Raw genomic sequence first — 72,089 nt, 5'->3', positions numbered from 1 at the left:
AAGAGTTGGTATTTTGATAAAATAAATAACATAGACCTCTCCTCTAGCTAGACTAATAAAAAAGAGAGAAGATCCAAATGAACACAATTCAAAATGACAAAGAGGACATTACCAATGGACATGAATGTCTGTGAAAACATCTATGCACACAAGCTAGAAAATCTGGAAGAAATTGATAAATTCCTGGAAACAAACGCTTTCTAAGACTGACCCAGGAGGAAGTTAAGTCTCCAAACAGACTAATAATGAGTTCCACGATTGAAATGATAATAAAACACCTACCAACAAGAAAAAGCCCAAGACAATTCAGATTCACAGCTAAATTCTACCATATGTATAAAGAAGAGATGGTACTATTTCTACTGAAATTATTTCAAAATTTGAGAAGAAAGTACTCCTCTGTAACCCATTCTACTGAGACCAAAATCATTCTGATACCAAAACCTGTCAGAGACACAACAAAGAAAGAAAACTTCAGGATAATATCCTTGATGAACCTCAGTGCAAAAGTTCGCAATAAAATACTGGCAAACTGAATCCAGCAGCACCCAAAAACCTTATCCACCACAATCATGTTGGCTTCATCCCCAGGATACAAGATTGGTTCAACATACATAAATCAATAAATGGGGTTTATCACATAAACCAAACTAAACACAAAACCCTCATAACCATCTCAATAAATGCAGAAAATGTTTTAAATAAAATTTAACATCACTTCATGTTAAAAGCCCTCAGTAAACTAGGCATAGAAGGAACATACTTCAAAATAATAAGTGCCATCTATGGCAAACCCAGAGACAACATCTTGCTGAATGGGCAAAAGCTGAAAGCATTTCCCTTGAAAACTAGAACAAGACAGGGATGCCCTTTAACATTACTCCTAGTCAACATAGCACTGACAGTCCTGCCAAGAGCAATCAAGCAATATAAATAAATAAATGCCACACAAAGAGAAAAAGAGGAAGTCAAAATATCCATGTTTCTACACATGATTCTATGTCTATAAGGCCCCATAGTCTCATTCCAAATGCTCCTTTGTATGATAAACAACTTTAGCAAAGTTTCAGGATACAAAAATCAATGTACAAAAATCAGTAGAATTCCCATACACCAACAGCCAAGCTGAAAGCCAAATCAGGAATGCAATCCTATTTACATAACCACAAAAGGAATATAATACCTAGGAATACAGCTAACTAAAGAGGCAAAAGATCTGCACAATGAGAATTACAAAACACTGCACAAAGAAATCAGTGATACAAACAAACAAACAAAAATTCCATGCTCATGGATAGAAATAATCAATACTGTTAAAATAGTAATATTACCCAAAACAATCTACAGATTCAATGCTATTCCTACCAAACTACCAATGACATTATTTGCAGAATTAGAAAAACTATATTAAAATTTGTATGGAAACAAAAGAGAGCTTGAATAACCAAGCAATCCTAAGAAATAAGAACAAAGCTGAAGACATCATGTTACATAATTTTAAACTATATTGTAAGGCTACAGTAACCAAAACAGTGTGGTACTGGTACAAAAACAAACTCATAGACCAATGGAACAAAATAGAGAGCCCAGAAATAATACCACACATCTACAACCATCTGATCTTTGACAAATCTGACAAAAACAAGCAATGAAGAAATGACTCTCTCTTTCTAAAGGTGCTGGCATAACTAGCTGGCCATATGCAGAAGACTGAAAGTGAAACCCTTCCTTACACCACATGCAAAAATCAACTCAAGATTGATTAAAGGTTTAAATGTAAAGCCTAAAACTATAATGCACTGAAAGATAACCTAGGAAATATTCTAGAAATATGACCTGGCAAAGATTTCACTACGAATACACCAAAAAATTTGCAATAAAAACAAAAATTTATAAGTGAGACCTAATTAAAGTGCTTCTACATAGCAAAATAAACTATTAACAGGGTAAACAGAAAACCTACAAATTGGTAGAAAATACTTGCAAACTATACATCTGACAAAGGTCTCATATCCAGAGTCTATAAGAAATTTAAATCAACAAGGAAAACAAAAAAATTAAAAAGTGGGCAAAGGACATGAACAGGCACTATTCAAAAGAAGACAAAAATATGGCCAATAAGCATATGAAAAATGGTCAACATCACTAATCATTAGAGAAATGTAAATCAAAGCCACCATCGGATATCATCTCACACCAGTCAGAATGACTATTGTGAAAATGTCAAAAGATAACAGAAGCTGGTGAGGTTGCAGAGAAAAAAAAAAAACTGCTGTGTGAAATGTAAATTAGTCCAGGTGTTGTGGAAAGCAGAGTGGCAGTTTCTCAAACAGCTTGAAACAGAATTATCATTTGACCCAGCAATATCATTATTCAATATATGCCCAAAAGAATATAAATTGATCTAAAAACACATGCAGGCATATGTTCTTTGCAGCACTGTTTACAATAGCAAAGATATGGAATCAACGTAAATGCCCATCAATGATAGACTGAATAAAGAAAATTTGGTACTTATACACCATGGAATACTACATGGAATGAGATCATGTCCTTTGCAGCAACATGGATGGAGCTGGAAGTCATTACCTTAAGCAAACTAATGCAGGAAAAGAAAATTTCATACTGCATGTTCCCACTTATAAATGGGAGCTAAACAATTAAACACATGAACACAAAAAGGGGAACAACAGACACCAAGTTCTATTTGAGGGTGGAGAGTTGGAGAAAAGAGAGGATCAGAAAAAAACTACCTATTGGATACTATGCTTATTCCCTTTGTGATTAAATAAACTGTACACTAAACCACCATGACATGCAGTTTACCTATAAAACAAACCTGCACATGTACCCCTGAACCTAAAATAAAACTTATAACAAAAAAGAGCCATCTATGAAAAACCCACAGCCACCTTCATACTGAATGGACAAAAACTGGAAGCATTCTCCTTGAAAACTGGAAAAATAAGAAGATGCCCACACTTACCACTCCTATTAAACATAATACTAGAAATGCAAGCCAAAGCAATCAGGCAAGGGAAAGAAATAAAATACACCAAAATTGAAAAAGAAGTCAAACTATGTTTCTTAGTGGATCTTATGATTCTATACCTAGAAAACCATAATGACTACTACAAATGCCCCCTGGAACTGACAAATGACTTCTGTAAAGTTTCAGAATACAAAATCAATATATAACCATCAGTTGTATGTATATACAGCAATAAAGTTCAAACTGAGAGCCAAATCAAGAACATAATCCCATTTACAATTGCCACCAATAAAGTAAAATAAATTACCTAAGACTATCTAACCAAAGAGTTGAAAGATCTCTATAAGAAGAACTACAAAATGCTACTGAAAGAAATCATAGGAAACACAAACAAATGCAAAACAACTTTATGCTCATGGATTGGAAGAATCCATATTGTTAAAGTGGCCATACCACCCAAAGAAATCTACAGATTTAATGCTATTTCTATCAAGCTATAAATGTCATTTTTCACAGAACTAGAAAAAATTTCCAAAATTTATATGGAACCAGAAAGTAGCACAAACATCCAAAGCAATCCTAAGCAGAAAGAATAAAGCTGGAGACATCCCATTACCTGACTTGAAACTATGCTATAAGACTACATTAATGATCCATTCCAAGATGGCCAAAATGAACAGCTCAAGTCTACAGCTCTCAGACTGATCGACACAGAAGATGGGTGATTTCTGCATTTACAAATGAGGTACATAGTTCATCTCATTGGGACTGGTCAGAAAGTGGAAGGAGCCCACTGAGGGCAAGCCGAAACAGGTCAGGGCATCACCTCACCCGGGAAGTGCAAGGGGTAAGGGGATTTCCCTTTCCTAGCCAAGGGAAGCCATGACAGACTGTACCAGGAAAATCAGGACACTGCCACCTAAACACTGTGCTTTTCCAACGGTCTTAGCAAATGGCACACCAGGAGATTATATCCCGTGCCTGGCTCAGCGAGTCCCACACCCACGGAGCCTTGCTCACTGCTAGTCTGAGATGGAACTGCAAGGTGGCAAGCCTGGCTGGGGGAGGGGTGTCCCCCATTGCTGAGGCTTGAGTAGTTAAGCAAAGCAGCTGGCAAGATTGAAATGTGTGGAGCCCACCACAGCTCAAGGAGGCCCACCTGCCTCTGCAGACTCCACCTCTGGGGGCAGGGCATAGCTGAATAAAAGGTAGCAGAAACTTCTGCAGACTTAAACGTCCCTGTCTGGCAGCTGTGAGGAGAGCAGTGGTTCTCCCAGCATGGTGTTTGAGCTCTGAGAATGGACAGACTGCCTCCTCAAGTGGGTCCCTGACCCCATGTAGCCTAACTTGGAGACACCTCCCAGTAGGGGCCGACTGACACCTCATACAGCTGGGTGCCCCTCTGAGACGAAGCTTCCAGAGGCAGGATCAGGCAGCAATATTTGCTGTTCCACAAAATTTGCTGTTCTGCAGCCTCTGTTGTTGATACCGAGGCAAACAGAACCTGGAGTGGACCTCCAGAAAACTCCAACAGACCTGCAGCTGAGGGACCTGACTGTTAGAAGGAAAACTAATAATCAGAAAGGAATAGCATCAACATCAACAAAAAGGACATCCACACTAAAACCGACAACTGTAGGTCACCATCATCAAAGACCAAAGGAAGATAAAACCACAAAGATGGGGAGAAACCAGAGCAGAAAAGTTGAAAATTCTAAAAACCAGAGTGCCACTTCTCCTCCAAAGGATCACAGCTCCTCACCAGCAATGGAACAAAACAGGATGGAGAAAGAATTTGATGAGGTGACAGAAGTAGGCTTCAGACAGTCGGTAATAACAAACTTCTCCAAGATAAAGAAAGAAGTTCAAACCCATCGCAAGGAAGCTAAAAACCTTGAACAAAGATTAGATGAATGGCTAACTAGAATAAACAGTGTAGAGAAGACCTTAAATGACCTGATGGAGCTGAAAACCATGGCATGAGAACTATGTGACACATGCACAAGCTTCAGTAGCCAACTCGATCAAGTGGAAGAAAGGGTATCAGTGATTGAAGATCAAATTACTGAAACGAAGCAAGAAGAGAAGTTTAGAGAAAAAAAAGAGTAAAAAGAAATGAACAAAGCCTCCAAGAAATATGGGACTATGTGAAAAGACCAAATCTACATCTGATTGGTGTACCTGAAAGTGAAGGGGAGAATGGAACAAAGCTGGAAATCACAGCAGGATATTATCCAGGAGAACTTCCCCAACCTAGCAAGGCAGGTCAAATTCAGGAAATACAGAGAACACTACAAAGATACTCCTCGAGAAGAGCAACTCCAAGACACATAATTGTCAGATTCACCAAGGTAGCAAAGAAGGAAAAAATGTTAAGGGCAGCCAGAGAGAAAGGTTGGTTACCCCCAAAGGGAAGGCTATTAGACAAACAGTGGATCTCTCAGCAGAAACCATACAAGCCAGAAGAGAGTGGGGGCCAATATTCAACATTATTAAACAAAAGAATTTTCAATGCAGAATTTCATATCCAGCCAAACTAAGCTTCATAAGTGAAGGAGAAATAAAATACTTCACAGACAAGCAAATGCTGAGAGATTATTTCACCACCACACCTGCCCTACAAGAGCTCCCGAAGGAAGCACTAAACATGGAAAGGAACAACCAGTACCAGCCACTGCAAAAACATGCCAAAATTTAAAGACAATCAATGCTGGGAAGAAACTGCATCAACTAACGAGCAAAATAGCCAGCTAACATCATAATGACAGGATTAAATTCACACATAACAATATTAACCTTAAATGTAAATGGGCTAAATGCTCCAGTTAAAAGACACAGACTGGCAAATTGGATAAAGAGTCAAGACCCATCAGTGTGCTGTATTCAGGAAACCCATCTCACCTGCAGAGACACATATAGGCTCAAAATAAAGGGATGGAGGAAGATCTACCAAGCAAATGGAAAACAAAAAAAGGCAGGGGTTGCAATCCTAGTCTCTGATAAAACCGACTTTAAACTAACAAAGATCAAAAGAGACAAAGAAGGCCATTACATAATGGTAAAGGGATCAATTCAACGAGAAGACCTAACTATCTTAAATATATATGCACCCAATATAGGAGCACCCAGATTCATAAAGCAAGTCCTTAGAGATGTACGAAGAGACTTAGACTCTCACACAATAATAATGGGAGATTTTAACACTCCACTGTCAACATTAGACAGTTCAACGAGACAGAAGGTTAACAAGGATATCCAGGAATTGAACTCAGCTCTGCACCAAGTGGACCTAATAGACATCTATAGAACTCTCCACCCCAAATCAACAGAATATACATTCTTCTCAGCACCACATCGCACTTATTCCAAAATTGACCACATAGTTGGAAGAAAAGCACTCCTCAGCGAACCTAAATGAACAGAAATTATAACAAACTGTCTCTCAGACCACAGTGCGGTCAAACTAGAACTCAGGTTTAAGAAACTCACTCAAAACCTCTCAACTACATGGAAACTGAACAACCTGCTCCTGAATGACTACTGGGTACATAGCAAAATGAAGGCAGAATAAAGATGTTCTTTGAAACCAATGAGAACAAAGACACAACATACCGTAATCTCTGGGACACATTTTAAGCAATGTGTAGAGGGAAATTTATAGCACTAAATGCCCACAAGAGAAAGCAGGAAAGATCTAAAATTGACACCCTAACATCACAATTAAAAGAACTAGAGAAACAAGAGCAAACACATTCAAAAGCTAGCAGAAGGCAAGAAATAACTAAGATCAGAGCAGAACTGAAGGAAATAGAGACACAAAAAAACCCTTCAAAAAATCAATGAATCCAGGAGCTGTTTTTTTTAAAAGATCAACAAAATTGATAGACCGCTAGCAAGACTAATAAAGAAGAAAAGAGAGAAGAATGAAATAGATGAAATAAAGAATGATAAAGGGGATATCACCACCAAGCCCTCAGAAATACAAACTACCATTAGAGAATACTATAAAGACCTCTATGCCAATAAACAAGAAAATCTAGAAGAAATGGATAAATTCCTGGACACATACACCCTTCCAAGACTAAACCAGGAAGAAGTTAAATCCCTGAATAGAACAATAACAGGCTCTGAAATTGAGGCAATAATTAATAGCCTACCAACTAAAAAAAGTCCATGACCAGACAGATTCACAGCCGAATTCTACCAGAGGTACAAGGAGGAGCTGGTACCACTCCTTCTGAAACTATTGCAATCAATATAAAAAGAGGGAATCCTCCCTAACTCATTTTATGAGGCCAGCATCATCATGATACCAAAGCCTGGCAGAGACACAACAAAAAAAGAATTTTAGAACAATATCCCTGATGAACATCGATGCAAAAATCCTCAATAAAATACTGCCAAACCGAATCCAGCAGCACATCAAAAAACTTATCCACCATGATCAAGTGGGCTTCATCTCTGGGATGCAAGGCTGGTTCAACATATGAAAATCAATAAACGTAATCCAGCATATAAACAGAACAAAAGACAAAAACCACATGATTATCTCAATAGATGCAGAAAAGGCCTTTGACAAAACTCAATAGCCCTTCATGCTAAAAACTCTGAATAAATTAGGTATTGATGGGATGTATCTCAAAATAATAAAAGCTATTTATGACAAACCCACAGCCAATATCATACTGAATGGGCAAAAACTGGAAGTATTCCCTTTGAAAACTGGCAGAAGACAGAGATGCCCTCTCTCACCACTCTTATTCAACATACTGTTGGAAGTTCTGGCCAGGGTAATCAGGCAGGAGAAAGAAATAAAAGGCATTCAGTTAGGAAAAGAGGAAGTCAAACTGTCCCTGTTTGCAGATGACATGATTGTATATTTAGAAAACCTCATTGTCTCAGCCCCAAATCTCCTTAAGCTGATAGGCAACTTCAGCAAAGTCTCAGGATACAAAATCAATGTGCAAAAATCACAAGCATTCTTATACACCAATAACAGACAAACAGAGAGCCAAATCATGAGTGAACTCCCATTCACATTTGCTTCAAAGAGAATAAAATACCTAGGAATCCAACTTACAAGGGACATGAAGGACCTCTTCAAGGAGAATTACAAATCACTGCTCAACGAAATAAAAGAGGACACAAAGAAATGGAAGAATATTCCATGCTCATGGGTAGGAAGAATCAATATCTGAAAATGGCCATACTGATCAAGGTAATTTATAGATTCAATGCCATCCCCATCTAGCTACCAATGACTTTCTTCACAGAATTGGAAAAAACTACTTTAAAGTTCATATGGAATCAAAAAGAGCCCGCATTGCCAAGACAATCCTAAGCCAAAAGAACAAAGCTGGAGGCATCACACTACCTGACTTCAAACTATACTACAAGGCTACAGTAACCAAAACAGCATGCTACTGGTACCAAAACAGAGATATAGACCAATGGAACAGAACAGAGCCCTCAGAAATAATACCACACATCTACAACCATCTGATCTTTGACAAACCTGACAAAAACAAGAAATGGGGAATGGATTCCCTATTTAATAAATGGTGCTGGGAAAACTGGCTAGCCATATGTAGAAAGCTGAAACTGGATCCCTTCCTTACACCTTATGCAAAAATCAATTCAAGATGGATTAAAGACTTACATGTTAGACCTAAAACCATAAAAACCCTAGAAGAAAACCTAGGTAATACCATTCAGGACATAGGCATGGGCAAAGACTTCATGACGAAAACACCTAAAGCAGTGGCAACAAAAGCCAAAACTGACAAATGGCATCTAATTAAACTAAAGAGCTTCTGCACAGCAAAAGAAACTACCATCAGAGTGAACTGGCAACCTACAGAATGGGAGAAAATTTTTGCAATCTACCCATCTGACAAAGGGCTAATAACCAGAATCTACAAAGAACTCAAACAAATTCACAAGAAAAAATCAAACAACCCCATCAAAACGTGAGCAAAGTATATGAACAGACACTTTTCAAAAGAAGACATTTATGCAGGCAACAGACATGAAAAAATGCTCATCATCACTGGCCATCAGCGAAATGCATATCAAAACCACAATGAGATACCGTCTCACACCAGTTAGAATGGCGATCATTAAAAAGTCAGGAAACAACAGATGCTGGTGAGGATATGGAGAAATAGGAACACTTTTACACTGTTGGTGGGAGTGTAAACTAGTTCAACCATTGTGGAAGGCAGTGTGGTGATTCTTCAAGGATCTAGAACTAGAAACACCATTTGACCCAGCCATCCCATTACTAGGTATATACCCAAAGGATTATAAATCATGCTAGTATAAAGACACATGCAGATGTATGTTTATTGTGGCAGTATTCACAATAGCAAAGACTTCAAACCAGCCCAAATGTCCATCAATGATAGACTGGATTAAGAAAATATGGCACATATACATCAGGGAATACTATGTAGCCATAAAAAAGGATGAGTTCATGTCCTTTTTAGGGACATGGATGAAGCTGGAAACCATCATTCTGAGCAAACTATCACAAGAAGAGAAAACCAAACACCACATGTTCTCACTCATAGATGGGAATTGAACAATGAGAACACTTGGACACAGGGCTGGGAACATCACACACTGGGGCCTGTCATGGGGTGGAGGGATGGGGGAGGGATAGCATTAGGAGAAATACCTAATGTAAATGATGAGTTAATGTGTGCAGCAAACCAACATGGCACATGTATACATATGTAACAAACCTGCATATTGTGCACATGTACCCTAGAACTTAAAGTATAATAATAGTAATAAAAGCCAAAAAAAAGACTACTTTAAACAAAACATGATACTGGTACAAAAACAGACACATAGACCAATGGAACAGAACAGACAACCCAGAAATAAAGCCACACACCTACAGCCATCTGATCTTTGACAAAGTCAACAAAAAAAAAAAATGAGGAAAGGGCTCTCTATTCAATATATGGTTCTGGGGTAGCTGGCTAGTCATATGCAAAAGAATGAAAATGGGCCCATACCTTTCACCGTATGCAAAAAATAACTCAAGATAGATTAAAGATTTCAGTTTTAGAGTTATAAGATTCCTAGAAGAAAACCTGGAAAACACTATTTTGGATATCGGCCTTAAGACAGATTTCATGACAAAGATACCAACAGCAATTGTGACAAAAACAAACTTGACATGTAGGACCTAATAAAATCAAAAAGCTTCTTTATAGCAAAAAAAAAAAAAAAAAAGATTATCAGCAGAGTAAACAGATGGCCTAGAGAATGAAATAAAATATTTGCAAAGGTACGTCCAACAAAGGTCCAATATCCAGAGTCTATAAGAAATTGTTTTAAAATATACAAGCAAAAAACAAATAAACCCATTAAGAAGTGGACAAAGAACATGAGCAGACACTTCTGAAAAGAAGACATGCAAGCATCTCACAAACATGAAAAATGCTCAGTCTCACTAACCATTTGAGAAATGCAAATCTAAACCACAATGAGATAACATCTCTCACCAGTCAGAATGGCTATTATTAAAAAGTAAACAAAAACAAAACAAACAATTAAACAAAACGTGGTACTGTTGTTGAATCAAGTTTAGCCTAAAGCTGCCTCCTCACATATTTTATATTTGGCCTAAAGGGTTTTTTTTACATTGTGAACTATAACAAGTGGAGGTGTAACCTAGACCATAGCCTACACTTGTGCCAATTACCAATATTTGACCAATCAAATGTAGCCAACTATTTGAACTATGTTCAAATAAGGCAAATGCTGAGCTGTAACCAATCCAGACTTTTCTCTACCTCACTTTCATTTTCTGTACATCACTTTTCTTTTTCTGTTCATAAATCTTTCACCACGTGGCTGTGCTGGAGTCTCTGAGCCTACTCTGGCCCAGGCGGCTGCCTGATTCACAAATTGTTCATTACTCAATTAAACCATTAAACTAAATTCAGCTTGAAGTTTTGTTTTATCAGATGGCCTCGGAAGTGGGATCCGAAGTAGAACTTCTAAAGACCCGTAGGAGCACTGAGTGACCAACCGAGATACCCGTTAGATCCATTGTGTTTCTTGATCTCTCAGAGCAGCTGGGGAGCATGGTAAATTCTCAGATTCTGAAGTTCCATGGGTTTGTGTTTTGAGTTCTCCAAGTTTCTTTAAGCAAATTTCTGATCCAAACTGGGTTTGGAAGTCATGACAGAAACTAGACTGAGTCCAGGATTCGATTGGATCTGGTAATTAACTGTCTTGGGTCCAGTTAGAAGCCTCTTACATCTGACTGGGTCAGAAGGAAATTAGTAGTAAATGAAAATATTGTAGGAGGTGTACATTTTGGCTTTCAGACATTTGCAGGAATTTTTTTCCTCTACTCCTTTGTGGCTTAGTTGATCAAGGGAACCTGAGAGCAAAGCCAATACTTGAGGTAAAAATGAAATCCTTAATTTTTGAAGAAGAGAGTTCCTTCTGGCTTATACATACATAAGTATTGGGCCGTGGAAGCAACAGTCTTACAGAAATGATAAAATTTTACTAATCTTACTAACATAACTTACAGTGGAATGTTCCAAATGAACAACACTGCACTAAAGTATATTTGAAAATGAGAGCTCCCAAATTAGTCTCATCTAGGGATGCCTACTGATATGCAGAAAAGGAATTTTCAATATTTTTATTTAAAGGCTTTATGAAAGGGAAATAAAAATCTTAAGTGATTGATTAAAAAATTAAATCTGCTAACTTTTTGACTTAGTTATGATTGTGATCCAAAGGAAATAAACTGCCAACTTTGTGTATGTAGTGGTGTACATTTTACCTGGGTAAAGGATGGGATTGGGTTAGAGGCCATCTCCTCAGTAAAGTTCCTCTTAGTAAAAAATGGATTTGTCACTATTGAGATATTGACCATTATTCTCTTTAAATTAATTTGGCTTTCATTCTTTGGGTGGCTGTGGGTGACAGAATTAGGTATGTACAGTATAACTGGACATGGGGAGCTTCTTTCTCCCTAAGGGGAGAAATTTGAGAGCTGATGAGACTGCTGGAATAGATCCCTTATAATGACTGACAAGTAGCCACTTGAACTTTTAATTTTGTGTTGCTGCAATGAGTGGGTCTTTCTCTGGCCTCCATGAGCTCCTTGCCTTTCCTACACTGCTGCAAGCAATGCTTTTCTCCCTTCCTTTTTCTCCCTTCCCTTTTCTCTCTCTCTGTGCAAACTGGTTGTAGGAATGGCAAAAATTACTATCTCTTGCAAAGTTTAACTTAATGAGAAAAGTGAAGATAGTCTTAAGCTGTAGCAAACCTGGTGTATTTTGTGCTATGAATTTGTTTTTATTGTATCATTCTGTCATAAAGAGGGGTATCTTAGGATACAATGTGGGCCTAGGAGCTCCATAAGCTTGCTGTCAAGCCAGCACAGCAAACTGGTCAGCTACAAACTTTGCTGCAGGTCCCTGAAACAAAAAACTGGGTGAGTTTTTTCTTCATCTTTTTTTTTATGTCCTTGGGAGCTTGACTTGTAACCACCTAGCAATACTTTTTCTTGGTTTCTGCCATCCAGGGAACAGAAATTTGGCAGTACATTTCATAGTTAGCTCAAAAAATTATTTCGAGCAATTAAAAGCCATTGCAAGCTGAAAATTGGCTGCTCTAGATTCCTTGTTTTAAGAGCATTGGAAACTGCCCAGTACAATAGCTTAGTAGCTAAGGCTTTGTCTTTTCACAATGGTGGCCTGGCTTCAGGGTTCAGTTCCAGGCTTAAGAAATGAGTCCTTTCAATTCCTCAGGGATCTAGAACTAGAAATACCATTTGACCCGCCATCCCATTACTGGGTATATACCCAAAGGGTTATAAAACCTGCTGCTATAAAGACACATGCACACGTATGTTTATTGCAGCACTATTCACAATAGCAAAGACTTAGAACCAACCCAAATGTTCAACAATGATAGACTGGATTAAGAAAATGTGCACATATACACCATGGAGTACTATGCAGCCATAAAAAATGATGAGTTCATGTCCTTTGTAGGGACATGGATGAAGCTGGAAACCATAATTCTCAGCAAACTATCGCAAGGACAAAAATCCAAACACCGCATGTTCTCACTCATAAGTGGAAATTGAACAATGAGAACACATGGACACAGGAAGGGGAACATCACACACTGGGGCCTGTTGTGGGGTGGGGGGAGGGGGAGGGATAACATTAGAGATATACCTAATGTTAAATGATGAGTTAATGGGTGCAGCACACCAGCATGGCACATGTATACATATGTAACAAACCTGCACGTTGTGCACATGTACCCTAAAATTTAAAGTATAATAAAAAAAAGAAATGAGTCCTTTAATGATATAACACATACGTGACTTTTGCTATTTATTGATTCTCTTCTCCTCCATGAAAAACTTCTGAATTCACTTCTTGAATTTTACTTTCTCTGAGCACCTGAAAGGATACGTTTAGTGAAGTTCAAAAGCCAGACATATTTGCTGTTTGTTCAGGCTAGCATCTGGTAATAAATATTTGGTTAAAAGTTAGCTTAATTAAAAGCAGACAGATATTCAAGCTACAGGTATATTTAAAAGGTATTTATGGATTTTTATCTTCTTGAATCTTGTATTTTTGAAGTGTTTTTTCTTTTCAGTCAACTGAATTGTTTTTCTTTATTTTTTCTTCTTGTCACTTTTGATGCACACATAAGAGAACCTTAAATAACCTCTAACAGCTTGGGACTCCGTGGCAAAAACAGAGGAGGAGCCACTGACCCTGTTTTGGGAAAAACCTCTGTTTTAGTCATGAAACCCCAGGAACTGAAAACAGACAGATCTCTCTTAGAATCTAAGGCTAAACATACTTTTGGGGATAGCAAAGGGCAGTTGTGGAGGATACTTGGCTCTTTGCACATTTAAATCATAGAAGCATGCTCTTGGCCACCTAAAAAGAATGGAAATGTCCCCACCCCTCACTGAAATTAGACTCCCATGGGGGATGGGCTAATCACAGAATCAACTAATCAGCTTCGGGATGCTTTGCAATGCAAAGCAGTGATTTTACCATGAAACACACAAAATCATTGCACTGTCTTGCTCTATAACACTTCTCTTTTGGGGATGCAGGATCCAGCATAAAAATGGGACCCTGAATTTTTAGGGATCCAATCCAGCTGTACCTGTGTATTAGGCCTTAAAAACTGCATGCTTCAAAAAGAAATTCAAAAACTGGCAAATGAAAAAATCATACAACCATTAGATCTTCTTCTACATTTCTGTGTATTTATATGTGTTCTGTATGTGATGTTTATATATGAAAGATCTCTGATTAATTGGCTTAAAAATAATAAGTGCTTGAATCACATATTTTGTTATGAAAATAAAAATTGTTCAACTTTTGCTCCAAAAACCACTGCAGGGAGATACCAGGGAAATCTAAATAATTCACAGACCCTTTGAAAGAAGTGGTTTGCTGCTGCAAACTCCATGAGACAGCCAAAACCTGTGAGTGCCCAAAGTGTGATAGGAGAAAAGTCTGTCTCTGAACACACATCCTCAGTGAAGAACCTAAAAATCCAAATCAGAAGAGAAGGATTTAACCTTACCTAGAGCTGAAACAAATTTAGAGAGCTGAGGAAAATATAAAAGTAGAAGAAGCAGCAGAAGAAGCCCTGTAGGCACTCCTGAGCCCCAGGAAGCCATTTTTTACTTTATCTCACAGAGGCCCTTGGGAAGGGCTGCCAGTGGAATTAGAGAAGGACCACAGGAAGAAGGAAAACTCCAGCTGAATTTTGTAATAATTTTGACTGAGCATGATTTTTCCTGGGCAGAATCTGGGATGGGGGGAGGTGAATGGGATGTTCAGATATGAGCACAGAAGCTGCAGCAGTCTTCTAACCTGGGGCAAGATCTCAGTCTTGCTCACTTGCTGAATACATATAAACTCGGTGCTGTTGGTGGGACACAGTTGGAGTGAGACTGGCTTTGTTGGCTGCATGGGAGCTGGGTGAGGCCTGTCACTGCCAACTTTCACCACTTTACTGGTGACCTGTATGATAAAGCAGAGGCATATATAATCCCCTTGGGAACATAACACCATTAGCCTGAGAATCACACCCCTATTCTCACAGTGGCTGCAGCAAGCTCTGCCCCAAAAGAGTCTGAGCTCAGACATGCAGAACCTTGCCTCCTACGTGATACTCTTTCTCTATTCACCTTGGTAGCTGAAGATAAAAGACATAATCTCTTGGAAGCTCTGTGGCACCTGAGAAACCCAAACACTTATCCAGGCAACATTAGGGCAAGCTTGTATCCCCCTATACTACCATAGCTGATGCTGTCTTGAAAGTGCCACCTCCTGGCTGGAGGCCAAACAGCTAAAACCACTACAGCAACTCAGGAATGAACAACTCTACTCCAATAAATGAGAAAACAAGAGCTAATTTTACTTCCTGTAACATCCTGGCTAACTAGAGGTCCTGAGTCTCTTCATGTAACAACTTAACTGCATTTGAGAAAACCAGTGCACTAAACAAAACTACAACCAAGGACCCTCACAGACTCAACATCACTCCCTTGCTACCTCTATTGGAACAGGTGTTGGTATCTATGGCTGACAGACCTGAAGACAAATCACATCACAGGACTCTTTGTGGACACTCCCAAGGACCTGCCTGGAGCCCAGTAGCTCCACTGGGTGGCTAGACCTAGAAGAGCAATAACAAAAAGTGCAGTCCAGCTCTTGAAAGCCCCATCCCTAGGGGAAGAGGGAGAGTATGAAATCAAGGGATCACCCTGTGAAACAAAATAATGAGCAGAAGCCCTTGAGTCCAGGTCTTTTCTCTGACATAGTCTACCCAAATAAGAAGAAACCAGACAAACAGTTCTGGTAATATGACAAAACAACATTCTTAAACACCCCCATAAGATCATACTAGCTCACCAGAAATAAAATCAAATGAAGAAGAAATCTCTGAATTGCCAGAAACAAAAAAATTCAGAAGGCCAATTATTAAGCTACTCAAGGAGGCACCAGAAAAAGGTGGAAACCAGCTTAAATAAATTTAAAATATAATGCAAGATGTGGCCAAAAAAATCTCCAGAGAAATAAACAGCATACATAAGAAATAATCATAAAACTTCTGTAAATGAAAGACAAACTCATAGAAATGCAAAATATACTGGAAAGTTTCAACAATAGAATGTAAATAGTAGAAAACAGAACTTCAGAACTCAAATACGAGGCTATTGAATTAACCCAATCTTACAAAGACAAAGAAGAAAATGAATAAGAATAAAGTCTCCAAGAAGTTTAAGATTATGTTAAACTACCAAACGTAAGAATAATTGGTGTTCTGAAAAACAAGAAAAACCTAAACGTTTGGAAAACATATTTGAAGGGATAATTGAGAAAAGTTCTTTGGTCTTCCTAGAGATATAGATATCAAAATGCAAGAAGCTCCAAGAATACTGGTGAAATTCATCACTGAATGATCATCACCTAGGCACATAGTCATCAGGTTATCTAAAGGCAAGGCAAATGAAAGAATCTTGAGAGCTGTGAGGCAAGAGCTTCAGGTAATCTATAAATGAAAACTCATCAGATTAACAGCATATTTCTAAGCAGGAACCCCTCAAGCTAGAAGAAATTGGGGTCCTATTTTAGCCTCCATAAACAAAACTGTTATCAGCCAAGAATTTTGTATCCAGCAAAAGTCAGCTTCATAAATGAAAAAGAGATAATCATTTTCTCATGAACAAATACTGAGAGAATTCACCACTACCAAGCCAGCGCTAAAAGAACTGTTGAAAGCAGATCCAAATCTTTAAACCTCAAAATACACCAAAATAGAACCTCATTAAAGCATAAATCTCACAGGACCTATGAAACAAGAACCCAATGGAAAAATAAAGCATTGTATTCAGGCAACAACTAGCATGATGAATAAAATAGTACCTCACATCTTAATATTAATGCTGAATGAAATAGCCTAAATGCTCCACTTAAAAGATACAGGATGGCAGAATGGATAAGAATTAACCAACCAACTATCTGCTGTCTTCTAGAGACTCACCTGACACATAAGGACTCACATAAACTTAAGGTAAAGAGGTGGAAAAAGATATTCTATGCAAATGGACATCAAAAGTGAGCAGGAGTAGCTTTTCTTATATCAGACAAAACAGACTTTAACACAAAAACAGTAAAAAAGGCAAAGAGTAACATTATATAATGATAAAAAGACTAGTCCAACAGGAATATATGACAATCCTAAATATATATGCACCTAACACTGGAGCTCCGAAAGTTATAAAACAATTACTTCTAAACCTCAGAAGTGAGATAGACAGAAGCACAATAATAGTGGGGACTTCAGTACTCCACTGACAGCATTAGACATATCATCAAGACAGAAAGTCAACAAAGAAACAATGGACATAAGTGATGCCCTAGATCAAATGGACTTAACACATATTTACATAACATTCTACCCAAGAACTGCAGAATATACATTCTATTCATCAGCACATGGAGCATTCTCCAAGATAGACCATATGATAGGCCACAAAACAAGTCTCAATAAATTTAAGAAACTCAAAATTGTATCAAGTACTGTCTCAGACCACTGAAGAATAAAATTGAAAATCAACTCCCAAAGGAACCCTCAAAACCATGCACATACATAGAAATTAAATAATCTGCTTCTGAATGATCTTTGGTTCAACAATAAACTCAAGGTGGAATTAAAAATTTTTTGAACTGACCAATAGTAGTGACAGACATCTGCAGAAATGTCCACCCAAATTTAACAGAATATACGTACTTCTAATTGCCACATAGCACTTACTCTAAAATTCATGACATAATTGAAAGTAAAACACTCCTCAGAAAATGCAAAAGAACTGAAATCATAATGAATAGTTCTCAGACCGCAGTACAATCAAATAAAAACTCAAGGTGAAGAAATTTACTCAAAAACACACAGCTACATGAAAATTGAAGAACCTGCTCCTCAATGACTCTTGAGTAAACAATGAAGTTAAGGCAGAAATCAAGACATTCTCTAAAACTAATGAGAACAAAAAGACAATGTACTAGAATCTCTGGGACACAGCTAAAGCAATATTAAGAGGTAAATTTATATCACTAAATCATCACATCAAAAAGCTAGAAAGATCCAGAGTTAACAACCTAACATCTCAACTAAAAGAGCTAAAGAACCAAGAGAAAACAAACCCCAAAGCTATCAGAAGACAAGAAGTAAACAATATCACAGCTGAAGTGAAAGAGAAAGAGACACAAAAACCCTTCAAAAAGTCAATGAATCCAGGAGCTGGCTTTTTGAAAACAATAATAAAATAGACTGCTAACAAGACTAATATAGAAGAAAAGAGGAAAGAATAAAATAAACACAATCAGAAATGATAAATGGATAATTTCCAGGACACATACACCCTCCCAAGACTTAATGAGGAAGAAATTGAATCTCTGAATAGACCAATAATAAGTTCTGAAATTGAGGCAGTAATAAATAGCTTACAAACCAAAAACAAAACAAAATGAGGGACTCCTCCCTAACTCATTCTATGAGGCCAGCATCATCCTGATACCAAAACCTGGCAGAGATAAAAACAAAAACAAAAACAAAAACAAAAACAAAAACCTTCAGGTCAATATCCTTCATAAACATTGATGCAAAAATTCTCAATAAAATACTTGTAAACCAAATCCAGCAGCACATCAGAAAGCTTATCCACCACGATCAAGTTGGCTTCATCCCTGGGATCCATGGTTAGTTAAGCATACACAAATCAATAAATGTGATTCATCACATAAACAGAACTAAAGACAAAAACCACATGATTATCTCAGTAGATGCAGAAAAGGCCCTTGATAAAATTCAGCATCGCTTCATGTTAAAAATTCTCAATAAACTAGGTATTAAAGGAACATATCTCAAAATCATAAGCCATATATAACAAACCCATAGCAAGTGCCATACTGAATGGTAAAAAAACTGAAAGAATTCCCCTCGAAAACCAGCACAAGACAAGGATGCCCTCTCTCACCACTCCTATTCAGCATAGTATTGGAAGTTCTGGCCAGGGCAATCAGGCAGGAGTAAGAAAGCATATTCAAATAGGAAGGGAGGAAGTCAAATTATCTTTGTTTGTAGATGACGTGATTCTATATCTAGAAAACCTCACCATCTCAGCCCAAAAGTTTCTGGCTATTCAATGCTATTCCCATTAAACTACCACTGGCAATCTTCACAGAATTAGAAAAAACTATTTTAACATTCATATGGAACCAAAAATGAGCCTGAATAGCCAAGTCATTCCTAAGCAAAAAGAACAAAGCTAGAGGCATCATGCTCCCCGACTTCAAACTATACTATAAGGCTACAGTAACCAAAACAGCAAGGTACTGGTACAAAAACAGATGCACAGACCCATGTAACAGAATAGAGAACCCAGAAATAAGACCACACACCTACAACCGTCTGATCTTCAGCAAACTTGACAAAAATTAGCAATGAGGAAATGACTTTCCATATAATAAATGCTGCTGTGTGTGCTGGCTGGCTATATGCAGAAAATTAAAACTAGACCCATTTATTACACCACATACAAAAATTAACTCTAGTTGGATTAAAGACTTAAATGTAAACCCCCAAACCATTAATACCCTAGAAGAAAATCTAGGCAATATCATTTAGGACATAGGTATTGGTAAAGGTTTCATGATGAAAATGCCAAAAGCAATCACAACAAAATAAAAATTGACAAATAGGATCTAACTAAACTAAAGGGCTTCTGCACAGCAAAATAAACTGTCATCATAGTGAACAGACAGCCTTCAGAATGAGAGAAAATTTTTGCAATTTACCTATCGGATAAAGGTCTAATATCCAGAGTATACTAGAAATTTAAACAAATTTACAAGAAAAAAGTAAACAATCCCAATAAACTTGGGAAAATGAACAAACACTTTTCAAAAGAAGGTATACATTCATCCAAAAACATATGAAGAAAGCTCAACATCACTGATTATTAGATAAATGCATGTCAAAAACACAATGAGATACCCTCTCAAGCCAGTCAGAATGGCGATCTTTAAAAAGTAAAAAAAACAACAGACGCTGTTGAGATTGCAGAGAAAAAGGAATATTTTTACACTGTTGGTGAGAATGTAAATTAGTTCAACCATTGTGGAGGACAGTGTGGTGATTCTGCAAAGATGTAGAGACAGAAATACCATTTGACCCAGCCATCCTATTACTGGGTATATAACCAAATTAATATAAATTATTCTATGATAAAGATACATGAACATGTATGTTCACTGCAGCACTTTTCACAATAGCAAAGACATGGAATCAATCTAAATGCCCATGAATGGTAAACTGGATAAAGAAAATGTGGTCCAGATTCACTCTGAAATACTATGCAGTCATAAAAAGGAACAAGATCATTTATTTTGCAGGGACATAGATGGGGTTGGAAGCCTTGTTTCTCAGCAAACTAATGCAGAAACAGAAAACCAAACACCACATGTTCTCACTTATAAGTGGGAGCTGAATGATGAGAAAAATGGACATATGGGGGAAACAACACACACTGGGGCCTGTTGCAGGTGATTAGGGGAGGGAGAGTATCAGAAAAAATAGCTAATGGATGTTGGGCTTAATACCTAGGTGATAAAATGATCTGTACAGCAAACCACCATGGCACACATTTACCTGTGTAACAAACCTGCACATCCTGCACACATACCCCTAAACTTAAAATAAAAGTTAAGGGGCAAAAAAAAAAACCTGAAGGAGATGGATAAATTCCTGGAAATATACAACCCTCCTAGATTAAACCAGAAAAATACAGAAACTCTGAACAGACCAATAGCAAGCAGCAAGATTGAAATGGTAATTTTAAAATTGCCAACAAAAGTCCAGGGACAGATAGATTAACAGCTGAATTCAATCAGACATTCAAAGAAGAATTGATATGAATTCTGTTGAAACTATTCTAAAAGATAGAGAAAGACAGAATCCTCCCTAAATCATTCTATGAAGCCAGTATTTCCCTAATACAAAAACCAGGAAAGTACATAACAAAAAACAAAACTGCAGACCAATATCTCTGATGAACATAGATGTAAATATCCTCAAGAAAATACTAGCTTACCAAACCTAACAGCAGATGACAAAGACAATCCACCATGATCAAGGCCTTTTCATGGCAGTGATGCAGTGTTGGTTTAACATATGCAAGTCAAGAAATGTGATACACCACATAAACAGAATTAAAAACAAAAAATCCCATGATCATCTCAATAGAGGCAGAAAAAGCATTTGACAACATCTAGCATTGCTATATGATTAAAACCCTCACCAAAATCAGCATAGAAGGGGCATACCTTAAAGTAATAAATGCCATCTGTGACAAGCCCACAGCCAACATTATACTGACCATGGAAAAATTGAAAACATTCCCCCTAAGAACTGGAATAAGACAAGGATGCCCATGTTCAACACTTCTTTTCAACATAATACCAGAAGTCCTAGCCAGAGCAATCAGACAAGTGAAAGAAATAATGGACATCCAAACTGGTACGGAAAAGTCAAACTATTGCTCTTCACCAATGATAAAATCATATATGTAGAAAAACCTAAAGACTAATCCAAAAGCTCCTAGATCTGATAAATGAATTCAGTAAAGTTTCAGAATACAAAATCAATGCACACAAATTTAATAGAGCTGCTATGAACCAAACTGAGAATCAAATCAAGATCTCAGCCACTTTTACAATAGGTGTGAAAAAAATAAAATACTTAGAAATATACCAAACAAGGAGGTGAAAGACCTCTACAAGGAAAATTAGAAAATGCTGCTGAAAGAAATCATAGATGACACAATCAAATGGAAACACATCTCATGCTCAGGGATGGGTAGAATCAATATTGTGAAAAGGACTATACTTCCAAAAGCAATCTACAATTCAATGCAATTCCCATCAACATATCATCATCATCTTTCACAAAACTGGAAAAAACAATTCTAAAATTCGTATGGTGCCGAGACCAGCTTGGTCGTGGATACCCTTACCCAGTGGCGCTGGAGGAATTAAAGACACACACACAGAAATATAGAATGTGAAGTGGGAAATCAGGGGACTCACAGCCTTCAGAGCTGAGAGCCCCGAACAGAGTTTGATCCACATATTTATTGACAGCAAGCCAGTGATAAGCATTATTTCTATAGATTATAGATTAACTAAAAGCATTCCTTATGGGAAACAAAGGGATGGGCTCTGGCTAGTTATCTGCAGCACAAATATGTCCTTAAGGCACAGATTGCTCATGCTATTGTTTGTGGTTTAGGAATGCCTTTAAGCAGTTTTCTGCCCTGGGTGGGCCAGGTGTTCCTTGCCCTCATTCCAGTAAGCCAACAACTTTCAGCGTGGGCGTCATGGCCATCACAAACATGTCACAGTGCTGCAGAGATTTTGTTTATGACCAGTTTTGGGGCTACTTTATGGCCAGATTTGGGGGCTTATCCCCAACATATCCCCCTTTTATGTTTTGCAAAGCAATAAAAGCAAAGGCAGCTTTGTCATGGTGAACTATTTCTTGCAGGAGTCGGGATCCGCATCTACAGACTATACAAAGACAAACAACACAGATTAAAAACACAATCATCATTGAAATCACAGAGCCTCCAAGTGTCCTTATCTATTTTAATGGGTTAATAGCTGCTACTCTGTCTGCAGCTCCTTCAAGCACTCCAGTTCCTGGCATTAAGGTCAGGTGTGCCTGGGATGCTTTAAATATTTGTTCTTTTAATTTTGCAATATCCAAAGACAAGTTTGTGGAGTGTCCTTCTAGATGCTTTTTTATTATTTCCCAAATTTTGATCTTATTTAAGAGCCATTAATTGTTTCCACAAATCCTTATGTTTAACTCCTAGAGCGAGCCATATCATTTGAGGTTGAGGTGCCACTATACCACCATGTTTCCAGATAATAGGAACTCTTGCCATATTTCTAACCATTTCTACCATCTGACCATTCTGTTCAGACCAGCTGAACATAGTGTGGCCATGGCACACAGACTGAGAGGTGCAATTCAAGCTGAACATCCCCTTAGGGGACCAATCAATAATGATTCCATAGGAATCGTTGCACAGCACCTCTGCCTGTTCTGCAATGCAATTTTCCCAAACAAGTACATTCATTATTTCTGGCCAGGTCCAATTCTGCTTACAAATAGGTTTTTGAGGGCAGTATGCCTCAATTATAGGAGCAGATGTATTATGGTAAATACTGAGATCAGAAAGCATGTGTAACTGTGTCATAGAGTGATTACATCCAGGCATTATTGCCAGCCAAGATCGATAAATATGACCAATAAGTATAATTGTTCTCTGTGTCAGCCCTTGTTGAGGGAATACTCACAGCAGTGGTGATCACTGCTATTATGGCTATGATTAAATTACTCATGGTGACTGGTTGTCCTGCTTTCCTCAGGTTTTCTTCTGCTATCTGTGACAGCTTCTTGATCTGTCCGCAGGTAGTTGGCTGTGTTCAATAGGTGTTGCTTGTGACAGTTGGGGTCCTCCTCAGCATCAGTCTTGACATGGCTGCAACTGGGGGGTTCTCGGGTTCCTCCCAGAGTCTCTTATTTGGCATCTGGCTCATGATAAGGCTTTAGATGTCTTGATGGCACCCAAATTGGCTGTTGATTTGGTCCTGGAGAAACACAAGCATAACCTCTACCCCAAGTTATTAATTTACCTATTTCCCAACTTTTTGTTATCAGATCTCTCCACCAAACTAGTTATTCTGCTTCTGTCTTTGCAGCTTGTTTTTGTAGATGTTATTCAGTTGCTGATTGCATCTGGCGTTTAGACAGGCTCAAAAAATTTAAAGTCAATAATGCTACATTCAATTCCATATGGGGTGTCCCGTAGTCCCCAGTTTCCCCCTTTAGCTTTTGCAACTGCTGTTTTAGGGAGAGATTCATTCTTTCCACTATGGCTTGTCCTTGAGAATTATATGGGATACCACTAATGTGTTTAATATTCCATATAGAGATAAATGTAGCTAGAGCTTGACTAGTAGAGCCTGAGGCATTATTTGTTTTAATAGAAGTTGGAATGCCCACTACCACAAAACACTGCAAAAGGTGACATTTAACACAGGAAGAAGACTCTCCTTATTGGCATGTAGCCCAGACAAAGTGAGAAAAGGTGTCCACACATACATGTACATAAGCTAGTCTCCCAAATGAGGGAACATGTGTGACATTCATTTGCCAAAGAGAATTAGTTTCCAATCCTCGAGGATTAACTCCACCTGTAAAAGATGAGGAATACACCATTTGGCAAGTTGGACATTGCTGGATAATAGCTTTAGCTTCTTTCCAGGTAATGCTGTATCTGCGTTTGAGACCAGCGGCATTAACATGGGTTAAATTGTGAAAGTGTCTAGCATTAGATATTGCAGTAGCAACTAGGTGTTCAGCCACTTGATTCCCTTCAGTTAAAAGTCCTGGAAGAGGTTTATGAGCCCTAATGTGAGGGACGCAAAAAGGGTGCATTCTACTCCTGACTGCTGTTTGCAATTAGGTAAATAAAGTCATCAGTTGTTCATCTGTATGAAATCGTAACTGAACATTTTCAATTAATTGTGTGGAATGAACCACATATGATGAATCAGAAATCACATTAATAGTCATATTAAAAGCAGTCAATACCTCAATTACAGCTACAAGCTCTGCTTTCTGAGCAGAAGTATAGGGCATCTGAAAAATTTTACCTTTCAATTCAGAATAAGAAGCTTTACCATTACTAGACCCATCTGTGAAGACATTTTCAGCACCTTTAATTGGTTTAAATTTAGTTATTTTAGGGAGAATCCAATTAGTTAATTTCAAAAATTGAAACAGTTTCATTTTAGGAAAATGATTATCGAGAATAACCACAAAGTCAGCTAAATGGGTTTGCCAAGTAAGACTATTTATAAAAGCTTGCTGTATTTGTGCCTTCATGAGAGGGACAATAATTTTTCCAGGATAATATCCATGTAATTTAACAATCTGAGTTCTCCCATTTCCTATCATAGTAGCGATTTGATCCACATAAGGAGTTAGAGTCCGTGAATTAGTATGTGGAAGAAAAAGCCACTCTACAAGACCTTGCTCTTGAACAATAACACCAGTAGAATGCTGAGTTGAAAAAATTAGCAAATCTGGAATCTTCTCTGGATCTATTCTATTTATTTGAGCTTTATGGACTTGCTTTTCAATCAGCTGTAACTCTGCCTCAGCCTCCTTTGTTAATTGCCAATGGCTAGTGAGACTAGGATCTCCTCTAAGGATAGAAAATAGATTACTCATAGCATAGGTAGGAATGCCTAGAGCAGGTCATATCCAATTAATGTCCTCTAGTAATTTTTGAAAGTCATTTAATGTTTTCAATTGATAAGTCTGGAAAATTGTTGGACTGTTTAACAGGCAGTCCTAGCTGTAATGTCCCCATAGGTTGTATAACTGAATTAATGGCTCTTAAGTCAGTTAACATTCTCCATTTACCTGATTTTTTCTTAATCACGAAAACTGGATAATTCCAAGAGGAAAATGTTGGAGCTATGTGTCCTTTTCCTAATTGTTCAGTAACTAAGTTCTGTAAAACCTCCAGTTTCTCTTTACTCAGTGGCCATTGTTCTATCCAAATTGGCTTATCTGTTAACCATTTTAAAGGTATAGGTTCTGGAGGCTTAACAATGGCTGCTATCAAAAATGATATCTTAAACCTTGGTGGAAACTTTGTGTTTCCACTTGAAGCGTTCCTTCAAACCTTGCAAATTTTTTCCTAGTCCCGTACCAGGGACGTACCCTATTTCATGCATCATATGTTGACTCTGAGGGCTATATAATTGCTCTGGAATTAGAACTTTTGCTCCCCATTGCTGTAATAAATCTCTCCCCCATAAATTTATAGGTACAGAAGTTACAGTTGGTTGAATAGTCCCAGGTTGTCCCTCAGGCCCTTCACAATGAAAAATATAACTACTTTGATATACTTCAGGGGCTTTACCAACTCTAACTGTGTTAAATTGAGTGGGTTGAATTGGCCACATGGATGACCAGTGCTGTAGAGAAATGATTGAAATGTCCACTCCTGTATCTACCAAACCTTTAAATTTCTTTCCCTGAATAGTTATTTCACAGGTAGGACATTGATCAGTAATTTGATTCACCCAATAAGCTGCTTTGCTTTGTTTATTTGTGCTTCCGAATCCTCCTGCTCATTTAATTTCACTTTTCCCCATTTTCACATACGGCAAAATCAGAAGCTGTGCTATATGCTCTCCTGGCTCTGCTTCCAGGGAACAGAAGTAGATATAACAATTTGAGTTTCCCCATTGTAATCTGAATCAATGACTCCTGTTTGTACTTGCACTCCTTTTAAATTTAAACTAGATCTACCTAGAAGTAATCCTACTGTCCCCGCTGGCAACATCTGACTGGAGACAGCAACATTCTTTAACAGTCCCATTACAAAAGGAGAACCTGGTCCATATTGATTAATAGCTTGCTTAAATTTTTTGAGTAATTTAAAAGGAACAGGCTGAAATATAGCTGTAATATTTCTCTGTTGATCTGGGAGGTGTATTTCAACAGGGAACTGCCAAGCCTCTATATCACCCTCTCATCCAGCTTGCTGGATTCCTGACTGAATAGAACTGAGAGGGATCGCTCAAGGCAATGCTCGAACAGTCACTGGGGCAACTACTTTTCACCCAGTGTCCTCCAGAAAAGAAAGATCTGGAGGGTCAGGCCACTCCTTTTCTTCAAAATAATTAAGAGGTGCAGAAGGGTAGGGATGAACCTCTTTCTCCTTTGCTGCGTTAGCTTTAGCTGGCAAACAAACCTGCTCTGTCACCTCTTCTGTTACTTCGTTATACTTTGCTTCCTCCTCATTATTAGTGTGAAAAGGTTCCAAGGTGGAATGAACCAGAACCCACACTTGTCCCATTATTACCCTGATGCTTCCGAGCTCCCCTTCTTACTCACCATGGGGATTGCTTAAGGGTACTCTGGTGTCCTCCAGTTTAGTTCCACATTCTCCAACCATTGCTCTGGTGACCCTTCGACCCAGGTTTGAGCCCTACGCATGGGCACCACTTGCCGAGACCAGCTAGGTCGTGGAGACCCTAACCTAGCAGTGCTAGAGGAATTAAAGGCACACACACACACACACACACAAATATAGAGTGTGGAGTGGGAAATCAGGCGACTCACAGCCTTCAGACCTGAGAGCCCTGAACAGAGTTTGACCCACATATTTAATGACAGCAAGCCCATGATAAGTATTATTTCTATAGATTATAGATTAACTAAAAGTATTCTTTATGGGAAACAAAGGGATGGGCCGAAACAAAGGGATGGACTCTGGCTAGTTAGGAATATGTCCTTAAGGCAGGAACACGTCCTTAAGACACAGATCGCTCATGCTATTGTTTGCTGTTCAGGAACGCCTTTAAGTGGTTTTCAGCCCTGGGTGGGCCAGGTGTTCCTTGCCCTCATTCCACCGACAACCTTCAGCGTGGGCGTCATGGCCATCACGAACATGTCACAGCGCTGCAGATATTTTGTTTATGGCCAGTTTTGGGACCAGCTTATGGCCAGATTTCAGGCCTGTTCCCAACAATATGGAACCAAAAAAGAGCCTGCATAGCCAAATCAAGATTAAGCAAAAAGAACAAATCTGGAGGCAACACATTACCCAACATCAAACTATACTACAAGGCTATATTTACCAAAAGAGCATCATATGATACTGGAATAAAAACAGGCATGTAGACCTATGGAAGAGAATAGAGAGCAGAAAATTAAAACCAATCCTTACAACCAACTCGTCTTTGACAAAGCAAACAAAAGCATAAAGAGGGAAAAGACACCCTATAAGACACCCTATTCAACAAATGGTACTGGGATAATTGGCAAGCCACATGTAGAAGAATGAAACTGGATCCTCATCTCTCACCTTATACATAAATCAACTCAAGATGGGTCAAAGACTTAAATCTAAGACCTCAAACCATAAAAATTCTAGAAGGTAACATTGGAAAAACCCTTCTAGACATTGGCTTAGGCAAAGACTTCATGACCCAGAACCCAAAAGCAAAGGCAACAAAAACAAAGATAAATAAATAGATGGGAGTTAACTAAACTAAAAAGCTTCTGCACAACAACAGAAATAGTCAGCAGAGTAGACAACCCACAGAGTGGAAGAAAATCTTTATAAACTATGCATCCGACAAAGGACTAATATCCAAAATATACAAGGAACTCAAAGAAATCAGCATGAAAAAAAAATTATCATCAAAAAGTGGGCTAAGGACATGAATAGAGAATTCTCAAAAGATGATATACAAATGGCCAACAAGCATATGAAAAAGTGCTGAACATTATTAATTATCAGGGCAATGCAAATCAAAACCACAATGCAATAACAACTTATTCTTGCAAGAATGGCCACAATTAAAAAAAAATAGATGTTGGTGTGGATGTTGTAAAAGGGAACACTTTAACACTGCTGGTGGGAGTGCAAACTATATATAAATATATATAACTATATATATATACACATAACTATATACATACATAACTATATATACATAACTATATATACACATAACTATATATATATATATATATATATATATACACGCACACACACACACACACACCGTGGAATACTACTCAGCCATATAAATGAATAAAATAATGGCATTCACAGCAACCTGGATGGAGTTGGAGACCATTATTCTAAGTGAAGTAACTCAGGAATGGAAAACTAAATATTGTATGTTCTCACTTATAAGTTGGAGGTAAGCTATAAGAAAGCAAAGGCATAGAGTGATACAATGGACTTTCAGGATTGGGGGGAAGGGTGGGAGGAGATGACGGATAAAAGACTATACATTGGGTACAATGGACACTCCTCGAGTGATGGGTGCATCAATATCTCAGAAATCACCATTAAAGAACATATCCCTGTATCCAAACACCACCTGTTTCCCCAAAACCTATTGAAATAAAAAAAATTGTACAATTTACCTGCTTCAGAGCCATTAGATTCTATGTAAGGCCTGGGGATATGTGGAGTTAGTTAGCCATACCCCCTGGTCATGTTGGAAAGAGTCAGACTTTATTTGCACTTCTGTCAGGAGTCCTAGGCTCCACAACTAGTACATAATTAAAGTCACCACGTTTTTTACCAAGAATAAAAATTGCTAGTTAACATTGTCAAATGTAATTAAAACTACTTAAAAAACAGTTTTACATGTAAGGTATGTGAGAAAAGTAAGATGTGCTTTTAGTAAAAGATTGTAAGAAGGCATGGGAATTTAAATTTTTGCCTAGTTTAAACTGTTAAAGAATTATTTAAAATTAGATAAAATAAAGCTAAAAGTTTGAGCAAGTTGTAGAAGATTTGCGAAAAAGTAATCTTGTAAAAAATTATGTGTGTGAACATATTGGCTAAATTTAAAGGGGTATTACTCAGTTTTTCTGTAAATTGAACATTGGAATATAAGCATAACAGGGTTTTCTTAGAGCACTGATCTGGTCTTTAACAAAAATTTGCAAATGGTTATAAATAAAATATTTATGGAAATCTCACCTTATGCTCAAACTAATTAAGATTGGATAGATTTGTCTATAAGGTTTTATTAAAAATTGGGGTTAACATTAACGGTACACTAATGCAATAATGAAATTTGGCTTTCTCTCTTGAACAAGATTTTTATGTAATATTAAAGAATAATAAAATATTTTTATTTGCCTTTAAATAAGCTGCAGGTAAAATAGGGGAAAGAAAAGAGACAATTTGCTTGAAAAGCTAAGTGTTCCCTCTATAGAGTAAAGATTTTTTCTTTTTAAAAATTTTTGAGTCATCATTTTGGCTAAATAAATAACTTATGGTGACCTGAAATTCTATTTTATAATATTAAGGGTTTTAAATCTTTATCATATTTAACAGGCTTCCTCAAATCAAATTTCAGCTTCATTGTCTTTTTTAACCTCTCATTTTTGGGTGCTACAGGGGGCCCCTACAGCATCCCAAAGAGAGGTAAACAAGATTATTTGACATGTTAAGTTACATGGGAAACACTGTCAAAATAAAAAAAGTTTAAAGTCCTTCAGGTTATATTTTAGTGAGAAACATTAATATATGTTCCAAAATTATATGAGATTTCTGGAATTCTAATATGTCTGAGTATATGCTATCAATCATAATTATGGTTATTAAGTTATTGTATACCACAGAAATAACCAAATTTGTTTGTCAATTGTGTCTTTCACTATAACTATTTAAAGTCATTTCCACAGTTAATTACTTAATTCTGATGCAGTTTCTGAAATCTTTACAAGTACCCAAGATCCTAGGAGGTTCATGAAAGAATGGAAAGGACCCTGAAAAGCACTCTTGAATACAGGTTTCTGGTAATTTAAAAATCGTATCATCTGGACTGGGTAAGAATTCCTAGAACTTTAATGAGAAGACTGGTTTATAAAACAGCTAACCCAAGAACAAAAATTAATTAAATACCAAGAAAATACTTTGCCAGATTTTCTTGATATATTGGCTGATACTGAAATTGTTTAAATACGCAATTTAAATGAACTCCATGGTCTAAGTCAAATAACCTACAATAACCTATCAGTTATCAGTCCTATACACTTAAATTGGAGAGACACCTGGTACTCAAGAAGACATAATCTCAATGTTAAGCATAGACTCATCGACAACCAGAACAGCCACCTTGTCCTTCCTGACTCCTTAAAGTTTTGTTATTAAATGTTCTGCATTTCATGACTCATCATGGAAAAAAATAAAATGATCCAAAATAAATATATGTGGGTGTTATAAATTTCTATATTGTTGAAATAGTTTATCTCCAATGTTTGGTGTGGCAAACCCATATTCCTGGGAAGAGAGTCAAAACTTCAGGTATAGTCAACTACCTGATGTGCCATTTAAACATGTATAGAGGGATTTCATTCAATTATCATTTTCAATGCATGTTTTCTGGTTGTATAAAAGTTTTCCCATGTAAGAGAGCTGATGTTATAACAGTAGATTATTATGCCACAGTGTATTTTCACCAAGTAAAAAAAAAATAGTATTTTATGGTTCACTTACTGAGGACAATTAATCCCTTCACAATCTAAAACCTAAAGATCGAATCTTCTAAGAACATCAGGGAAAGACTGCCCTTGCCATCCACACTACAGCAAAACTTTGGGACCTTAAACTTTGGGTGTATAATCTCACTACCGAGAAGGCCCCCTCCACACTCTTGGAATGGTACACCCATTGGAAACCTTAAGGTAAAGCTAATCAGGGAAGTTCCTCCCCAGAAGAAGATGACATTCTTTATATGAACAGTTTTTTCCAGAATCATAGATCAAGACTTCTCTACTATCATGAGACCCTTATCTTTGAAAATTTTCTCCCTTTCTTATGCCTCTATAAACAATAGAAGTGAAAGGGGGGTGTGTTATGTGCACTCATTGAGTATACTTTTATTTGTAAAGAATTTTGCAGCCAGTCTTATATGTGGATAACTTTGTATCTTAATTCATAAAAGATAAAGGCCCAATGTAGGTAAGAAACTTTAATGGTACATACATTACCTAATAATCAGTCAAAAACAGAACATTGGTTCATTTCCATTAACCCTATCATGGGTTAAAAAGAACATTGCCAGGAGGTCTTGACTTTCCTAAAAGGGCATCATTTGTTAGTTTGTTTTTTTTCCCCATGGTTGGAGTAGAAGAGTCAATAATTAGAAATGTGTTCCTCACAACAGGTGCTATAGCAGATTCCACTGTAAAGGCTATGGTTACACAACAAACTTTAAATTCTCTTGTGAAAGTTATGCTAGAATTGCTGTGGATTACTTACTGGCTAGACAAAATTATCTGTGCAGCTGCTGGCACTTGTGGCCTATGGAGAAATATATCAAATGTAAATTATAAAGATTCAGTTGTAGGGGATTAACAAGAAGACTGCTTAGTTAAGCGAGTAGTCCTTTTATCTAGCTTATTCATTAATCTATCAAATTTTAGGTGATTTTAGTTTATGGGGACCTTGGGTATGAAGCATACTCCAAACTCTTGGTATTATCCTCCTGATAGACATCAGAGTAGTCTCCCTGGTGCGCTCTATTCTCTCCAAAGTTTTAAATGTTTGCATGCAGCCATCTCTAAAATGTCAAATGGTCTCTCTTCAACTGGAGTAACAAAAGCTGAAAAAAATGTGTAACCACGAGAGCACCATAACCTATAAATAATGTGCTAAAGCCAGAAACTGAAAATAATGGTAACTAAGGGTGGCACTAAGGCCCTAAGGTTTGGTCAAACTCTTACCTAAGTGAGAACCCAACTAGAAAGGAGAAATTTATAAACAAAATTATAGGAGGCCATTGTTTTGGAGTGAGCTCATGCACTATGCCCCAACAGACCAGATCAAAGAAAAATGGAGTCACTCATGTTAAATGTTGCATGATCAAACTTAGACTTTAAGAAAACACATAGATGCAAAAACATATCAGGTTTTGTTTTTCTCCTGTAAACGGGATGTTTGAGCATAAGAAGGTACAGTCTTTGCTCCTACCTTACAAAACCCACTCAGTTTATAAACTCACAATTGAGAAGGGCCCCTTCACACTCTTGGACATCAATGAGTAAAGTTTTGGTCAATGACATCAAAGTGACATCAATGACTAAAGTTTTGGTCAATCTCTCAAAATTGAGAAGATGACCAAAAGGGGGGAATTGTTAAATCAAGATTAGCCTAAAGCTGCCTCCTTACACATTTTAAGTTCTGCCTAAAATTTTTTCTGTACATCATGAACTATAACAAGTGGAATTGTAAACAGACCATAGCCTACACTTGTGCCAATCACCGAGTTTTGGCCTATCAAATGTTGCCAACTCTTTGAACCATGTTCAAATAAGACAAACCTCGAGCTGTAACCAACCCAGCTGTTTCTGTATGTCATTTTCCTTTTTCTGTCCATAAATCTTCTTCCACCACGTGGCTGCCCTGGAGTCTCTGAGCCTACCCTGGCTCAGGAGGCTGCCCAATTCACGAATTTTTTATTGCTCAATGAAATTACTTTAAATTTAATTCTGCTAAAGTTTTTTTTTTTTTAATTACTGGCAAAGCTGCAGAGAAAAGGGAATACTTGTAGACTGTTGATAGGAATGGCAAATTAGTTTAGCCACTGTGGAAATCAGGTTGGAAATTTTTCAAAGAACTTAAAACAGAATTACCATTTGACCCAGTAATCCCATTATTTGGTATATATCCAAGAGAAAACAAGTCATTCTACCAAAAAGTCACATGGACTTATATGTTCATTGCAGTGCTGTTCACAATAGCAAAGACATAGAAGCAACCCAGTTGCCCATCAACTCTGGATTGGATAAAGAAAATGTGGTACATATACACCATGAAATACTATGCAGCCATAAAAAGAATGAAATCATGTCCTTTGCAGCAACATTTATGCAGCTGGAGGTAATCATCCTAAGCAAATTATCATAGAAATGGAACACTCAATACCACGTTTACTCACTTATGAGTGGGAGCTAAACAATAGGTACTTTTGGACATAAAAATGGCAACAATAGACACTGGGGACTACTAGAGGAGGGAGAGGCAAGAGTTGAAAAACTAGCTATTGGATAACATGCTCAGTACGTGGGTGACGGGATCAATCATACCCCAAACCTCAGCATTATGCAATATATCCAGATAACAAACCTACACCTGTACCCCCACTGAATCGAAAATAAAAGGTGAAATTATTCTTAAAAAATAAGTAAAAATAAAAAATACTGTTCCTCCTTCACTCACAATCTAGTAGAAGAAACATGCATATGAATAACTAAACTAAAATATAGCATAATATGTATGTGTATGTGAAGCATCAGGCCTTTGTTAGCATCAGCTGGGATATTCAACCCCAACTACCCACTGGAAGACGCTGTATCTTGCCTACCCAAGGGCTAGGGGCAACAGCCTTGATTAATCGCACCCAGAGGCCTGCTGAATTTGGCTACAACACTTGAGTGCAAACAGTGGATTAGTTTATCCTAATGCCATATATATGTGGTGCGAGAGCCTGCAGAGCCTTTTGAAATGTGACGCCCCATCGTCACCATTGCCTCATTAATATACAATTATAGAAAAGTATCATGGTGACAGGTTGCAAAATCATTATACTTTTGCTAAACAGTTCTTTCTCATGATTTGAAGAGGATCCAATCTGAATTTTGCAAAACATAGCTACTAATGTAACAAACACTGTTTGGCTTGTGTATGGGTTCCCTTTAAAGAAAACCAAATACAATGTTAGCATAGGTACAGCAGTGAGTAACTTTTCTACTTCAACTTGGGTCTTACTGAGAAACCAATGACTCTTCCAAAAAGTAATCTATTTGTTGGTGTTTTTATTAAGTAATTTTTTTCTATAATTTACAATTATCAATAAAGAAGAAAATCAGTCTGATTAGACAGTGTAATTGGTAGAAAGGTCACAAAATCTTTATGTCACAAAGGAAATGGTGAAAACGCAATTTCAGGCAAAATTGAAATAATTGTAAAGTTCTAAAACATCAACATGTTCTAAAAAATGATCATAAAAATGAAAGATAGACTGAATTATGTATTCAATAAAAAATCTTTAAATACATTAACCTTCAATCATTGTAAACTCATGATTTTATTACTTTTCAGTTCTAGTAAAAATTTGAACTATTTATACCATTCTCTACAACCAAGATATTACGTTATACTTTATCATGTGCATAAGTATGTGACCTTCAATCCAAAATCAAAATTCTGCCACTTTTAACAACAATTAAAATATAATAACTTGATCAAAAAGTACTATAATTTCAAGGTTTTCTATTCTATTTAACTTTAAAATTTGTGACTCTCAGGCAGTTTAAAAGATAAAGCCAATAGACATGTAGATACATTTCAGCTAAGTAGAAAGATCCTGTAACCATTTTTGTACATCTGCTGACTATAATGCATGTATACATATCAATATGCAGTACAAATTTGTAAACATGAACATTTGAAACTTTGAAAGGAAATTATTCTAGTCTTTTTCCTGTCAGTATTTTATTGAAACAGCATGTCAAAAGTTGGCCAGCACCACACATGTAAATAGTTTTAATACTGAATATGTTTCCAGTGTTCTGTGTATCTATTTGTTCTGTTTTATGTTGTCAACAAACCCATGTTTATTTGCACAGTTTTAATACAAATTATCATTTAATTGCAGGCCAAACTTAAGAAGATTAAATGTATACCAAGGCATTTATATGAAAGCAACTGCCTAAGCTATGTATTTGGTTGGTTTTAAACTGCTCCAATAAACATGCTAAATTCTAGTGAAGTCAATTGGTAAACTGTTGCTTTATAACACAATATTATGGTTACTTTGGCTAATTAAAAATTTTTCAGCACAAATGCAACATATCTCTAAATCTGAGTAAAAATATTATACTCTCACCCTGCCAATTCAATTCATAAAGTACAGTACATGCAGTTGGACATTTCTACGTGTGTTTAAATTTGCCTTTCCCCAAAAGTATCTATAACTAATAGCATAAGTATGTAACGACTAGGTGTTCTTTTTAGCATCTCTTATTAGGGAGGGGTGGGAGAAAAAGCAGAACACTGTAAATTATTTAATAACAAAACAAAACTAAAACACCGATTCTATGTGTGTGTGTGTGTGTATACACACACGTTACAGTGTGACATCTGGAATTTATCAAACTGCATATTCAGATAAGGAAGAGATTTGTTAGTGAGATTTAGTAAAGAAATAATGACCGCCTACTACCCTACTGTATACATATAATTTGATTATCTTAAAGCATCTAAATTTTGTAATTAGCATGTTTGTAGACCTTTGTAAAATATATTTTTTATTTTATTGTAAAATATATTTTAAATACTTATACAAAACATTTGTTTCAGTCATGTTCTTGTTCAGCATTACACCAGTAATACTTAAAATATATGTATCACCTGGTTTATGTGAGCCACGGCTTATTCCTAGGGTGCATAATAAAAAATGATTAGGAGAATAAAAGGGAAGTCTTCCATAATGGAATGGTTCACTGAATCATCACTTGCTGATTTAATTTTTCATCTCTTTTCATCCCACAGACATGCTTCAACCTCACAAAAGAATGAGGTCTATTCCATTCCCAGAGTATGTGTAGAACCTATGTTTAATAGCAGTGAAATATCATGAGTATCTGTCTTCATAAACTGAGGAAAATAAACCTCCTCATTTTCGAGCACAATGAATAGGAGCAATGATATATGTGAGTTTGAAGGCTCTAAAATTATGTAACATAAGGTTATATATGATACTTTAAAATGTAATTTCCAGAGGGCTTAACCCCCCTGTGGGTGAAAAGAAATAATAGTATTAGAGTTTGATGTCTAAATTATATTACCTAAAGCTATATATTGGTCTTTAAAGTGTAATGAATAGAGAATTTATCTACTTAGATATGTGTTTTGTAACCAGGCTCATACTTTAAGTCCTTGATTTCAGCTTGACTGATGGTTCCACAAAATAATACCTTCCTGACCAGAGAATCTGACTACAGGTCTGAGCCTCACTGGGGACTGTACAAGGGTAAAGTACCATTCATTTATTTTCTGACTCAACATACAAATTTCACAGAGTTAATGAAATGCTTACTTTCCCTATATTTATTTGTGGTAAGTCATATAACCAGGTCAGGTTAAGAATCAGATTTCATAAATTTAGTGAGCTGAATTAAGGAGGAATATAAAAAGAAGTGGTGCCCATATATGTATGGTCAAATCAGATGGAAATAGAGGTTTTAATTGTTAGATTTGGGGGTCTATTAAGTATCATTTGGCCACTTTTATCAGCTATTTCACACTTAGTCCAACAAGAGTGGCTTTGTATTTTTGTAGATTTCTAAAGCAAGTCTAACTTTTAGCTGATGCAGGTGAAAGTGATAGAATTACACATTATTTTGTTTTTCATTTCATAACCATAGCATCAATTTACCCAGTTACTCAAATTTTGCACCATCCGTTGAGGAGTAAGAATTTATTAAACAAAAAATGGTTGAAGGCACTAAATATTTACTGTGCATTAATTAGAGCTGTTAGAAGATTTCTGCAAATGAGTCACTTACTTAGAAGCAGGGGACTACTTACTGAATCTCTTGAGGTTTCTTCCAAGTCTAATTATCCATGAAGGCTTTCCCTTGTTTCCTTCTTCAATTAAAACTACAAAATGACAATTTATGAATATTATTTAATGTAGCTAAACATAAATGTTTACCTTCTTGTATTTAAACGTTTTCCCCTTTATGTTAATCACCATTACCAATGTAATTACCAATGTAATTACATATTAGTAGTTGTATATAGGTAATATATAGTCATATTATCTGAAACATACAGCATAGGGTATATGTATTCTGGAGAAGCTCCAAAATTAATCCGTTCTTTTAAATAGTCACTAAAAAGTAACCCAGATATCTCTTTGATTTTTCAGTTAAATACTTTCTCTTGCCAATTACTGATGTTCTCCCATGTAGACCTCCGAATGTTTCATTTATAATCTGATATAAGGGTTTCTGCTGAAAAAGTAACAATCCATTTTACTAATTAAAGTTAGCCTTTAGCTTTCCTGTTTTGGAGTAGACAAAAATAAAATGTCTTTTCTTATTTTAATTTCTTGTTTAATAAACCTGGGTAGTATACATTTTATTCCTTAAAGACTTTTGCAACAGTATCTAATTACATTAGATCACAAATAATACTTCATCTTGACTAGAATACTTAATTTGAATGCAATCATGTGGCATCCTATCCCTACTCCCAGGAGTGGGGATAATTTTAATACATATAGAGGAAGGCACATTTATAAGGCATATTTGAGATGAAATAATCATTTTGAGCAGAATAAATAATTAATATGCTGTTCTTTATATGTGTTGGAAAAATTAGAAAAATCAGTTTAGCAGTTTGCTTAGTTTGTCAAAAGTCAAGTCATTCCATTGTGATATTAAAGGGCTTGGCTTAATAAAATGTCTAGAGTTACTAGCATAAAACTCAAAATCTGATTCATCTTAAAGATATACAGGCTGTATATAGGTTATACCTCATAATTATTTTCAGAAATTTAGGGCCTGGTGAAAGGAAACTTTTCAACTTCATAAACTTAAATAAAAGATTATTCTACTTTTGTCTAGTTTAATTCACTATGATTGACACACAAGAGTGGAGTTAAATCATACCAGAATAATGATATTTTCATATTTATGGATTCAAATGTATTCTCCCTCTTGTAATCATAATGTCTTTATTTTCTTACAAAACTATAATAATACGTTTTTTTCTAATAGTGTATAAAATACCAGAGGTGTTAAAGGAATAAATGAACAAGTTTTATCTAGGAATTATCCAAAAATAAAAGAAAATAAAAGCAAATTTATTTAGAGTGTTTTACTTTTCATTTGATCTTTGTGTTCCTTCAAGATTAAATGGTCTTTAGGCTACAAAGATAAATAAAATATAATACTTGAAAGTTTGTGTCCTTATTTGTATCTTAAATTGAGATTAGTAGTTTCTTCAACAGCAAAGTATAAAGGCATGAGGCAAACAAATAATTAAATTTTCTTCTACAACTACTAGATAATTACATGAAAGCCGATCTTCATTTTTAAAACTGAAATTGCTTCACTGCTTTCATGAGAATTACATCCATCTTCTTTTTGTCATTGTCAATGTGTAAAATGCAGTTAACGTGGTGAACTAGCTTCAGTATAATTGAAAATCCCATCACTTAGCATCAATTTTCACTGGTGGAGTATCATCAAATAATATTTATTGCATATCTCATTTTGAAGCTCAAGGCCACTGTAATCAGAGATTCCTGTAGGTTTCATTTGACATTATAAACAACTCTTCATGAATATTATTTGATAAGGCACTTTAAATCTTTAAATGTATAACAAAGAAATACTGTATTGTAATGATGCTTTTTAAGCCCAATAACTGTTGAAATTTCTTTGGCTACAAATAAAGAAAATATTTGTTTACATGTAATTGTTCTAGAAATGCTATTGTCTTACTAAAGGTAATGGTTAATTGCTGGATACCAATGAACATGATTACATTTGCCTTCTCCAAAAGAAACTTGACTGTCGTCATTCACTTTAAGATGGTTGGAACCACTTATCAGTCTAGATGGCATAGAGAAATTGTATCTATAAAAGTCATAGGAAGGATGAAAGGAGCAACTAAGTGCTTCTGGGGTGATGGAGTTTGGCAGAAAAATATTTCCAGGTGACTGTAATCCATATAACATTTGATTGGTAGAATTAGGTGCTTGTAGATACTGATCACTGGAGTCTTCAGATGAACCGCTTTTTGAATTGGTGACCCCCAGGGAAGATAACATAGGCACTTCCATCATGAGTGGGGCTAAAGACTGAGAACTGTTGCTGCTTGCTAGTCTTTCAGGAGCCGGTAAAACAAGAGGTTGCTGTTGCCAAAAATTAGTTGGACAAATCTTGTAGCATAGAGGCAGGTTGACATTGGGCAGGTATGCCTCTGGACAGGGCATTCCAAGGGAGCTTGTAGGTAAATGAAACATAGGTGAAAAGCAAAGTGGAGAAAGTAAGGAGTTCAAAGGAGAGGGGGCCCCTCCACTAGAGGTCACTGGAGATGAGCCACTGCTTCCACCTGTGAATGACAATTCAGCCAATGAATAATGAACTTGACATTTGATGTTCCTGCAATATTAGTAATCATATCCTTCACTATCTGTGCTTCATCCTTAGATTAATTTTCCTTGTGAGTTCACAGTTCTTTTAGCTTCTTTGAGACAGGACCTGCTCATTCCTCTGACTAAAGTTGAATATAGTATCTATACTAGGTATCGCTAATGCCTGGGTTACCCACTGGTACAGGTCTGTAGCCTGTTATGAATCAGGCTGGACAGCAAGAGGTGATCAGCAGGCCAGTGAGCATTACCTCATTGCCTGAGCTCTGCCTCCTTTCAGATCAGCGGCAGCATTAGATTCTCACAGGAGCGCACACTCTATTGTGAACTGTGCATGTGAGGGATCTAGGTTGAGTGCCCTTTAATGATAATCTAATGCCTGATGATCTGAGGTGGAACAGTTTCATCCCGAAACCATCCCCTCCCAACCCCCACCATTCGTGGAAAAATTGTCTTTCACAAAACTGGCCCCTGGTACCAAAAAGGTTGGGGACCACTGATCTATACTACTACCACTATTACTTTTAGCACTACTACCATGTATCATGTATTAAGCATTCATTTGCTCAAATACTGTGCTAGGCACTTGAACCACATTTGTACAAAGAATTACAAAGAAGTCCAATTATGACTTAGCGTCAATTATATCTTACAAACACAAACTAGTTTTATTATTTTAAAACCTTAAAATGTTACTAAAATAAGTAGTTAAGATGCACAAATTGATTGGTTGTTTGGGATTATATAGATTTAGTTTATAGATAGAATGTATAGATTTCATGTACGTTGATTTTTTAAATTCCTCTGACCAAAGGTACACTGATTTAAAAAATTCCTCTGACCACTGATTTAAAAAATTAGTGAACATGAAAATAGTCTTGTATAAATGAAAGCAATATATTTAAAAGCCTTAGCTTTTTTTCTTATACAAAAACAATGAATGGGGCAATTTCCATACTGCATTATATCTTAAGAGTTGGAAATAATTTTGCAAGTTAAGAAATATAAGGATGAATGTAAGTGTTCATATCAATGACGTTTGCTGATTTTTTATGTTTGCCTAGCATCTACTAAAACTAGGGATAATTATAAGGTCCAGGAAACGCTAAACTCTAAAGCTTATTTTTGTAAATGTCTGAATTCAAACAATTGGTTATTGGCTGGATTTGACCAAGTTGTTTCTTTTTTAGTGTTGCTGTTTTCTTAACTATTTTGTGTATGTAGACGTATCCTAAACCTTCATCAACAAGATGGCAAATATCTTTTATAATAAAGCATTTAAAAGTTATTTAAGAAACTAGTAGCTCATTTATTTGCAATTTGAGAGCATTTTGGATATGTTAAATAATTAAGAAAACTGTGTACTTTAAATTATCATTTCATGATCATCTTTAACTTTTTCTTTATTAGTGCACATTTGTTTTGACTTGGATATTTAAAAGTATGCTTTCTAGATGCTATTAGTTAAATCGACACTGTAAAATAAGTGTTTTTTTTTTCATGCAATTCCCTAAACCACATCAAGACAGCCATTCCAGTGAAATATTTCACCAAATGATTAGACTTCACTTCTTCCCTTTTCAGTTAGTTGTTATGGCATCATGTAAAACTCAACCTAACTATAATGTTGGTTTTGCTTGGCAATTGTAACCTTGAATTAATGGTCAAAGACAAGCAACTTCGATGGAGTAAAGACAAAGGGATAAAAAAAATCCATGTCATTTTCAAATAAAAATTATTCTATTTATTATTAACTATCAGAGCAAATTAAGGTATCCTTCCACCAGAAAGCCTGCATTATTTAATTATTATTATTTTGTCATGTAATGTACCATCTGAGGATAAATATCTTGCAAATATTTTTAAATGCTTGTGGCAATTAAATTGTGAAGACTTAGTATTATTTTTAACATTTACTTTCCCCATGAACAAAAAAGAGGAAAATTAGAGCTCAGTGATGAATTTAATGAAAGTCATTTTAACATGTACTGAAAGGTCCTCATAAAAGATAAACTATTCATTTCAATAGTAACATATTTGCAAATCAGGCTGCAAATGCACCACAGGCATATCCTAAAGAATGTGAAACAGTGAGAGGCTGAAAAATCCAGATGAAATCTGAAAATCACAGGGTGTAAGATAACTTATTAACATATGTCAATAAGTCTACAATTATCACATTTCTATTCTCTTCCTTCATGCCAGCTTCTCTCCCTTTATGCCTCTTACCTCGTCATTCAGGCAAATGTACACGCAGTTACCCATAAGTACACATTTTCTTGCATGTACATATCCCCTTGTGTAGTATTTGGTACAAGGGTTCCGGATGTTGTTATTTAATTGATATGTAAAAATAAAACAAACGTTCCAAGTTTTCTTACTTTGTGTGTCTGCGCCAAAGGTTTTAAAATCGAGAGTGAAAGAAGGCCTCCATGGGTAGGTCTCTAAAAGCCCATCCAATACACCCCTAAAAAAGAGAGTCAACTTTCAGCATCCCCAGAATGCAATTTCTGAAAATAATGATTTTGAGTTATTTTGCTATATCTTTCAGATGTAACTATTTTAAATATTTCTCTTTTATATAGCTAGACTTCTGAATAAAATTCAGTCAAACCTAGAATTCTAAAATAAGCAAGGTCTTAATAGTGAGTAGCAAAGGAGTGGGAGGAAGTAATGTTTTCAACACAAAACATCTGGGTTCCTTTCTTACCACCTACTAATTACAAAACTTAGAGCTTTTGAGTCTCTGAGTCAGTTTTCTTATCCTTAAAACTTGTGGGGGACCAGGTGCAGTGGCTCACGCCTGTAATCCCAGCACTTTGGGAGGCTGAGGCGGGCAGATCACGAGGTCAGGTGTTCAGGACCAGCCTGACCAATATGGTGAAACCCCATCTCTACTAAAAATACAAAAATTAGCCAGGCCTGTTGGCACATGCCTGTAATCCTAGCTACTTGGGAGGCTGAGGCAGGAGAATTGCTTGAACCAGGGAGGTGAAAGTTGCAGTGAGCTGAGATCGTGCCATTGCACTCCAGCCTGGGCAACAGAGTGAGACTCCATCTCAGGAAAAAAAAAAAAAAAAAAACTTGTGAAAATAGCTAGCTACATCAATATTAGATGTCATTGCTATGCTGCTTACCTGTTTCTTCCAGTATCTCTAAATCCTTTAGCAAAAGGATTTCTTTCTATTTTTAGTTTCGTAATCTATGGATTCAATAGAGAGAGAAAGATAAAGTCATTGCTTTCAGTAAGAACACTGTTGCCATTGCTTATAGTGGTTACAACCACCAGAAGAGATGTTGAAACACGTTAATATGACAATTTAAATAAATGTAACCATATTGCAAGTCATATTTAGAATGGTTAGCTCCTATTTATAAATCATTACTTTTATAAATTACCTTCTGGAGTTGCCTTCTCCCATAAGATTTATACAATTCATTATCAAACTTGCATGGATGACAATACAATAAAACTATGATTTTTATTTAGAATTGTGGAAAATGCAATTGATGGCAGTTAGCCTCTATGCCTCTAATCCAAGGTCCCTCTGGAGCCATTTCCATTCGCCTGAGACATGACCAAGTTTACCTGTTGGTTTTGGTAAGCCGTTACTGTGGTGAACTCAGTTTCTTTAAAGGAGAATGTTTTAACACCTTCAGTGGGCAAGGACTGAATCTGGGACAGGTCAACACTGCTGCCTTGCTCTATCACGTGCACTCGGGGTTTGTACTTATGCATGGATTGCAGAATGATCTGGAGGAGAAATGATCAATGCTGTTAGAAAAACTGGCTTCAGTCCCAAACCCTAGTTCCCTCTCCTGACCACCTCCACCATGTGCACACAAAAAGGCAATGATGAAGCTTAGGTAACTACTTTGTTGTGCCATTTGGCCTCCAACAGAGGCGCTCCGAGCTAAAAACATTTCCAGAGAAAGACACCTCAGCGGCACCAGTCAGCAGTGATTCCATTTCCAGATTGGGGCCTTTTCCTGCTTCAAACACTGGCGACCATCTGGTGTAGAAGTGGCACTGGGATCTGCTAGCCTGCTACAAGTTCCCATGGCAGTAACTGATAGGCTTGGATATGGTGGGTAACCTGACATACCCTACCTCCTAATCTTGGGAGCTTCCCTCTTTCCTTTTGTAGCTGGCACAGTGCCAGACTGGGGAGGACAGAAGCTGGGGTGCACCTAGTGAGAATGTGCAAGATCAATAGGACCTATGAGGGTAGGTTGTTTGGGAGATTTCCAGGATGCAGTCTGAGATTCCCCCACTTGTATCCTTCCATCACACATACCATACACTGGGTGCCCATCCAACTGCGTGGACTACAGGAAGGCAATCAGAGATCATAGTGATTGCCAAGGAGGCTAAGGTGCCTGAGAACTCCCTGAATGGTTCCCTCCTACTCTCCCAGACCAGGCATTCTGGCTTAAACAGGTCTCCTTCTGTCCTCAAACTCCCTATATTCACCATCCCCAGTCGCCAGCATCTCAGATGCTAAACAAACGTTTCAGGAGCCCTAGGTTAGCTACTTTACTTACAGGTGCAGGGCTTGAACAGTTCCTAAAAAACACAACATGTGCATCTGCAAAAAGCCTCCCTGGCCTCTCCAGGGTGACCAGTGGGCAGGAGCCTTGGCACCTCCCTCCTCGGGGTAAAGGATTGTGCTCACGTACGTGGCCTTTGTCATCCATCTCATTGTTGGTGAGTTTCATGCGATCAAAGCTGATGATCTGCCGCATCCAGGTCTCTCCCGAGCAGGGTGAGTCCGGGTGAACATAGAATCTAGGAATGATGCACAAATGGTCTGTATTCCCAGCTACCATCCACTGTGAGCTGTGATAGACGTACCTGAAAAAACACATGCTGTGGCATTAGGTGCAGCAGGCCAAAGCTGGGAGCTGTTGTGTTCTGTTCCTGAGGACTTCACTCCAGATTAGCCCAGTGATCCCAAGGGCAAGTAAGGAGAAGACTCAACTTAATTTCTAACAAGCATTCGGGGCAAAAAATAAACTGTAAATAAGCATATGTCATCAAAATGCAATGAAGTGCAGGGAAAGTAAAATGTCATGAGATTTCTAAGTCTGATTTGTATTTTCTCACAGAAACCACCACAGAAATTGATCTAACAAATTTTATCTCACAGAGATAATGGAAAAATCCACTAGCTTTGGGTGTGAAGAGTCTGGGAAGAAGTGGAGGGCTGACAAGGATGTCTTGTCTAGGCCACTGTCACCACTCTTTGTGGAAGCCCTTTTGTCAATAAGGCTTCACATCAAGAAAACTCTTAGGAACACAGCCCTGCGCAGCCTCTGGCCGATTTTCACACTATTTCCAATCTCAACTTCCCAGTTTTGCTCTTATTCCCAAGCCAGCTGCAATTTGAGAAGCAAACAGCTTTTTCTGCTGTTTCCATACTGCAGCCCCAGCAGTCCTCTGAGCAGAGCCTTCTCCTTGCTTTCAAAGCTAGCTCTGGTTTTGAGGTGGGCTGTCTCCTTGGAGGACCAGGGACCCACCTCTGGGTCAAATGCTCACAGCCCTAGTGTAAACAGCTGTCACCTCCCCAACCCCTCCAACCCTGAACTGGACCCCAAGCCCCTGAGTCAAAGTGTTGGCAAGCTGGTGTGTCTGGGGTGTATCCCAGAAGGGCTTTTTGGCTTTAAAACAGTTGGGCCACTTTCAGCCTGCTGTAGGTTGAGGGCTTAAATAAAGGGAAAATGATACTTGTACCCTCTAAGACCCAGACATTACTTCAGGGGAAAGGTTAAAGATGGACGAAAAGACAGGCCTAGACACAGGAACGCTTGACTGACCTTGAGTGGCAAATTGATCATCCTTCTGGCCTCCTGCTGCCAAAGCAGCAAAGCTCAGAGCCCAGCATGTCCCCAGATGCCCAGGCTCCCATAGAGCCTGGGGATTTCTCCCACAATTCCTTCAACCCGCTTCCCTTCTGACCACCAGAGCCCACACCCTCTGCAGTTTACACAACCAAGGCCAGAGCAGTGGGTAGGGAGAGGCTTGGGGTACATTTGGAGTTCTAATTAGTGCCCTGAATTCACGGCATTCCAAGAGGGGATGGGGGCAGAGAGAGGAAGAAGGCTTCTCTTCTTTCACTGGGAACCCCAATTTTAATAAGAAAATTCAACTCCTAAAGCCCACAGGAGAGCAATCCCCCACTCCCACCCCCCATGCTAGAGTTTTCAAAGTCATGCTGTCAGGTTTCAGGTCTGAAGGTCCAAATCCCTGGCCCTAGCCTGGGCATAGAGTACCATTCTATGGGGCCCATTACCTATAGCGTTTGGAATCCACCGGCACCACATCGATGGCCACATGGTACTGCTTCCCTGGATCCAACCCTTTCACCTTGACCCGAACAGAGGGGAACATCCGCCTGTAAGAAAGAAAATAAGGACTGACCCAAGAGCTTTTAGAAATGTTTGGAAGAGGGAGTGTTTCTGGACAAATGCTGACTCCAGTAAAAAGTGAAGGGACTCACAATACCCTTCCCTTTTCAAAATAGCAAGGAATAGCATTTGCTACATGAGGAAAGATTGTTGGTTGCATACTTGACCGAACAAGTACGGAATTTCTAAGTGGAGCAGAATATTATTACCACAAGGCTTTGTTCATGTCCCTCCCCAACCATAATAAAAAGCTATAGAAGAGAAAGTATGAGAGAAAAAGCTGTGTCCCAACCTCCTTTTCAAGGGTACTTTCTGTGAGGCAGATTTGTGGAAGGCTGAAATTAGTTAGACTCACAAAATAACCAGCTGCAGTGAAGTGGCTGTCCCATGCCAAAAGGTGGCTATGGGAATGGCTCACCTCAAAATAACCTGGGCCAGGTCTAGCGGGCGCGAGGAACTGTGACATGGGATACTGTCCATGGTTATCTTAGAGGCCTTAACTGAGAGGTCTGGCCACAGTCTAAGACCAAAGTCTGATTTTTGTCTTATACTACACAGGCAGGAGACGGGGAAGTGAGTTATTGGAGTCACAGTGTACAGGAAAGGAAGAATGAGCCACTTACATGGGGCCAGGTAAGTCCGAGCCCTATCAATTGAGGGGCTATGGCTTTCTACTGTATGTCAGGGAGTTGGGGAAAAGGGACAGAGGAGTACCAGAGCATAAAACTGGAGAGTCCTCATCTTACCAGAGCGGTAAATTAAGTGCCTAATGTGTGTGACCCTTGTGAACAGCTTGGGCAGAACCGAACCTGCCCGCTTTAGTAATGATCATCTCAGTCCCGATGTCATGGAATCTTTTCCACAGTTCAGATCCTTGAAGCTCCATTTGAATATCTTTCTCTTCCAGACTTTCAGAGCTGTTGCCGTAGCCGCTGTCGCTGCCGCAGCCAGAGGAAGCAGATGTTGAGGGCTCTGTCTTAGGTTGTTTTTCTGCTGGACACAGAAAGGCGCTCAGGGTTTGAGAGAGCGTCACAGTTCACATGCCCACTTCTCGCTGGTGCCTATCTTGGAGCAGACAGGGCCTTGTCCCTTCCCCAGGAACTTTGGCGACAGATTCCCCAAGCTCCGCATAACACCCTCTGTGGCCGCTTAATGGAGAGAGAGGGGCAGTGAAAGGTGCGACACCCGACACCTACCCCCCGCCCACACCAGCTTTTTTTTTTTTTTTTTTTAGATTTGCCAATCCTCACTCTCCTGGAGACGTTGATAACCGAGACTGGATGCCCTCGGGATTTGGGAACTCGCCCTGCTTCCCATCCCAGGATACAGCAGCCACCCGCTGGCGGTGAGAGCTTTCCGCGAAGGTAGGAGGAGGATGTAGGAGAGACTCACTTCACAATTATGTAGGGACCCTCCCCTTTACCGCAAAGAAACTGCTGTACTCCGGGATGGATTCGGAGGCGCTGAAACTTCCCCTTCACCAGGTGGTCGAGGTGTCTCGCGGCTCCTAATGTGGCTGTCTGGCTGCGTCGGGACGCGAGCCAGGCGGAGAGATGCGGAACCAGTAAGCTCAGGCAACGGGCTCAGGGCAATGGCAGTACTTACCAAGCGGCTCGCTCTTCCCTGCAGCGCTGCTCCTTCTCTCCTCCTCTTCCTCTCCGCCCTTTTTCTCCCGCAGCTCAGGCTGCTCCGCCTGTATTGGGTCTTGGAGTTTTCTTTTGCTGGGTCTCCCCACCAAGGCTTCCACGGAGAAGGCACGCGCCCGAGAGCTCAGAGCCATCCCTGGAGGGGGTGAAGGGATTCTTTGCAGCAAAGTTTCAACCTGAACTGGGTTAGGGAGGGAGGGGGAGACACAGGCGGAGGGCACAGAGGGTGAAGGAAGGAGGGAAAGCGGGAAAAACAAAACAAAACAAAACAAAACCCCAAACCCAAAACCCAAATCTGAAAAACAATTTCTGGATCTGTATTCAAAGAAAATAATTGTGTGTGTGTGTGTGTGTGTGTGTGTGTGTGTGTGTGTGTAATTTTTTTATATACATATATATTTTTTGTTTGAATAGACAAAATGAAAGGAGAGGAAGATCAAACTAGTGTATATGTCCTTCAAAGTCTAGTCTCCCTTCCTCCCAGTGCACATGTGCAGACCATTAGTCCTCAAATCCCTGATTCCAGGACCTGGCAGAGCAGAGATTGGCAAGTGCTGGCCTTTTAGGGAGCAGACCTGCCGCCAATGGCGGCTCAGGTTGCTCGGATTGGGAGTTACTGTTGCATCCAGTGAATACCCAGCCGGTCACTGCCTCCACTGTTTGTTTTGGAAACTATTGGAAGCATAAAAAACACAGTGAGTGACACTTCAGAGTCTAACAGGGAGGGGGGTTTTGGAGCTTGTTGAAAAAAAGCTATAGATAGGGAAGTAGAGAGAGGAGAAAAGGGAGATACAGGTTACAGCTTTACATTAAATTATAAAACTCAAAGACATGCGAAATAATTGCCCACGAGGGACCACTTTAAGCAGATCCGGAGAGATGTATCAGGGTCTTTTGCTCTCCAGTGAAGGCACTGGGAAACAGAAAGGAGTACAAGCTTTTGGGGCCAGTTGGCTCTGCAGTTGGAGTCTCAAATTAGGTGAGCAGCAGTTGTGCCAGTTTATCCGCTCTCTTCTGTTAGTGAGGTGAGGGCAGGCAGGAGTCTCCCAATGCCACTGTCAAGCATCAGAGAAAACTTGGATCTTCAAGCCCTGCCTCTGCTGGAGCCCAATATTCCTATACATAGTCTTTGTTTTTTCTCACAGTACTTAATCAGCAAACACAGTCTAAAAACTCCAGGTCCACCAGCAGGGCAACAAAAGGGCCTTTGCTCCCAAGAATGTGCACAACTCAAAATGTTCGGATTAAGTAATTGATTCCAGTGTCTCCTGGAATATATTCTTGGGCTGGATTTTACTTTTCCTTAAAATGAATATACAAGTTTCTTTTTTTTTCAGGAAGAGACTTGTCTACAACATCCAAAGAGCATGTTTACGTATGCAGATATGAGATGTCTGCCTGTGTGCATATGATTTGGTCTCCTACTTTTCATCAGAAATAAGAAATCAAGTGCCCCTGGATTCTTTTGCAGGTTGCATCTTAACTAATAGCATTTGCATTTTTCCAGAAAAATTATATTATTCTCCTCTGACACATTTGTAAAAAGGGCATTTAAAGCTGATCCAAGTTCATTTAAAATAAGATGCAACTTGAAATAACTTATAATATGCCAATACTGGAATCTGAGAGTAAAAGACCTGTGTGTCCTTTTAATTTCAGCTACTTAGGTACAAATGTGCCCTGCCACTGTGATGGCAGTGGTAGTGGTGGTGGTAGGGGGATATTCAGCCATAGGGAGGAGATCTTCAGGCAACTGGGTATGACTTTAAACACTCTAAAAATCTCAGTATGGCAAAGAGTTACTTACAGCTTGAATGCTGCTGAAGGGTTTGGCTCAATCATTATTTAGCCACTGCTCACCATGCAGAATTGAGAAAGACACTGTCCCTATCCTAGACAGGCAAAGTGAACCTCACAGGTAAGGCCAATTTCGTGTAAGGAACTTGGGCTGGAAAACAGCCACATCTGCATGTGATCTGAGCATTCGTTTCTTTTCGCACCCATTAAAGTGGGGGGAGAGTGTTTGTTCATTTCCTCTTACTCAGAAGATCTATCTATCTATCTGTCTATCTATCTATATGTATCATCTATCTATCTATCTATCTATCTATCTAATCTATCTCTATCTATCTATATTTTATTTATTGCATGCTCTTAGCTAAAATACACAACTAAAAAACAGAAAAGTCGAGTTTATTTGTTAATTTTAGAGTGCAATTATTACCATGTAATATTTGTGTTAGTATCTCCTAATACAGGTGTTGTCTTGCCTTTAACCTTAGCTCAATTTATTGTTAAAAGGCAGGACGTTACCTTGTATAGAAAGGGACAACTTTGCTTGGTATCTTTTTTTTTAAATAGATTTTTGTAAAAATAAAGCAAAAGATGTTTGTTGCAATGTCTGTGCTAGTATTTTAGACTACCTAACATATGATGTGATATTTTGAAATCAAGAAAATAGCATATCTTGGGTGTAAGTTTCTTTCTTAGAAGAAACTTCTTTCTTAATATTTATTACATGCATGTAATTTAGTCATCCAGAATTTTTTTATTTTTGTAATCTGAACTTTTTCCATTCCCATTTCTGTATATATCTGTTGACATCACTGGGAGATATGTAGCTTAGCTCTCCCTTGTATGTACTAGACTAAAATATAGTTAATTCCTGTTAACTTGTATCTGAGGGGGAAAATATTGCATTATCTCATAACTAGCTTTGCAGTCTGGTCAGCTGCTGAAGCACTGGGCTGTCAGGTATTGGGGGCCTGAGGCGCATGTACTAATGCCAGCAATTCATTCTCCACACCTGGAAGTCTCTTTGGGGCATCTCTATATTTCATCCATGAACACCCATAAACCTTTATAAGAGACTCTTCAACAATGGAGGGGCAGCGAAACATGTGGAGGTTTCTGAGACCCACAGATGCCCACAATAGAAAGAAGAATATGTTTTTTAAGTTTGATAATAGGAAAATCCTTACAGTAAAATGTTGGTTTTGAATTGCCCACTCCCCATGATTAAGATATTTTGGCATAGTTCCAAGCTTGTGGAACATGAATCTGAAACAAGCTACTCATGGCCTTTTTTTTTTGTCATTACTTGGGAAAGACCTCCTTAGAATGAACACTCTAATGAACACTTTAATGAAAGCAGAGTCAGGAAATGTAATCAGCTTCCCCACAACATCATTTGAGTACCTGAATTCAACTTTGCCTGCACTAGCTAAGTGACATGAAGAAATAAATTATCGTTGTTTGCTTAAGTGAGCTTCAGCTGGGTTTCCATTACTTGTAGACAAAAGAGTCTTGACAAATACACTCATCTTGATAAAATTTGGAAGATCACTTTCTTCTTCTAGTTTTCTTTCTTCCTACCTCTTCTCCTTTTTCAATACTACTGGTTATGAGAATAGGAAAATTATGTTATTGACTAAATTTTACTTTCTACATGAATTCTTCAGGCTATGATAATAAATAGGAATAAGGCTCAAGCAGTACAGCATGTAAGAAGACAGACTTTAGATTCAGACTGACCTGATTCAAATTCTGACTCTACTTTCTATCTGAATGACCTTACACAAGTCTTTTTTTTGCATTCAGTTCTTTGTTTTAACCATTTAAAGCTATTATTTCTAACACTCCTATCATAGAGTATGTTTCTGTAAGTGTGTTTATATATCTGAGAGTTTAGTAAAAAGAGAAGAAAACATGCAAACCACTTAGGACAAAGCCTGGAACATAGTAAGCACTCACAGATGTTTTCAAAATTAAAGAGATGATGGGAGTTAATTTCAAGAATGTGCTAATCTTTCTATCAACTATACAGCTGTGAATTCTTTGAGGCGAAACACTCGAAGGGGAAAACTTTGGGATCAACACTGGAACCCCCAACTTTTGGCTAAATCCTAAAGCAGATTCAAAAGGTTGAAAGTCTTTAGGAAAGCCACCTTTTTTTTTAAGAAATTCAAATACTATTTTAATAAATAAAATTAGTGAATTAAACCAAAAGATTACATTTGAATTTCAAAAATCCATAGGAAACATGTCTTCTAGAATACATGACCTGTTTTTATCAAGTTCATCCTTGGAAATATATCTTTGGTATTTACCAATGCAATGTAAGTGTATGTTCTTATATGATTAGATAAAATGTGTTAATGACAAGACCCTAACTCGTAGCTGTGTTCTCACTTCAGGAAATTGAGGGATGTGGCCTAATTAATATTAAAGTAATTCTCACACTGAATCCCTCAACTTCTGGTTAGCTTAATTCAATATAATCTCTCAAGAAGACTGTGCTTTTATTCATCTAGTCTTGAGTTATGCATGTCAAACTTTGTTACTCTTGCTCCTTGGTAGAGTAGGGGAAGAAAAAGTAGAGATACAAATTCTTATCTGTGTTCGCTGTGTTCTTCTCATGGGGAGGATTGGAAGCGAAATGCTCATGCTTGCAAAAACTTTAGCTACAGGAAAATGCATTCTGTTGAATTTAATCATGTGTTCATACTGCTATCAAATGGTGAAGGCCTTCCTATGATAATAATTACAACATTAGGCTTCAGTTCATTGTATTTCTCATTCTAACTGAAGTATATCAAAGGCATACAACTACTTTTTCTTATTTCTTCACTGAATTAATAACCTAAGGTCGATAGAATTTTTAAAAATTTCCTAGGAAATTTGCCACCAGAATTATGGGGACAATTTTGTACGTGGCTAATTTTGAGCAGGATAAATGAATAAACGAAAAAGAAAAAACCTTTTTGAAAGTCCAAATGTAATTCTACCCTATGGTGATTCTAGTAATTGCCAGAAGAGGCATTGTATGGTCACCTTTCAGCTGTCTTTGACTTCCTGGAGCAGTGAAAATAATAAATAATTATAAATGCATCCTGTCTCTTTTAGTCCTCAAACACTCTCCATTAAAACATTGAGCTTAAGGCCAGGTATATGGGCTCACACTTGTAATCTCAGTGCTTTGGGAGGCTGAGGGAAAAGGATAGCTTGAGTCCAGGAGTTCGAGATCATCCTGGGCAACATAGCAAGATCCTGTCTCTACAAAACCTAATGAACAAAATTAAAGAAAACACACACACACACACACACACACACACACACACACAAAAACAACACCAAACTAGTGTCAAACCTATTCCTTTTTATGTTACCTCTCTGGTGCTCCATTGGCACTTGCACAGTCATATATTAACTGAAGGCTCAATCAGGACTGCTGGACATAATATTTTTTCATGGGTAGAGTTTGTGCTATGTGAATTTTTAGGTTAGGTCATTTTAACTTGGGTATTATGCCTTATACATTTCTTTTACCTACTCCACCCCCATCTTTCCTCTTTCCTTTTCTTTGTTTTTTTTCATGCTTTTTTTTTTTTTTTTTTTTGAGACAGAATCTCCCTCTGTTGCCCAGGCTGGAGTGCAATGGCACAATCTCAGCTCACTGCAACCTCTGCCCCCCAGCTTCAGGTGATTCTCCTGCCTCAGCCTCCTGAGTAGCTGGGATTACAGGCGTGTTCAACCACGCCCAACTAATTTTTGTATTTTTAGTAGAGACGGGGTTTCACCATGTTGGCCAGGCTGGTCTTGAACTCCTGACCTCAGGTGATCTGCCTGCCTCAGCCTCCCAAAGTGCTGGGATTACAGGCTTGAGCCACCGCACCTGGCATCATGCTGCCTTTTTAAAAATGAGGATGAGAGTCAGAGTTACCTCCAAATATGCTATATGCATCAGCCTCAAAGAAAGTGGGCTAGGATTTGAAAAATGACTGCAGGTGCCAGTTTGATATTTTAAAATAAATAATTCAGACATATAGCAAAATATCACTGGCTCAGATCACTTGAACGGAGATATGCCAAGTTAATTGCATCAATGAATTATTGAAAAAAAATACTGTTTATGAGGAATTATTTTATCTTCCTAAAACTAGAAAAATGCTTGCTTTACACCCTCTTCCCCTACACACGCTTTCTCACCAAATGACTCCACTCAGTTCTCAGATCAGTGAGTCATCATCTGGCTCTGCCTAATTTGGGCAGCCATGAGCCCAACAGAAGCAGATCCTTCTGTTAAGAAAGAAATCATCCTGAACTCCATTGGGCCCACCAAATCTCGTGCTAATCTTTTCACTATTTACTTACTCCTGGATATTTACAATATATTTTCCTCTTCTTAACTTGGCACCCTACCTCATCATTCCTAGGACATGCGAATAAGGTACTAAAGGCTTCTTTCCATATTCTCATAATTATCTGTATTTAATCAGGGCTTTTCAATACCTAACAACCACAGATGTACTGACACTCAAAAATATTTGGTAGTAGGCTGAGGGATTTTCCCTAAGTCTATCAAAACACCAAATATAGGCAAACACCTATACTGCCTGTGCTTGAAGCCAATCTATGCCTTCTTTCATACACTGTCTTCCTTCCCAGGGTCCCCACATTAATATTACTAGAGAAAAAACTGCTCCTTCATGAAGTAAATATTTGTAGTTAGTAAACCCTGATCAATGCTCCGAGGGGCAAAAGGGAAGGTTTTAATAATTAAGAAATAAAGACAAATTTTAAAAAATACAAAAGAGAAATCACAGAAAACAATAAGGTCTTCATGGAGATAAGTCTGCTGAACTGAAACAAAGCAACCATATCACCACCCTACAGCAAACTCCTTGACATGCCTTTTATGGCCAGGTGCTTTCTGTAGTCCCCTTCTCTAGTTTGAAGGCATGTGTGTGTGTGTGGTATGTGTGCTTGTGTGTTTGTGTTACAATGCGGTGTATGAGCTCAAGCTCTGGTAAGAAAAATCAGGAATAAGTAAAATAAAACAATCTTTTTTGGCACACTTTGATGTTCCCTCTCTCACCCCAATGCCCATGCTTTGGGACTTCAGACCTCCTCCTGAAATCAAATGAGTGCAAAGAAGATCAAATAATCCTTCTGCCTCTGTGGATCTAGAGCTCCTTGGGGAAGAGCCTCGGTAGAAAGTACCACTACTTAGAGCCCTTGGCTAGGGCCACTTTTCAGTGTTAGACACCTGCCACTCAGCTCAGTGACTTCCACGTTGGCTTCAGTCCTCACCTTCCAGGAGGCACTCCCGTCCCTTCCCCTTGCTCCCTAGCTCCCTAAACAAGATCTGTGAGCACTAATGCATAGTATCCTGGGCCTGGGAGCCTTCTGGCTGCATTGCTGCCTAGGAGAGGGACTATTGCTGGCTTCTTTGGGTATTACAGCATACTCTTAACAGACTGGACAAGTCTAGCCTTCATTAATTTTAAAGAGCACTAATATTCTACTTCCAGTCCCCCGAGAAGTAGTGATTGCAAGATCTCTGTCACAAAACCCCCAGTTAATGAAAGATGAAACTGACAGTTATCAGTTGGACTTTCCTAATGTTAGGGACTTGGTTAGTGATAGTTAACAGGAGAGGAAGAGGCTGAGGAGAATCCCTGTACTGATGTCCCACTAAAACCCATAACATGGTCAGTAAGGCAGAGGTATTTACCTGGAAGGCAAGAAGCAGTGTGTTGCTGTGTCAAGAGGCCAGGCCAGCCCAGTGGTTCTGAAGTCAAGTCTCAGTCAGAGCTCATTCACTCTGCAAATGCCTGCAGCAGCTCTTCTCAAGAGCCCAGAGAAGAGTGGCCTAGAGCCAGAGCACAAGAGAACGTGGTGTTCTGGCCCTCAGCTGTGGGAGAGGCACTTGCTACTTCCGGGGTTGGACTCCAGCAACTTCTCCCACAGAAGACCTGCTGTTACTCAAGGTTGGCCATGAAGTCACAATGACAGTCTGTGATTTCAGCTTTCAGAGCCTCAAGGCTGCAGGCACCCTGCATCCTACCTCAGCCTCCCGGTTGCAACCATACCTGGCTGCATCCTGCTCTGAGCTACAGGCTAATGCACTTGGGAAAAAATGCCTTTGAAGCAGGAGTGGATTGACTTTACAAGTCTAGTCAGCTCATTTCCATGCCCAGCAGGAGCACTTGCAGTTGGAAAACACTTTTCAATCCTCAATCAACAACAGCAGCTCAGAAGCTCCACTCAAGGGGTTCAGCTCTGGAGTCATCCACTAAGAGACCCATTCAGCCTCAGGCAGTGATTCCCAGGCAGTGTAGAGACTCTCAGTGGCCAGGATCCCCCTCTCAGTCTGCAAGCGCCACATAAACAAAACTTTACACCTCCTAAAGGAAAGATCCAACACACACACATATACACACACACACACACACAATTTAATGCACAGCGAATCCCAGAAATGTCTTGGCTGACACATTTTTCTGCTGCAAAATAGAACATGTTTGATTTTTACTTGTTGGTTTATTTCTCCAGGGCAGCTCAGAGAGAATCGAAAAGGGCTTAAGGCCCTAAGTCAGAAGAATTTACTAGCAATAAGTGATCCATAGGTACTTGAAAAATCAATGCTCATTTTATCCTCTAGTGAAGAGGCTCTCATAGAAGAGAAGACAGATTCTGGATTAGTGCGGTTTAATTGGACGAATTCTATAGCTTTTAAATTTATTTTCTCCATTGCAGAGAGCACCATACCTTTCAAGTAATGCAGGAAACCCCAGCTACCCCGCATTGGGCTACCACACCGCAGTGCCATGGATAACTAGGAAGGACCCAGGGGATTTCCCAAATAAAACCCCTGAAGCAGATAATGCCTGTTATAACCCTGCCTGAAAAACCAGAGGCCAAGGAGGACCACGCATTTCTTATCAATACTGAATGCCAAATAGTGACGGTGATATTTCTGATGGGTTTATAAATGCATTCCGGTGTTCCTGAGATTTGCAGCTCACAGTCAACCACACAAAAACTCAAGGGATTATTTTTTAATTTTTAAATTTATTTTACTATCTCATGTGAAAGTTTTAAATGTCTGAAGAGGACTACAGTCTCTCTAAAGTATTTTTCCTGGCAAATATTTTCCCTTCTTTCAAGAAAAGTAAAATAGTGATTGTATTTTATTTTATTTTAGACTTTCCCCTTTACTTTATCTTGATTTTCAAGTTAAAAAGTGTCACAGTAATAAGTTTCAGCCATTTTTGAAGATAACTCAGAGACAGGATTTTCCAAGAATCCTTCTACACCCACTGAAAGAAGAATGTGTTTGTGTCTTCGCGCTCCTGTGTGTTTGTTTAGGGAGAGAAGGTTGCAAATAAGAACAGCATGTGAGCCCATCCATAGAACTATGTGCATTTTGAAACACGACAAATCTGTTTCTGTTCCTTGTTTAATGTCGGGAAATGTGTTTCCTGTCGTAATTGGGGCTGTTCACTTTTGGTGATATTTAAAACGGGCCCAACAGAGACAAGTTGATGTTTGGTTAACCACGAAGGAAATGGCTTTTGATCAAGCAGGCAATTACTAACCAAATCTGGTAACTTCACAAGCAAAACAAAGGAATTTGTTAACTAAGTTTTCTTCTACAGTAATGCGCAAGGCAATTATTTATGAATGAAAGAGAGTTTTCCGTGCCGGTGAGCAATAGACAGTGAGGAGTGAGCCACCAGGACTAGACTCTCATCACAAAACATCATTTCCAAACTCAGGGCAGGAGTGCCCTTTTTATGTCGCTGGGTGTGTATATGCGGGAAGAAGGCTAAGTGCAAGTGGCAGCATAATCCTGAGGTGGCAAGGTCTCCGCCTGCTGTAGCAGAAGAGGCTTGTGGCTACGTCATAAATAATCCTATCCAGGCAACTCAGGAAACAGTGTCTTTCTTCCCATCTCCACTCCCCTCTGTGAGCTCTGCAGTGCTCCGTTTCAGGGCCATGACGGCCGGGGGAAACTTCACTTCTGGCCTTTGGGGAGAGGGCTTTTGAGAGACCAGGCTCTGACGCTCCGCAGAATCAGGTAGTTAGCCAGGGACAAGTGTTGCCAAAAACTCAATTCAACATGATTACATGTGAAGGGCTAGATGTATACTGCCTGGGTAGACGCAGCAGTGCGGTCTGCTGGGGGCAAATTTTGGCATTCCAAAGAGGCTCATCTTGTCTCATGACCTTAGCAGGTGCACTTAATTCCTGGTGGCTCCTACAAAGTCGTACCCGAGGAAGCAGCCCAATAGAAGAGAACAAGGGCTTGGCTTCTCAAGATTCAGGAGACTTTGACAGAGTTCTGGGGCGATACCACTCACAGGTGTGAGGCCTCCAACAATAACCACTACCTCTTTCTTTCTTTCTTTCTTTCTTTCTTTCTTTCTTTCTTTCTTTCTTTCTTTCTTTCTTTCTTTCTCTTCTTTCTCTTTCTTCCTTCTTTCTTTCTTTTCTTTCATTCTTTCTGTCTTTCTCTTTCTTTTTTTAAGCTTGCTATCTTGCTACATGTTAACTCTTAATCCTCATGTTGCTACATGTTAACTCTTAAACCTCACAGCAGCAACAATAACAAATCAGGTAGGTAACTTCATTCTTCCATTATCCGCCTCAAGTAATCGAGATTTAAGAGAGCACATTAGTGGTGGAGCTAGCTGCCAATCTCCAGTGCTGTGGTGACTCTACAAGACCACTGCTCAGGGATCAGCAAGTAAGGAATTTTAAACCGTCTGCCATCATTCCAATAGCCTGCTCCTGCCCCAAGTCCCTGCGGTGATTATCAGAGGGCCCAGGGGCAAAAACCCGACTGCAGCTTCTTGCAGCCAGCATAAGCTATCCTATTTTGCATGTTCCTTTGTCTCCTTGGTGCTACTCTTGGAACAAACCAGAACTTCCCAGCAGTTTGCGGAGCGGGCGCCTTCTGGGCAGAGCCAGATACCTAGCTTTCTTCCAGCCAAGCGTACCTCACAGGACCTTTGCTGCTGTAGAGCTTGAATCTTGACTTAGTAATTTAGGTCGCGAATGGCTGCTCTGGGCGCCAAGATGTGCTCAAAAGTTTGGGGTGAGGTTGCTGCACTCATCAGGGACTCCAAAAGCACTTTCCTGTGATAGTAAAGCTCTGTCTGGGTCAAACAGGCCGTTTTACAAACACTTTAGAAAGTCAAAGCACAAGTGCCATTTTCCGGTGCTCCTCTGAATCCCTATTACCCAGTTATATCATCCGACCTGTGATTCAGCTTCCCAGTATCTTCCTGGACCAGCATGACCTTTGAAAGACCATGATCCAGGGCGCCATCGATTTATTAAAAACACTATTTTGTGAGAAGCCAAGAAGTTTCTGATATTATTCCCCTTGCCGGAATGTAACAAAATGCCACTCATATTTTTAAATTGGGAGAGTTTAGGCGGTTTATTTTTTACCATCCATAGAAAAAAAATATTGGACATGATTAATGGATAATTGTTGGCTAGAATTTCAGACAGCATTCTCTCTCTTACTTAGCATAATTGCTTAACTGTGTCCAGATTTGCCAGTTACCTCTATTTAAAAAAATACAAGTGGCCAGCTCCAGGGGCAATTAGCACATCATCACCTAGGGAGCCCAATGAGATAACTTTGGATATTAACTTGCAAACAATTATTAATTTAATGAATTTACACATATATGTTAGCCTAAGAATAATCTATTGAACCAGTTACAATAATTATACTTTGATGAAATTTAGGCTTTATTCTCTAGAAAATCTTAAATACAACCCTGTATTCAAATTTTCAATTACAAATTTTAACACAATGATGCAAGTGTGTATTTCACATTGGTGAACTTATTTTAATATTTTAAAGCCATGTCTATTTAATGAAAACCATGCATTGAAAACTGACTGATTTCTTGCTTAGGATCATCGCGACAACTGAAGTAGATTGAACAGCACATCTAATTGACTGAGCAAAGTTTGGTCACAAGGATTATTGTCACAAAATGAACTTATCAAAAGAAAAAAAATAAATTAGACCTTGTTACTCAAGTGAAGGAACATTTAGTGGGACAAATAGGGGAAAGGTGGGGATAGAAAATTCAGAAAACTTTAAAATGGAGAATAGGTTTAAGTATACGAAAGTTAGCCATACTTCACAAGAGAAAGAAATAAAAGGCATCCTAATAGGGAGATAGGAAGTCAAACTATATGCAGACAGTATGATTCTGTACCTAGAAAACCTCATGGTCTTGGCCCAAAAGCTCCTTGATCTGATAAATGAATTCAGCAAAGTTTCAGGACACAAAATAAATGTACAAAAATCAGTAGCACTTTTATACACTGACAACATCCAAGCTGAGAGCTGAATCAAGAATGCAACACATTTCCAGTATCCACAAAAAGAATAAAATACCTATGAATACAGCTAACCAGGGATGTGAAATATCTCTACAACAAGAGTTACAAAACACCTTTCAAAGAAATCAGAGTTGACACAAAATAGGATCAATATTGTTAAAATGGCCATACTTCCCAAAGCAATCTACAGATTCAATTCTATTCCTGTCAAACTATCTATGACATTCTTCACATAATTAGGGAAAAAAAACTATTTTAAAAGTCATATGGAACCAAAACAGGGCTTGAATGGCCAAGGCAATTGAACAAAGACCATGAACAAAGAACAAAAGAACAAAGCTGGAGGCATCATGTTACCCAACTTCAACCTATAATACAAGGCTGTAGTAAACAAGCAGCATGGTATTGCTACAAAAACAGATACATAGACCAATGTGACAGAATAGAGAGCCCAGAAATAATGCCACACACTTAAAACCATCTGATCTTTGACAATGCCCACAAAAACAAGCAATGAGGGAAGAACTCCCTATTTAATAAATGGTGCCATATGGCTAGCCATATGCAGAAGATTGAAACTGGACACCTTCCTTACACCATATGCAAAAATCAACTCAAGGTGAATTAAAGACTTAAATGTAGAAACTAAAACTATAAAAACCTGGGGAGATAACCTAAGAAATACCATTCTGGATATAAGACCTGGCAAAGATTTCATTATGAAGATGCCAAAAGCAATTGCAACAAAAACAAAACTTGACAAGTGGGACCTAATTAAACTAACGAGCTTCTGTGCAACAAAAGTAAATATCAACAGAGTAAACAGATAACCTACAGAATGGGAGAATATATTCACAAACTATGCATCTGACAAAGTTCTAATATCCAGAATCTATAAGGAACTTAAGTGAATCAACAAAGAAAAGACAAACCACACCATTAAAAAGTGGGCAAAGGACATGAACAACCACTTTTCAAAAGAAGACATAAACGCAGTTAACAAACGTATAAAAAATGCTCAACATCACTAATCATTAGAGGAATACAAATCAAAACCACAATGAGATACCATCTCACACCAGTATGAATGGTTATTATCAAAAAGTCAAAAAATAACAGATGCTGGCAAGGTTGTGGAAAGAAGGGAATGCTTATACACTACTCATGGGAATGTAAATTAGTTCTGCCACTGTGGATAGTAGTGTGGTGATTTCTCAAAGAACTCAAAATACAATTACCATTCAACCCAGCAATCTCATTATTGGGTGTATATCCAAAGGAATATAAATTGTTCTACTATAAAGGCACATGCATGCATATGTTCATCACAGCACTATTTGCAATACCAAAGACATGGAATCAACTTAAATGCCCATCAACAGTAGACTAGATAAAGAAAATGTGATACATATACACCACAGAATACTATGCAGACATAAAAAGGAATGAGATCATGTCTTTTGCAGCAACATGAATGGAGCTGGAGGTCACTATCCTAAGTGAACTAATGCAGGGACAGAAAAACCAAACACAGCATGTTCCCAATTATAAGTGGGAGCTACACAGTGGGTTCACATGGACACAAAGAAGGGAATAACAGAAACCAGGACCTACCAGAGAATGGAGGATGAGCAGAAGGAGATTAATGAAAAACTACCTATCGAATATTTTGATTATTACCTGCATGATAAAATCATCTATACACCAACCCCTGTGACATGCAATTTACTTATATAACAAATCTGCATATGTACCCCTGAACCTAAGAAAAGATTTAAAAAGTCATACTTCAAAGGCTTATTAAAGTGCATGTAGTGATCTCTGATTAAAGTATAAAGACTTTCTTAGATAACAAGAGGTATTTGATGATAATGTTAATTATACTATTACTAAATAATCTTGCTGTACACTTTTTTTGGTGCCTGATTTGTTAATAGTTATTTATAATTGCTAGAAACTGAAAACAACCCACTGTCCTTCAACAGGTAAGTGATTAAACAAATTGAGTACATATGTACCACAATAAAAAGGAATAAACTATTGATACACACTACAACCAGATGAATCTCCAGTTTATCTTCCTCTAATTCTTAGTTTCCTATTGTTTGGTGAGTTGCTGTAGTTTCATTGTAATTATTTACATGGCTTTATTTTTGTAATTGTTTTCAGCATGAAAATAAAACAAGTGAGGAAGTTTTTAATTACATAATTGAAATGTCCATCTTTATTTACAGTTTCTAAATTAATGAGATTCCCCCTCCCCAATGATAAAATTAAATCACATGTAGTAAATGTGGCTGTCATTATAGTGGCATTAAATTACAAATTTAATAGTAGGAAAATCTATGAAATTTTCTATATTTTATTTTATAAATTGATTTTTCTCTTTTTATTGGTACTGATAGAACCCAGCTGAGATAACTTTATCTCTAATCAGATGACATATTATTTTAAAGCATATCAAATAGTGTTTTATTTCTTTATTACAACATGTGTCAGAAACTCAGAAAAGGATAAATCAAATCATTTTAATTTTCTATCATGAAAAATGAAATGAACAGAAAAAGACAATTGGTATAATATAATCAGAAACATTTTTGAAGTGGATGTAGCTTTATATGGTATGTTGGATGACATTTTCCGTTGAATTAGGGGAATGTTTATTTGTTATAGATTGGCTCAGATCATTATCACATTTTGTGATCTTACTGAATTCCAATAAATTACTTTTAGGTTATGTGGTACTCTCTGGCCAGTAAGCAAAAGAAATAAAGCCCAATATTAAATAAGTTTATTAGAAACTGATTTAAGTGCCTTTAAAGGAAGCATCTTATTTTCATACTTGTGAATGTAAGCAATATTCTCATTACATATTAATTTTTCAAAAGCTCAAAGATTAATTCCAAACTAGAGACTACAGGGTAACTAAACTCAGCTGAGAGGCAATTGAATTTTTTTGTGATTCTACTAACTGTTTCATTCTTGCAATAACAAAAAACTGGTGTCTTGCTTTCAGGTAATAGTTCATTTTGAAACATCACCTGTATTTAATTTGGTAACTGATATTATTATCTTTTATGTTTTCATCTGATTATCTTTTGGCTTTCTTCAGTGTTATAGTTATGAATTTGATGCTAACAGATTTTCTATTATAAAATGTATTGTCATTAACCCAATCCATATTTGAATATTTATAAGAACACAAAATTGGCGAACATCTGACAAAATTATCTTTTTCCCTTACTGTGTCATTATATTTTTATACTTTACATACTTAATTATAAAAAAGAACAATTGTTTTCTTTAGAAGTCTTCCAGTGAGTAAAGCATAGAAGTGGCATTAAATTCTAGTAGTTAAGAGAACCAGATGCAGAGTCAGAGAGACCTAGGTCACAGTTTTGAATCTGCCACTTATTACCTGATAACCTTGAATGAATTACTCAGCTTTTCAGAACCTCAGTTTTTTTCATCTATAAAATGTGGATAAGAGCAACACTTATCTCATAGGTTTTCTATAAGAATGAGATAATTCATGGACAGCATCTTGCTAACTTTCATTGAACACTCATTAACAATAACAACAACAGTGCTCATTGACTTACATCCAATATTTTCAAGAAAATTTCTGATGTGAAACCACTTCAAATAATTAAAACTTTTTCAAATTCAAGTTTAGATTTTTTTTTATTATTATACTTTAAGTTTTAGGGTACTTGTGCACAATATGCAGGTTAGTTACATATGCATACATGTGCCATGTTGGTGTGCTGCACCCATTAACTCGTCATTTAGCATTAGGTATATCTCTTAATGCTATCCCTCCCCCCTCCCCCCACCCCACAACAGTCCCTGGAGTGTGATGTTCCCCTTCCTGTGTCCATGTGTTCTCATTGTTCAATTCCCACCTATGAGTGAGAATATGCGGTGTTTGGTTTTTTGTCCTCATGATAGTTTGTTGAGAATGATGGTTTCCAGCTTCATCCATGTCCCTACAAAGGACATGAACTCTTCATTTTTTATGGCTGCATAGTATTCCATGGTGTATATGTGCCACATTTTCTTAATCCAGTCTATCATTGTTGGACATTTGGGTTGGTTCCAAGTCTTTGCTATTGTGAATAGTGCCGCAATAAACATATGTGTGCATGTGTCTTTATAGCAGTATGATTTTATAATCCTTTGGGTATATACCCAGTAATGGGATGGCTGGGTCAAATGGTATTTCTAGTTCTAGATCCCTGAGGAATCGCTACACTGACTTCCACAATGATTGAACTAGTTTACAGTCCCACCAACAGTGTAAAAGTGTTCCTATTTCTCCACATCCTCTCCAGCACCTGTTGTTTCCTGACTTTTTAATGATCGCCATTCTAACTGGTGTGAGATGGTATCTCATTGTGGTTTTGATTTGCATTTCTCTGATGGCCAGTGATGATGAGCATTTTTTCATGTAGAATCTACAATGAACTCAAACAAATTTACAAGAAAAAAACAAACAACCCCATCAAAAAGTGGGCAAAGGATGTGAACAGACACTTCTCAAAAGAAGACATTTATGCAGTCAAGTTTAGATTTTTTGCAGCTATTATCTAATAGTGTAATCTCACCTTGGTTAAAAATTAAAGTGAAATACTTTAATTTCTGATACTTCTATACTTTGCTTAGAAATAAGAGCTAAAATCAGGCAGTATAATTAAAAAACCCTGAATCATGCACTTTGCTTTCCTTTCCCATACATTTAAAAAACTTATTTTGGAATAATTTTAGATTTACAAGAAGTTGGGAGAAATAATAAAAAGATCCTGTGTTCTCTTTACCCAATTTCCTCCATGGTAACATCTTGCAAAAGCATGTGCAATAGCACAATCAAGATACTGACGTTAATATGAACCAAAAATTTTGTTCTGCTTTCACCAGTTTTACATATATTCATTTGTATGTGCATGCCCATGTATATATTTAGTTCTATGCAATTTTATCACACGTGTAGATTTTTGTGTTCACCACCACAGTCAAGATACAGAACAGTTCAATCACCATGAAGATTCCTTATGCTTCCTTTTTATAACTATACTCACCTCCCTCCCATCTCACCTCCATAAATGAAATTTACGGAATATAACCTTTGGGATTGGATTTTTTACTTAGCATATTTCCCTGGAGATTTATCCAGTTATGATGTGTATCAACAGTTTATTCCTTTTTGTACACATTTTGTTTAATCACTTACCTGTTGAAGGACACTGGGTAATCACAAATAACTATTATGAACATTCACGTACAGGTTTTTAAAAACTGCTCCTTCTCTCCATCACCATGCCCTATTGTTTTTATTTGCTCCCCTTGACCATCCTCTTGCACTGTTAACGATTCAACTACAGTTTTTTCGCTGCTCAACTGGTCATTTCTCACTTTCAAGATAATAGGAGGCATAGCAGAATGATGAAATTATTTTGATAAGTTCTGATTAATCTGATCAATGTAGTGACGAGGGATTACTCTTATTACTAGTTGCAAATGAATGAAAAAGTGCTATATTTCTGTGGTAGGTAATATTCAGCCCTTAGCCATTCTTTTGAAATTGCTGACAGGGAGAAAATAAAAAAATACATTTAAGAATTAGGAAGATCATATCTCAAGTGGATATATGGTAAAAGAGTATTTTATACAAGTGTATTGCATTCATATGTCACTAGTAAAGTTAAAAGGATTAAATTGTATTACTTTGGACTCTGAAGACACTTTAATTACTTGGCACTAGATACTGGAATTTTATTTTCATTTGGCGTTCAGAAAAGAATTTCTGAATACACAAGGGCATTTTTAAAGGTTTATCAATTTTACAACAGAATACAGAGATACAGTTATTTTTAATAATTTGTGTAACATAGAAAGATGACACATTTTTGCCTAAATTGCTTTTCTTCTAATCAGAGTCAGCTATTTCCACTGCTTTTCATTTTTCTTTGAAAGAAAATCCTACAAACATTTGTTTTCTTCTGTGCTTTGGATTTGGACTGAAGTCTCTGGTTTCTCTTTGCACATTTTCCATTTCGCATAATTAGGTATAGGATAGTTTTGTTTTGTTTTTCATATTAGTGAATAACTATCATATAATATGGATTGGCAATAGCTATTCACTTCACACTTTAATATTTCTAAAGCAAATCTTTATATAACCAGATCAATAAATCACTGAAACATCATTTGAAGTTTAGAATATTTTTGTCTAACAAGGGATATTTTAAAAGAAATTATAAAAAGCATTTATTATAACAATATTTTGTCATTTTTTGCTCCGTATTTTTAGAACTCATCATAGTTGATTTAGCCTTTGAAGTGTGTAGATAAATTGAATTCCCTGAAGCTTGACTGCTTGAGTGTTTTTCATTTACCATAATAAACACTGAGATCCTGCATTTTTTCCAGTTTTATATAAACATAGGGGAATTAGCCCAGTTTCAATGATCAAAATTCTCCTTCCTCCCACAGTAATGTACCCTGCTGTGGTCCAGCTGTCCACCTGGATAGTTAATTCCACTTTGTAAAACATGCATTTTTTTTATACAAAGTACACTTTAGTGCACCTGGATAAAGGTCTTGTTCATAAAAGAGTTATTGTCATTAGAAAATTAAACAGTTTTGGAATTCATCAAAAATCAATGTTAGTAGTAAAGCTAAAGTTTCAGAATATGATGATTTCAACAATATATTCAAATGCCAATAAATATATTCCATGTAAATAGGTTGCCATGTAAATGTACTGAAATAACTGATTATGAGGATATTTGAAAATACATATTGCTGAGAATTTATATAACAAAATGCAAAGTTGAAATAGAAAAGTCATAGAAGTATGAAATAATAGTCCAGGTCTTACATTTTGTGATACTGTCTTATATATCTTTAACTAGAAAGCAAGTTTAACTTACAAAAATGCAATTTTACTTTAATATTGTGTCCATTAATTACTTGAGACAAAATCCGTTACAAATATCCTTCTGTTAATTGAAGTTTAAAGCATATTTTAATATGTATCATTATCAATTAAGGAGAAAAAATTTAGTGTGATTTATGATATTAGGCATAGTAGAAATAATCTAGAAGCAATATTACACTTGTATTGACAAAGTGACATAGTAGCAATAAGATTTCTATATTGAAGGATCTGGTCATAATTCACTAAAATACAAAGGGTTTGTAATTCTGTCCTTTATAGTCACATGCTTAATTTGCTTCATCAAAGATAGTTTTGACTATTTAGATTCAATTATTGCCTATTATTAAATCAAACCATTAAAACACTTTAAGGACAAATCTTTAATTTCAAAATATCTGAAAGATAAAGTAAACATTAGCAAAAATACCTAGTAGCTTATTCTGATACTTATGAAACAATTTCTCTCTGTGTTCTCAAATGTCATGTCCCTAAGCAAAGCTTAATTTCATCTTCAAGTTTATTTTTCTTCTAATGAAGTTTTACGAACTGCTAGTCTCTTATTTTTATATGATGTATGTTTATGTTCAGAACTGTGACTCCTAAAAAGAAAAATTAAATCTGAAGAGAACTCTACCCTGAAAAGCTTGGAAAACCTATGTGTTAATGTGCATAAAATGAAAATGGAATTTTGAATATTTCTAGTCTTTTCTTTATGTTTTGGTTTATTCTCTTCTCACTGTGCCATACTGTGGGAGAAATCTTTTCAGTAAATTCTGATTCCTTCTAGTTTCCATCCTATTCCATGGGTGTCTACTGAATTTTGAGAATTTTACTTTATATCCCTGTTGTTATTTCCAAGTACTGGTTTGCATGCATGAATAATGATTGTTTGAGTAAGAAATTGTCCTTATTTGCTACAGTTTACTCCTTAAGAATTAATACTGAGTTAATGACAACAGATTTTAAGAGACTACCCCTCTCATTTCTGGTCATTTTATGTACCTGAACCAGCCATCAAGCCTTGGAGTAACATATGCTTTGGTATATATTTCCAGTGACCAAATGTATTCATGATGTAACATGTGAATAGAGAGGGACTATGTCTCCTCTGCTACTGGCATAAGTCAAACAAACTAAAAAATTCTCTAATCTTGTAATCAGAGAGTAGAATATGCAAAACCTGTGGAGGATAACTTTTAGAAGTTAATGTTAGGCATTGAATCTGTAAATTACCTTGGGCAGTATGGCCATTTTCACAATATTGATTCTTCCTACCCATGAGCATGGAATGTTCTTCCATTTGTTTGTATCCTCTTTTATTTCATTGAGCAGTGGTTTGTAGTTCTCCTTGAAGAGGTCCTTCACATCCCTTGTAAGTTGGATTCCCAAGTATTTTATTCTCTTTGAAGCAATTGTGAATGGGAGTTCACTCATGATTTGGCTCTCTGTTTGTCTGTTGTTGGTGTATAAGAATGCTTGTGATTTTTGTACATTGATTTTGTATCCTGAGACTTTGCTGAAGTTGCTTATCAGCTGAAGGAGATTTTGGGCTGAGACGATGGGGTTTTCTAGATATACAATCATGTCGTCTGCAAACAGGGACAATTTGACTTCCTCTTTTCCTAATTGAATACCCTTTATTTCCTTCTCCTGCCTAATTGCCCTGGCCAGAACTTCCAACACTATGTTGAATAGGAGTGGTGAGAGAGGGCATCCCTGTCTTGTGCCAGTTTTCAAAGGGAATGCTTCCAGTTTTTGCCCATTCAGTATGATATTGGTTGTGGGTTTGTCATAGATAGCTCTTATTATTTTGTAATACGTCCCGTCAATACCTAATTTATTGAGAGTTTTTAGCATGAAGGGTTGTTGAATTTTGTCAAAGGCCTTTTCTGCATCTATTGAGATAATCATGTGGTTTTTGTCTTTGGCTCTGTTTATATGCTGGATTACATTTATTGATTTGTGTATATTGAACCAGCCTCGCATCCCAGGGATGAAGCCCACTTGATCATGGTGGGTGGATAAGCTCTTTGATGTGCTGCTGGATTTGTTTTGCCAGTATTTTATTGAGGATTTTTGCATCAATGTTCATCAAGGACTTCATGTCTAAAACACCAAAAGCGATGGCAACAAAAGACAAAATTGACAAATGGGATCTAATTAAACTAAAGAGCTTCTGTACAGCAAAAGAAACTACCATCAGAGTGAACAGGCAACTTACAAAATGGGAGAAAATTTTTGCAACCTACTTATCTGACAAAGGGCTAATATCCAGAATCTACAATGAACTCAAACAAATTTACCAGAAAAAAACAAACAACCCCATCAAAAAGTGGGCAAAGGACATGAACAGACACTTCTCAAAAGAAGATATTTATGCAGCCAAAAAACACAGGAAAAAATGCTCATCATCACTGGCCATCAGAGTAATGCAAATCAAAACCACAATGAGATACCATCTCACACCAGTTAGAATGGCAATCATTAAAAAGTCAGGAAACAACAGGTGCTGGAGAGGATGTGGAGAAATAGGAACACTTTTACACTGTTGGTGGGACTGTAAACCAGTTCAACCTTTTCGAAGTCAGTGTGGTGATTCCTCAGGGATCTAGAACTAGAAATACCATTTGACCCAGCCATGTCATTACTGGGTATATACCCAAAGGACTATAAATCATGCTGCTATAAAGACACATGCACACGTATGTTTATTGCGGCACTATTCACAATAGCAAAGACTTGGAACCAACCCAAAAGTCCAACAATGATAGACTGGATTCAGAAAATGTGGCACATATACACCATGGAATACTATGCAGCCATAAAAAATGATGAGTTCATGTCCTTTGTAGGGACATGGATGAAATTGGAAATCATCATTCTCAGTAAACTATTGCAAGAACAAAAAACCAAACACCGCATATTCTCACTCATAGGTGGGAATTGAACAATGAGATCATATGGACACAGGAAGGGGAACATCACACTCTGGGGACTGTTGTGGGGTGGGGGGAGGGGGGAGGGATAGCATCGGGAGATATACCTAATGCTAGATGACGAGTTAGTGGGTGCAGCGCACCAGCATGGCACATGTATACATATGTAACTAACCTGCACAATGTGCACATGTACCCTAAAGCTTAAAGTATAACAATAAAAGAAAAAAAAAAAAGAAGTTAATGTTAGGGACTGTGGGTCTTCTCTGTCCATATTCCTTATTCTTATCGTCCATCGATGATGTGAAGTGTGCTGTATTTATTCTTTGAACTGTGGCAAACATGTTTGTAATATAACACAATGGACTTTCATGACAGTGTCCAGTTTTATCCCAGAGAAAAACTTAAAGATTTGGCTCAATTTTTCAGGTATCAGATGAACAGTTTAAGTTAGTGTGCATATGAAACTTAATTTACCAAGAATAATTGTTATGTCTCTGTGCAGGTGTAGCCTGAAAGACCTCTAAGAGAACAACATTTATTTTGATGCTTCATATGCTCCAGATGCTTGTGTGTGTTTATTCACATACATATGCGTGGGTTTGTCTATGGGTGTGTGTATCTGTGTGTAAAATTGTTTATAATTATATTTTTTCAATGTACATGTAGGTATGTGTGGTATCAACTAAGTAAATGACCAATATTTTCTGTTTTTATTGGGATCATGAAAACAGTTGTTATCCTCTCTAATTGATATAAACAAAATTCCTTGTAGATATATTAGACCTAGGAGTTATCCGATTGCATATACAAATAATTTTTATTTCATAGGTTCAGCAGAGGTATAAAAATCTTCAATTCTTAAGGCAATATATATTTTTATTTTGGGAAGATTTTTGGTGTGGATTTCACAGCTTATTTTCTAAATATAACTAACTTTATGATAGCATTTTGTAGTCCTAATAGAAATTTAAATTGTCACTGAATATTTAATGAAAGTTGTAGTAATGATATCTGCATGTTTTCCTCTTTAGCAAATCAAATTATTTTTGCATTACCTTTGACTGTTTTCTAATCCTGGCTGACCAATTTCTACTGGTGTTTTACTTCCATAATTTGTAATTTATATTTCTAAGAGGTTTTTAGTCATTTAAAAAGTACCCAATGAATGTCTTTTATGTACCAGGCTTGGTGATAAGCAGCACATGGATTTTGGAATTTGTTTGAATTCTGATGCCACCACTTTCTAGAAGGGTGTCTGTAGAAAAATTTCTTATTCACTCTGAGTTTCAATTTCCTCACCTTAGAATTTGGATAATAAAATAGTACCCATCTTTCAGGTTGTAAGGGACTTAACACGTGCAAACCACTTTCACTTCTCCACTTCTTTTCTGGAATATTGTTTAGAATGTCATCCTAAAACTGTTGAGTTTTTGTTGAAGTGTAGTGCAGTCCAACTTTCTGTGCTTGAGTTAAATCTTACCAAAGTTCAAGAATCCTATTTCCCATGTCTCATCTTCTCTTTGGCTCACATATCGCAACAATCATCCTTCCCCACCCGCTAAATCCCATTTTCTTCTTCCATCCTTCAAGCTGATGATCTCAAATATTTCTTTATTCAGTACAGAGAAAATTTGTTTTAATTTACATCATCTTGACCTAATAATGTCATTTTGTATGTATCCATTTTCACATTCTTCCTGCTTGTACTTCTCTTTAATCTGTATACTTTTCCTCACCTCCTCTTGAGCCATAAGAGACCATCCTCCTACATTTATCTCTTGACTTCATTCAGATTCTATATATTTTTTCTTATTTCTTTTTTTCTAACATGCTTTCATGTAAGCAAGTACTTACCTATGTTTCAAAGATTGTGCTTCATTTTATCACCCTTATTAATTACCTTTTCACTATTTCTCATCTGTTAATTGCCAAACATCGTTGAATGAAGTATCTGTACATACACTTTTATTATTTTACTATTGACTATTCCTTTTAATCAATCTAGTTTCCTTCTCCTATTTTTCATAGATATGGAATTTTTCTAGCCAAAGCTAATGTTCGGGTCTTTAATCCCTTTTTTTTCTTTTTCCTCAATTTAATGTTTGAATAGTTAAT

General features: G+C 37.5%; 1 protein-coding gene across 4 annotated transcripts, besides 5 other annotated features; it reads right to left on the bottom strand.

Annotated features, from left to right (window-relative positions):
* Positions 38,566-55,587, bottom strand: TBX22 (T-box transcription factor 22). Of its 4 annotated transcripts, none has more exons than NM_001109878.2 (9): positions 55,453-55,587; positions 47,896-48,072; positions 47,100-47,280; positions 46,176-46,277; positions 44,563-44,737; positions 43,472-43,636; positions 43,020-43,084; positions 42,264-42,349; positions 38,566-39,842 (listed from the first exon to the last, which is right to left on the bottom strand). In NM_001109878.2, exons 2-9 carry the CDS (start codon positions 48,068-48,070, stop codon positions 39,229-39,231), a joined length of 1,563 nt encoding a protein of 520 aa, NP_001103348.1. In that variant the 5' UTR covers positions 48,071-48,072; positions 55,453-55,587; the 3' UTR covers positions 38,566-39,228. The 4 variants fall into 4 exon arrangements, with proteins under 4 accessions (NP_001103348.1, NP_001103349.1, NP_058650.1 ...); NM_001109879.2 differs by having other exon boundaries at positions 47,104-47,280; NM_016954.2 differs by lacking the exon at positions 55,453-55,587 and having other exon boundaries at positions 38,571-39,842; positions 47,896-48,097.
* Positions 47,390-47,890: an enhancer, noted in NCBI's record as "H3K27ac hESC enhancer chrX:79277949-79278449 (GRCh37/hg19 assembly coordinates)". NCBI's record gives its function as "activates a minimal SCP1, AML or CMV promoter by ChIP-STARR-seq in primed H9 embryonic stem cells {active_cell/tissue: H9 hESC(primed)}" and the evidence as "EXISTENCE:reporter gene assay evidence [ECO:0000049][PMID:30033119]".
* Positions 55,497-55,752: a promoter, noted in NCBI's record as "-167 promoter in TBX22-4 construct". NCBI's record gives the evidence for it as "EXISTENCE:reporter gene assay evidence [ECO:0000049][PMID:25373698]".
* Positions 55,497-56,195: a biological region, named in NCBI's record as "TBX22 P0 promoter". NCBI's record gives its function as "regulatory_interactions: TBX22".
* Positions 55,631-56,195: an enhancer, noted in NCBI's record as "OCT4-NANOG-H3K27ac hESC enhancer chrX:79269644-79270208 (GRCh37/hg19 assembly coordinates)". NCBI's record gives its function as "activates a minimal SCP1, AML or CMV promoter by ChIP-STARR-seq in naive H9 embryonic stem cells {active_cell/tissue: H9 hESC(naive)}" and the evidence as "EXISTENCE:reporter gene assay evidence [ECO:0000049][PMID:30033119]".
* Positions 55,639-55,668: a protein binding site, noted in NCBI's record as "oligo 1". NCBI's record gives its function as "positive regulation of transcription" and the evidence as "EXISTENCE:protein binding evidence [ECO:0000024][PMID:25373698]".

This window comes from Homo sapiens, chromosome X, assembly GCF_000001405.40.
Source record: "Homo sapiens chromosome X, GRCh38.p14 Primary Assembly".
Lineage (NCBI taxonomy): Eukaryota > Metazoa > Chordata > Mammalia > Primates > Hominidae > Homo > Homo sapiens.
This window is presented reverse-complemented; position numbering and strand designations above follow the sequence as displayed.

What these genes read in the sequence shown, in the direction of transcription:
- TBX22 (NM_001109878.2), bottom strand. Translation starts at nt 48,070, where the DNA reads ATGGCTCTGAGCTCTCGGGCGCGTGCCTTCTCCGTGGAAGCCTTGGTG. An exon ending in AGATGGATGACAAAGGCCAC is followed by an intron (nt 43,637 to 44,562) that starts GTACGTGAGCAC and finishes TTTCTCCTCCAG; the next exon opens with ATCATTCTGCAATCCATGCA. An exon ending in CGGCTTACCAAAACCAACAG is followed by an intron (nt 43,085 to 43,471) that starts GTAAACTTGGTC and finishes TTGAATCCATAG; the next exon opens with ATTACGAAACTAAAAATAGA.